This window comes from Pelophylax lessonae (genome assembly GCF_965119305.1).
Source record: "Pelophylax lessonae genome assembly, chromosome: 7".
NCBI classification, from domain to species: Eukaryota; Metazoa; Chordata; class Amphibia; order Anura; family Ranidae; genus Pelophylax; species Pelophylax lessonae.
In genome coordinates this window covers 202365444-202437532 of record NC_138774.1, presented here as the reverse complement: position 1 = coordinate 202437532, position 72089 = coordinate 202365444, and the positions used below count along the sequence as shown (strand labels likewise).

Below are 72089 nucleotides of genomic sequence, written 5' to 3'. Positions count from 1 at the left end.
TGTGGGGTACAGTGAACAGAATCTTTGTGGGGTGCAGTGAACACAATCTTTGGGGGGTACAGTGAACACAATCTTTTTGGGGTGCAGTGAACAAAATCCTTTGTGGGGTGCAGTGAACACAATCTTTGTGGGGTGCAGTGAACACAATCTTTTTGGGGTGCAGTGAACAAAATCCTTTGTGGGGTGCAGTGAACACAATCTTTGTGGGGTGCAGTGAACACAATCTTTTTGGGGTGCAGTGAACAAAATCCTTTTTGGGGTGCAGTGAACAACATCCTTTTTGGGGTGCAGTGAACAAAATCCTTTGTGGGGTGCAGTGAACACAATCTTTGTGGGGTGCAGTGAACACAATCTTTTTGGGGTGCAGTGAACAAAATCCTTTTTGGGGTGCAGTGAATACAATCTTTTTGGGGTGCAGTGAACAAAATCCTTTGTGGGGTGCAGTGAACACAATCTTTGTGGGGTACAGTGAACAGAATCTTTGTGGGGTGCAGTGAACACAATCTTTGGGGGGTACAGTGAACACAATCTTTTTGGGGTGCAGTGAACAAAATCCTTTGTGGGGTGCAGTGAACACAATCTTTGGGGGGTACAGTGAACACAATCTTTTTGGGGTGCAGTGAACAAAATCCTTTGTGGGGTGCAGTGAACACCATGTTTGTGGGGTGCAGTGAACACAATCTTTTTGGGGTGCAGTGAACAAAATCCTTTTTGGGATGCAGTGAACAACATCCTTTTTGGGGTGCAGTGAACAAAATCCTTTTTGGGGTGCAGTGAACAACATCCTTTTTGGGGTGCAGTGAACAAAATCCTTTTAGGGTGCAGTGAACACAATCTTTGTGGGGTACAGTGAACAGAATCTTTGTGGGGTGCAGTGAACACAATCTTTGGGGGGTACAGTGAACACAATCTTTTTGGGGTGCAGTGAACAAAATCCTTTGTGGGGTGCAGTGAACACAGTCTTTGTGGGGTACAGGGAACAGAATCTTTGTGGGGTGCAGTGAACACAATCTTTGGGGGGTACTGTGAACACAATCTTTTTGGGGTGCAGTGAACAAAATCCTTTTAGGGTGCAGTGAACACAATCTTTGTGGAGTGCAGTGAACAAAATCCTTTTTGAGGTGCAGTGAACACAATCTTTGTGGGGTGCAGTGAACACAATCTTTGTGGGGTACAGTGAACACAATCTCATACTTCTGAAGATTTGAGGGTGCTGCCTGTTCCATACTCCTCCTCCTACTGCTCAACCATCCTTTTAGGGGTACAAACAATAGTAATTGGGGCCTAGTGTGGTGGTGTACGTGTGAGATACATACACTTTCTTTTTGATCATATTTTCTATTCCGCTATTCAATTAAATCCTTTGGGGATCAATTAAATTGCATGATAGTCTGTGTCGGTACGTGTGAGATCCACCTTTCCAAGTTTTTGGGGTTCATCTCATACTTCTGAAGATTTGAGGGTGCTGCCTGTTCCATACTCCTCCTCCTACTGCTCAACCATCCTTTTAGGGGTACAAACAATAGTAATTGGGGCCTAGTGTGGTGGTGTACGTGTGAGATACATACACTTTCTTTTTGATCATATTTTCTATTCCGCTATTCAATTAAAACCTTTGGGGATCAATTAAATTGCGTGATAGTCTGTGTCGGTACGTGTGAGATCCACCTTTCCAAGTTTTTGGGGTTCATCTCATACTTCTGAAGATTTGAGGGTGCTGCCTGTTCCATACTCCTCCTCCTACTCCTCAACCATCCTTTTAGGGGTACAAACAATAGTAATTGGGGCCTAGTGTGGTGGTGTACGTGTGAGATACATACACTTTCTTTTTGATCATATTTTCTATTCCGCTATTCAATTAAAACCTTTGGTGATCAATTAAATTGCGTGATAGTCTGTGTCGGTACGTGTGAGATCCACCTTTCCAAGTTTTTGGGGTTCATCTCATACTTCTGAAGATTTGAGGGTGCTGCCTGTTCCATACTCCTCCTCCTACTGCTCAACCATCCTTTTAGGGGTACAAACAATAGTAATTGGGGCCTAGTGTGGTGGTGTACGTGTGAGATACATACACTTTCTTTTTGATCATATTTTCTATTCCGCTATTCAATTAAAACCTTTGGGGATCAATTAAATTGCGTGATAGTCTGTGTCGGTACGTGTGAGATCCACCTTTCCAAGTTTTTGGGGTTCATCTCATACTTCTGAAGATTTGAGGGTGCTGCCTGTTCCATACTCCTCCTCCTACTCCTCAACCATCCTTTTAGGGGTACAAACAATAGTAATTGGGGCCTAGTGTGGTGGTGTACGTGTGAGATACATACACTTTCTTTTTGATCATATTTTCTATTCCGCTATTCAATTAAAACCTTTGGGGATCAATTAAATTGCGTGATAGTCTGTGTCGGTACGTGTGAGATCCACCTTTCCAAGTGTTTGGGGTTCATCTCATACTTCTGAAGATTTGAGGGTGCTGCCTGTTCCATACTCCTCCTCCTACTGCTCAACCATCCTTTTAGGGGTACAAACAATAGTAATTGGGGCCTAGTGTGGTGGTGTACGTGTGAGATACATACACTTTCTTTTTGATCATATTTTCTATTCCGCTATTCAACTAAATCCTTTGGGGATCAATTAAATTGCGTGATAGTCTGTGTCGGTACGTGTGAGATCCACCCTTCCAAGTTTTTGGGGTTCGTCTCATACTTCTGAAGATTTGAGGGTGCTGCCTGTTCCATACTCCTCCTCCTACTGCTCAACCATCCTTTTAGGGGTACAAACAATAGTAATTGGGGCCTAGTGTGGTGGTGTACGTGTGAGATACATACACTTTCTTTTTGATCATATTTTCTATTCCGCTATTCAATTAAAACCTTTGAGGATCAATTGAATTGCGGGATAGTCTGTGTCGGTACGTGTGAGATCCACCTTTCCAAGTTTTTGAGGTTCATCCCATACTTCTGAAGATTTGAGGGTGCTGTCTGTTCCATACTCCTCCTACTCCTCATCCATCCTTTTAGGGGTAGAAACAATAGTAATTGGGGCCTAGTGTGGTTTTGTACGTGCGAGATACATACACTTTTTTGGATCATATTTCCTATTCCGCTATTCAATAAAAACCTTTCTAGGGCAAGATCTTAAATTACAGAAATATGAGGAGACCGTCAAATAAGGGCCGTGGCCTGGGTCGTGGTGCTGCTGGTAGAGCTCCTGTTGCAAGGAGAGGACGTGGTCGATCTGTGCCAGCTACACGCACAAGTGAAACACCTTCCTCAAGTGTGAGTAGGCGACAGAACCTGCATCAGTATTTGGTAGGGCATCATACGCCCCTAGAAGTGATGAGGTCAGAACAAGTGGAGGCGATAGTAGATTGGTTTGCTGCTGACAGTGCCTCCAGTTCCTTCACATTGTCTCCCACCCAGTCTACTGCAGAAAGGTCACAGTTGGCACCTGCAGCCGATGTCCAACCGTCTTTCACCTCACCCCCTTGCAAATCAGGCAAGCAGTCTGAGCCCCAAGCCATACAGCAGTCTCTTCTTCTTTTTGATGACTCTGTCAGCAGGGTTTCCCAGGGCCATCCACCTAGCCCTGCCCCAGAAGTGGAAGAGATTGAGTGCAGCGATGCCCAACCACTTATTTCTCAAGATGAGTACATGCAAGGATCATCGCAGCACGTCTCCGATGATGACGAAACGCAGGTGCCAACTGCTGCGGCGTTCAGCATTGTGGAGACCGACAAGGAGGGCAGGGGTGAAGACTGGGTGGAAGATGATGTGGAGGACGATGAGGTCCTCGACCCCACATGGAATGAATGTCATGCAGGTGACCTGAGTAGTTTGGAGGAAGAGGCGGTGGTCGCACAGAGCCACCAGCACAGCAGAAGAGGGAGCAGGGTGCAGAAGCGGAGCGGCCGTGCCCTAGACACTACGCCCGCTACTGCCCAACGCAGCAAGGGAACGAGCGCACCAAAGTCAGCTCAAAGGAGTTCTCTAGCGTGGAAGTTCTTTAGAAAATGTGCTGATGACAGGACACGAGTGGTTTGCACCCTGTGCAATCAGAGCTTGAAGCGAGGCATAAACCTTCTCAACCTGAGCACAACCTGCATGATCAGGCATCTAAGTGCAAAGCACGAGCTGCAGTGGAGTACACACCTTCAAAACCAAGAAACGTCTCTGGCTCATCCTGCTTCCTCTTCTGCTGCAGTCTCGGCCGCTCCAGCCACATCTGTAGTGATACCGGCACCTGCCACCCCGCAAACAGACGATCTGTCAGCAACACCACCACCTGGGTCACCAACAACCATCTCCACAATGTCCCGTGGAAGCGTTCAGCTTTCCATCTCCCAAACACTTGAGAGGAAGAGGAAGTACCCCCCTACCCACCCGCGATCCCTGGCCCTGAATGCCAGCATTTCAAAATTATTGGCCTTTGAAATGCTGTCATTCCGTCTGGTGGAGACGCACAGTTTTAAAAACCTTATGTCGGTGGCTGTCCCACAGTACGTCGTGCCCAGCCGCCACTACTTTTCCAGGAAAGCCATCCCTTCCCTGCACAACCAAGTGGGGGAAAAAATCAGGTGTGCACTGCGCAACGCCATCTGTGCCAAGGTCCACCTAACTACCGATACGTGGACCAGTAAGCATGGTCAGGGGCGTTATATCTCCCTAACGGCACACTGGGTAAATGCAGTGGCGGATGGGCCTGAGGCGGATAGCAATTTGGCGCATGTCCTTCCACCACCGAGGATTGCAGGGCGCTTCAGTTTGCCTCCTGTTCCTAACTCCTCCTACTCCGCTTCCTCATCCTCTACCGCCTCCTCATCCGGACAGCGTAACACCTTCACCACCAACTTCAGCACGGCCAGGGGTAAACGACAGCAGGCAGTTTTACAACTTGCCTGTTTGGGGGACAAACCACACACCACGCAGGAGTTGTGGAGGAGCATGGAACAGCAGACAAATGAGTGGTTGCTGCCAGCGAGCCTCAAGCCTGGCCTGGTGGTGTGCGATAACGGGCGAAATCTCATAGCAGCTCTGGGCCTAGCTGGTTTGATGCACATCCCTTGCCTGGCGCATGTGCTGAATTTGGTGGTGCAGAGGTTCCTTAAAAACTACCCCGATATGTCAGAGCTGCTGCAGAAAGTGCGGGCCGTTTGTGCGCACTTTCGGCGTTCTCACCCTGCTGCTGCTCGCCTGGCAGCGCTGCAGCGTAACTTCGGCCTTCCCGCTCACCGCCTCATATGTGACGTGCCCACAAGGTGGAACTCCACCTTGCACATGCTGGAAAGACTGTGCGAGCAGCAGCAGGCCATAGTGGAGTTTCAGCTGCAGCACGCACGCGTGAGTCGCTCTGCGGAACAGCACCACTTCACCACCAACAACTGGGCCTCCATGCGAGACCTGTGTGCCTTGTTGCGCTGTTTTGAGTACTCCACCAACATGGCCAGTGGCAATGACGCCGTTCTCAGCTTAACTATCCCACTTCTATGCCTCCTTGAAAAAACAATTCGGGCGATGATGGAAGAGGATGTGGCACAGGATGAGGAGGAGGAGGAGGATGAAGAGGTAACATTTCCAAGGCTTTCAGGGCAGTCATTCGCAAGGGGCTCCGAGGGTGGGTTCCTGCACACACAAACGCCAGGGACACAATTGTCCAGCAGGGGCACAGTTCTGGAGGATGAGGAGGATGAAGAGGAGGAGGAGCTGGAGGAGGAGATGGAACCATGTTCACAGCAGGGTGGCACCCAGGCCAGCTCATGGCCATCACTGGTGCGTGGCTGGGGGGATACAGAGGACACGGACGATACACCTCCCACAGAGGACAGCCTTTCGTTGCCTCTGGGCAGCCTGGCACACATGAGCGATTACATACTGCAGTGTCTCCACAACGACCGCCGAGTTGCCCACATTCTAACTTGTGCTGATTACTGGGTGGCCACGCTGCTGGATCCCCGTTACAAGGACAACGTACCGTCCTTAATTCACTCACTGGAGCGCGATCGCAAGATGCGCGAGTACAAGCGCACGCTGGTAGACGCCATGCTGCTGGCATTCCCATCTGACAGCGGGGCCGCAGTGGAAGCACAAGGCAGAGGAGGAGGAGGAGGTCGCCAACGCAACCAGGGCACCGCCAGCACCTCAGAAGGCAGGGTTAGCATGGCCGAAATGTGGAAAAGCTTTGTCAGCACGCCACAACAAACAGCAGCACCAGCAGCTCAGATGGAACGTCTTAGCAGGAGGCAGCATTTTACCAACATGGTGGAGCAGTATGTGTGCACACGCCTACATGTAGTGAATGAGGGGTCTGCCCCCTTCAACTTCTGGGTCTCCAAATTGGGCACATGGCCTGAGCTTGCCCTTTACGCCTTGGAGGTGCTGGCGTGCCCTGCAGCCAGTGTATTATCTGAACGGGTATTTAGCACGGCTGGGGGCGTTATAACAGACAAGCGCAGCCGCCTGTCCAGAGACAATGTGGACAAGCTCACGTTCATTAAAATGAACCAGGCATGGATCCCACGGGACTTTTCCGTACCTTATGCAGAATAGCAATGGATACCGACCTTACCCACCCATTGTTCCATTTTTGCTCTTTCTCACTCTTTTGGGGTGTACCCTCATTTAAAATTTGTGAAAAGAAGCAGTGTTGGCTACCTCGTCCTCCTCCTCAGGGCCAGATTAACGTAGGGGCTATTGGAGCTGCAGCTCCAGGCCCCTACCTTTTATATAGGCCCCGGGTTGGCCATATTCACTGTTACCGCTCTTCTGTCACTTGTAAACACAGAAGTCTGGCTTCTATGCTCGCTTCCCCAGGCAGCACCCTCAGAACCTCCCCACACAGCGCGAAGGCCGGACAAGGAGGGACAGTTGCCGATGCATGGATGTGTTTATGGGCTTCAGAGACAGCATCCCATGTTGAATTAGGCATGCATGGCTGCACCCTTCCTCCTCTGGGTGCATGGCAAGGCACAGCCCTTAAGGCCCTTCAAAATCCTCAGCACCAAGCCCATGATGCTCTTAATCCGGCCCTGGTCCTCCTCCACCGCCGCTTCCACCTACACCGCCCATAGGTGTGCGCAGCCTATTGCATTAAGGTGTGCACCCCAAAGTTGAAATACACATGCATGTGTTTGCCAGCAGGGAGAGTAATGTATCGGGGCCATGTACCTGTAGGCAAAGAGAAATAGAGCAGAGCAGGTCCGAGGGAGATCTTTCCCATCTCCTCACTGGCAATGCTATGTGCCCTAGGTGATTAGGGTGTGCCCAGGCACACCCGGCACACCCTGTGCGCATGCCTATGTCACCGCCACATCCACCACCACCTCAACCTCCCTCCTACTCCATATGGGCCTCGTCCTTCAGAGATGAAGAAGAACATTGTTTTATTTTTCTGTTTTTTTTTTTTGTTGTTTTAAGTTATTTCCCTATCCACATTTGTTTGCAGAGCACTTGCCATGCTCTTAATTACGTTTTGCTGCCATTTGCAGCACTCTAGCCCTTTCCTTTGGTGTTTTAGAGCCATTTTAGTGCTTTAAAGTTCGGGTCCCCATTGACTTCAATGGGGTTCGGTGTCCGGGAAAAGTTCGGTAAAAGTCCGGGACACGGACCCGGACTTTTTTTTAAAGTTCGGCCGAACCCGTCGAACACGGACATCTAGGTGTCCGCTCAACCCTAATTATAACCCCTGTTGTATTTGGTTTTTTTTTTTCTTTTTTTCCGCTACCTGTGTCTCATTGCAGAGATTTCCCTTCACTTCCTGTCCCATAGCCAAACAGGAAGTGAGAGAAAATCCCTGCAAACAAAGGGAATTCTTTGGGGACCCCCCAGGTCACCAGAACTAGTGTCCCCATTGGAAGATTTTCCCCTCTATTACTTTTCTGGGGACAACCTAAAACTTGAGATTTTCTTTTACTTTCACTTTCAATGATATTGGTAAACAGGACAAACAGAGAAGGCAAATCTTCGGAACAGGGGAACAGACAGCAAAAAAAAAGTGACAGGGAATCGAATCCCTCTCCAATCTATATAAAACTAAAGAAAAAAGTTTTGCCCTTATACTTTAAGGCTTCCATGTGTTTCTTACCACTCACTATATCACAATACCCCCAACAATGCCTTCATGGCTTTTTCTCTTTAGTTTTCCCTTTAGAAGGATGGAGTTTTCTTTGTTCCGATGTCATCTAGGGTCACTTCCTGGACTGAGGTGTTTGCTCACACATCACACAATCATGAAAATCCTTGTGATTAGGCAGTTCTTGGATGTGTTTACAAATGGCTGACACAGATCAACCCCTGCTGCCGCTGCTTAACTCCTGTGATCACTGGGAGAGAGGTTGATGACATCTTATCCCAGGCAAAATCACTTTTCTGGAGCTCAAAACCTGCTTTTTAATGATAAAATGTACAGCTTTTATTTTTTAAATGAGTGTTGTAGTACATTGTGACAACGTACATGTAAGCAATTGATTTATGCAGATTTGTGAAGATGGGTCCAGTTTAATTTTTGTAAATTATTTTGAGCCATTTTTTCTTTTGATTGGAACCTAGCTTTTCAGTTTGTCACTATAATCAAGACCTCCCTTTAATTTCATTGAGATAGATGTACAGATAAGAGTTGACAATTTTCATCCATGGGTGAAAATTTGCACACCTTGCAGAACCTGCCATCCACAAACCATCTTCATTTCCAATATCTAACGATATTTTCATATAATTTTATTACATATTTTCCTATGTATATTATGTTAAACCAGTTAACAATCCAGTTAATGGACATACATTCATTTTGGGTCATGGACCTTTAGCCCTTTAAGCCTTTCTATGAGAGAATCATTGGGTCTGCCATTGCTGATGTCTCTGTCTGAAATCGCTAGCTGATTGGCGGTCAAGTCAACCAATTGTTTCTGTTATTTGTGTCAACGGCCCAGAACAAATTTGACTTTTCTGATCTGCATACCTGCTCCAAATGAGTTACCTAAAAATTATTAAATCTAGCGGGTCAGCATAAAATCCAGGCAACCATCATTTTCAGAAAAGGGTCAGTTATGGCAAGCCCCATGTTTCTCCCAATTAGAATTTGATAGAGCGGGACAGAATAAAACTTTCCAAGCAATCTGTGTAATTTTTAGGGAGATTTCCTTTGACTTCCTATCAGGAGAGGAAATGATGGGGGATCACTTCAACAGGGACACATACTAAAATAGGAAATTACACATTTTTTAGCAGCATTTCTGTTTTTATAGCTGTCCATGCTGTCCTTCCCCAAAGACAACCTTTTCCCCCATTTCTTGTATGACCATCACAGGGACAGGAGTGAGGGTAAAATCTCCCCAATGGGACCGAAAAACAGGGTTCACAAACATTTTAACTTAATTTAACACAGCTGGAGTTAGGCTTTAAGTAAAGAAGGTGACATACTACTATATGACATCTCAGGTTCAACATCCCTTATGCAGGCCATACATGGGTCAAATTCCGAACAAAATTACTTTTGAAAATCATAAATTTCTTGCGCTTAGTGATCCGATGGCGCCACCATTGATTTCATAATTTGACCAACCAAGCCTTCAATTTCACCTCATGTTGCTACAGAAAAGAATTTTTGTGGCCGGGAATATTCTTTTCTTTCTAGGAGTTTTATTTTCTTGCGCTCATGGGCATTTGCTTTTTATTATATTTCTCACACGATTCTCCCATCATTGATTAGAAAATCGTTTGTTTTTCAAGAAAAAACGAGCATGCCCGATCACTCAAATTCGATGGCCACACGAAAAATGGCCCACTAATGGTGGGAAACTCAAATGAAAATTATTCGGTAAGATTTTTTAAAGAAAATTCTTTTCAAATTCTTACCATGTATGGCTGGCCTTATGCTTGCCATACACTATACGAAAAATAGGCCGAAATTCGGTCATTTGGACAGTTCATTACTTTTTATGGCCAGTTAATGGGCACAAATCGGTTGTGACGTTTTTTTTAATTAAAAAAATGAAGGACAAGTTTGGAAATTTTCTGCCGAATTATAAATTGAGAGGTTAAGGTGTCTCTTGTCCAAACTGTTTGCACTAGGCATATGTGAAAAAACGAACAAAAAACTGATTCATTTATGTCCTCTGAATGATTTATCAGTCATTATATGATGGCACTATCGTTTGCTCTCACGGCCGAGTGTTCCTTTTTCCAAAACGGGTTTGAACGATTTTTCGTATAGTGTATGGTCAGCATAAGTGTATGTTTTATCCAGGGACCCTGTAACAAAAAAGAAGAAAAAAAAACACCAGAGACAATGATTATTTTTTAAAAATTTATTTACAGATATAACAATATAGAATGATTTACAGTGTCCTCAAAGGCCTTCATAAAACATTTTAAATGAACAATAGCAGAAGAGTGAGAGCAGCATTGAGACTGAGAGCATCTCCTCATCGGTCAGAAAAGAGTATCTTACTTTTCAGCGAGAGAGGGGGGGCTTGTCTGGAAATGGACAGCCGGCACCAAATCACTACAATGATGGCATGGTGAGGAAGCAGGACAGAAAGGTCCCAACTCAATACCCTGCAAGAGAACTTAAGGCATGCTAAACAGAGCTTAAGGCATGCTAAAATGACATGTTAATATTGTCTGAGAGGCCACTTCAGCATGTCTGAAGCACGCTTTAGGGTTCTGTAGGTGCTGCTGATAGACCATCTGGAGGAACAACATGACTTGATGCCTCCAAATCAGTCAGCTATTCCTTTTGATTATCCCACTGTTCATTAGAACAACCAAATTAGCTTTCCTTTATAGACATACAAATACTGTATGTGCGTGTGTTCAGTGACTATAAAAGTCCATACCTATGTCAGTTGAGGATTTTAACATACTAAACTGCATCTTACACATCCTTTCCGAAATTTTTAAGGGTCCGTCCACCCAAAAATGATATTTTAGATTGAGCCTAGTAAGCTGAGTCAGTCCCCAGCTTCTTATGTGTCTCAGATACTCACACAGTGAGGTCTCCCTGACAAAATTCCAGACTCTGTTCCTGTCCACATGGAAGTTTGGGGTGTTCCTGCAAACCTGTGTGTGCTCCAGGTCCTCCTGCTACATTCTGCAGTATATAAAAGAAATAAAAATCCAGCAGGGAGAGTAGAACACATCATAATGGGCACAGCAGGTGTGCAGACCCAAGAACTAAGTGCTGAGACCTCACCTTTGAGTCCTTGAGAGATAGAAGACATTGTTAGGTGGTGTACCTTTCCAACATCTACTAAACATTAAAAAAACAGCTTTGTGTGGACTGACCCTTTAAGATCATTTCCAGGGGCAATGGTGCCTCCAAATTAATCGTGCCTAATCATGAACCACAGAATTTCATACATCCAATTATTTTATACTGATTAAAATTAGTTTTAGTATTTTAAGTGAAATAATTTTAAGAGAAGGTGGTTTTAAATTGAATTTTTTATACATCTATGTAATTAATAATATAATACAGTGTAATATAAAAAACACAATTTAAAACTAAGGTTAGCTATACACATAGATTTTTAGATTTTTCCATCCTTAGCCAGCGGGATGAACAAGGGAAATCTAAATGATTCCTTCATCTAAGCGTAGAGAGTGGAATTTCCCTGGTGAGCTATTGTACTATATTCTGAGAGCTTGCACCCGCACCTGATTGGGTTTGGTCACTAGGTGCTCACATATGCCCAGTTATGGCTAGGCCTCTTAAAATCACACTAAGGCAGCGCATAGATGAGGCTTTTTTTTCTCATTCAACCAATAGGTTCAATGAAAAAAATGTCTCGCTTTCCCCTTCCACATGTTTGATGTGGATGGGGGATTCCTCTGCACTAAGCTATTGTTTTCTGACAGCTGAGAGACTTCCCTACTGTCAGAATACACTGATCAGCACTGCAGGCTATAGCCGACAGGGTGGTTGTACAGAAGTCGATCAGTAGATCGACTTTTGTACAACCTCCCTGCCCATACATGGATCAAAATTTAGCCAGTCAACGCTTAACCGGCAGAATTTCGATCCATCTATGACCGACCTAAAACATCTGAATAAAGCCGACAACAAGTTCTGATTTTCTTAGATTTTTTTTTTAGATTGACTAGTGCGATTGAAATGTTTATGGACATTGTTAAACTGACAAAACATGGTATAATCCCCTTTATCTAACGACAACTATGTAGTACAAAGGCTTTTTGTTTTTTTGCTGGTTTGTTGCTTGCATATTGCCTCAGACCTATCCATTAAGCCCTCCCACTTTAAATTAGATTAAGTCACACCTTCAGACCTATTCATGAACCCCCCCGACCCCACTTTAACGGCAATTAAGCAACACCCATATTTGGTTCCTCATGTGGTGTGGCTCGCTCAGTTTCCAGGTATGTTCATTTCATCTGAACTTGATTGGGTATCCAAAGCGAACAGGTATTTGCTTTTCCTGAATGGATAATTGTAGTAAATATTTATACAGTTTATAGGGTAAGGTTCCCAACCCTTTAAGCAAATGAGTCCAAAAATGTCATATAAGGTGAAAAAAGGAAACATCTCTCCAACAGAGACAGCAACACAAATGCTTTTTTCAGTAGAGTGAGGAAAGGTTGAATAGGTCAGAAGTTAAGTATTTTATTGCTATCTGTGTCTGCCTGTTTTGGTGACAACTTTTCCATCAATTCTTGTTCTGGGTTTATCATGACAAAAGTGATCCCGGTGGAGACAATAAAAATGTTTCAGCCAGTGTTGACCATTATAGATTGTTCCTAAGTATGGAGGACACATGCATGTATATAGTAACGGGATAAATAGCTTTGTAGAAAAGCATTTGTTTATGCCAAGACAGCATGTGTGCATGTGTCACTTTTGCTACGCACACCAATATTGTCTTGACATGGTAGCAGGGCCATCAATTTCCAGTGACTGGTGCATTCTGTCCATATCAGCAGCCTTTTGTAGCTCTCTTAGTCAATAAATATATATCTTTTTTTTTTGCCTTTGAACTGGCAGTTCAGTGAACTGAAAATAAATAATAAAAATACTTGCATTATACATAGTTCTTTTCAGCAAAAGCAGTATTTCCCTTTAAAGCATAAATATATTCCATAACAAACACCACTAAAGTCAGCATTAAGAAAGACTTCAGCGTAGTATTAAATTCCCTTTTAAAGGTTACGCACCCCACAGAAAGAGCACATTCAGAAACCACTTCACAAAAATATTGCATAAGACTTGGATTTGTCACCTGAACAAAATCTGAATTACTAAAACTTTGCATGAGAGTTTTAACTGACCTAGAGCTATGTAAAAACTGCCTAAATATTCCATATAGGTATATTTTTTATAAATATATTATATATATATATATTATTATTTTTATTTGGCACATAAATAGTTGGACCACGGCCAACAAAAGAGCACAAAATGGCAGCATGGTGCCACCATGACAAGTCAGCTGACACATTCACTGTCAGCTCTAAAAAAATGGGGCTGTTAAAGTTCACAGCAGCTATTTATTTCAGTTGTGTTCAAAAATTTGTAGCTCCATTCTCAGCTGGGCCAAGGGTAAATAAACTGACCCGTGAAAATATCGCTTTAATCGTTACGTGAAATGGAACAGCATTGTGGCAAGCAGCATTTACTGTTTTCCTTTGCAACGAAATATCCCTTTTGACAATAAGTTTTCTTTATCTAAAAGTAGCCCTCAATATGCGTAATCTGTCCCTGTATTCAGTGATAATTATGCGCCATAAATGGATACCATTTTCTCAGTGGCCAAAATTACAAAACAAGCTTAACTATAAATTGGACAGAAAAAGCTTCAGTAAATAGTGCCTGGTAGTTAACCGCTGGCAGTCTTAATGAAATGAACCCAAAGGACCAATTTTTTCCCACCACGGTATAGTAAGGCCCCAAAATAATCCAAAAAGTTCAGTTTTGGATGGGTGCCACTGTACTATTGTATTTCTCAAAGTTACCAGTAATGAGATTTAGCCATGCCTGCTTGTGTTTCTGCCACCTCCCACATAATAATAGAGGGACAATTAAACAATCATATAGTTTTGTAAAGTCTGAGCGAGTAAGGCAAAACTGGAAAATTCGAAGGAGATATTTTGGTACTGGAGTGCAAAAGAGATATAAGACTCCAGTATGTGATTTAATTAGCCAACAGCCATGCAGTCAGGTTCATGAAAGCATGGGTTGATGAGTTTGGTGTGGAGGAAATTGAGGTCTTATTCAAGAAACTCTGGTCATTACAGACCTCAATCCTTTTAAACATCTTTAAGATGAATTGGAATGCCAATTGCAAGCCAGGTGTTCTCATCCAACAGCAGGATCTGATCTCACAAATGTTCTTTTGCCTAAAAAGGCACAAATTTCTAAAGATGCATTCCAAAATCAAGTGGAAATCTTTCTTAACAGAGTGTATAACCACAAAGGGAAGGCCAGCACTTAATTAGTGTGATGGTCAGGAGTCCAAAAATGTTTGGCTATATAGTGTATATAGAAAGAATGATAGTAGGTGGCAAGGCAGTTTGTCATAAAATCAGCCTCTGCAGTTAAGGTGTAAGTGGCAGTAGTATAATTGAATTAAATAGTGTGGATAAAAATAAGATATCACACAAAAGGCCAAGACCCTGAAAGCATAGATCTCACATCTCAAGTTGATGGATGGTAATAAAGCCAACAGGTAATTTGGACCACCAATCTTTACCAAAAATTGAAATATCATTTGCAGGTAGACTGTTTAAATGTTGGTGGTGTACTGTCTGTATTTCCCACCATTTGTGAACTGTCCAATTCCTGCAGCATAAATGGCCAACATTCATCTTGTTTTGTTTTTCTTTTGCTGGTGAATTGAAGATTAAAGTGCTCCATAATATTAACATAGTGATTGAAAAAGTTCACCATAATTAAAACCGATATTTCAGTATTTGGAAGGTGTTGGCAGGTTCAGCTACCTAATGATATCCCATATTTTTCAGGGACTCTAGAAGTGAAACCGTTGTGCTTGAGTCCTGAGGTCTACACAACCCTTATGTTGGGGTCCCACTATCCCTGTTTGATTCTTTCATTCTTTTTTATGTGACAACGAATGCATGGGAGGTGTGAGAACACCCAGTCCAAAATAGACAGAAAGAGAATCAGGAACTATGGTACATAGTTCTCATTAATGGTTTACCCAAAAATAACAAGTCAACATTGTAATACCAGTAGACAAGACTCTAACTATAGTCTATTTTTTGGGTGCACTTATATCTGAAGGCCATGTGACGAACCAATCAGAGATGTTTATTAAATTGGACCTGGAATTCTTGTATTTCTATCTGGAAAACTGAACAGTTGACTAACACATTATTAATACACATCAAACATCTAGCTTGCCACTGGGAGCATTTGTGTCTTCTTGGGACCAAAAAAAGTTGACCAGGTCTACAGAAACTCAAATTTAAATCCTGGAGGATCTTTGAAATACTATTTCCTTATTTGATAAAATTTGGAGTCAGAGCAATGGCTCCTTTTATCTCTGCTATAACTACAACCTGGGTGGGATGTACATCAAAGACTTAGTGTGAGACAAGGCTCAGGAAGATTGTGCATTGCCAAGCGTATTATTAAATAAAACCCAGTAATAAATCTTCGTTAATTTCAGAGTCAGCATGCTGATTAGAGTTTGAAAGGCTCCAATGATACAGTGCCTCCAGTTGCTAAACCTTAAGAAGAAACCTTCTGATTCCTAATTCCATGCATGACATAACCTATCAATGGTCATAAGCAAAAAATATATACAAGGGTAAGTCATAAAAGCAAAGAACAAATTCTGGCTGAACTGCGAACAATAAGATTGCAAAGAACCACACACATTTTTTTTCCATTGGGAGGGCTGGGAAAGGGGGGTCCACGAGGAATCTATTTTATAAACTTAACCTTTGTTATAAAAAATAAGTCATAAGTTATCTTACTCTCCATATCTGCCTAATCTAGTGTAAACAGCCTAGAAATCACAATTGTTTTTAAGCACGATACATTTTCTTCTGTCCCCAATTTGAAGGCATCCCTGGTATTCCTTTAGATATGCATGCCCCTTGTTCCTCTGTGCCAGTCAGACTTAGGCCAACCAAGGAAATCTGCACATGTAAAGGGACGCCAAAGATGCTTGCTTTGTAAAAATTCAGTATTTTGAGAGACCCATGTCTTCAGAATAATTTTTTTATGAGTTTGAAGGAAATCTGAACCGGCAGGACTCTCAAAGATCCACGACAGCAAAAAAAATAATAAAGAAAAATGGTACTAAGTTACATCTGTAAATTGGAATGCCTAGATATATTAATGCAGATAATGTGTATTAAAAGTACACTTTTTTAAATCCAATTAACTCAATCAGTTAATTCCTGTTTACTGACATTAGACTTTGCTACTGAAATATAAACTATTTTGCTCATGGGCAACCAATCAACCTATTCTTCCAATATGTCTTTATGAGATTTGTTGCTCTGGGAAATCCATGGAGTTAATCTTCCCTTCAATTATGAGGTTCAGTGCAAATGTAGTTGTAGTGAAGGTAGTCACATGATGGCCTTTTCCAATGGGAATAGGTCTTTCTATCACTTTTTGTATACAATATGCCTTGAGCTTGGTATCCTAACTCAGATTATCATCATCTCCCCTCATGGCGATCTCCCTCAGATTTTTATCATCTCTGATATTGAATTTGAAGATTAAAAAAAAAAAATGACAAGGAGGGCATTTTGTAATTCACACCACTGTCTACAGGCCTAGTAGTTTACTAGGAAATGATACTTCAAACTTTACTTTATCCTAAAACTATCTGCCTGTGTCAAGAGTAAAAGCTGTAAACTCTTTTTCCTTTAATGGGCCTGTCATATGAGAACTTGAAGAAAGGAAATGTGTAAGAGTTGCCTCTAGCAACCAGTAAAGTTTTGTTTTCTTTCTCAGTCTCCATATAAGAGGCCAGCTGTAAACGGTACAGAACCCTGTGCACTAACAGGCTGGTTTTACTACTAGAACCACAGCGCAAAGGAAAAATTAAAAAAATAGGTATATGGAACCCATCTACTACATTCAAGCTATAATACAGCTAGATCAAAACACAACCAGTAACACTGGCTGTAATACACACAGGTAATATGGCTTCTAATAGACTGGCTAACACCGTTGGCCAATCAAAACATAAGAAGATACAACAGAACAAGAGCGCTCACATGCAAAACTGTCTACAAAAATGCAGTGTTCCTAGAACCTGGGAAAACTAAAATACAGGAGGCTAAGCCAATACCATTCTACTGTGTAAAGAGAATCTACAATAGCCAAACTGGTAAAAAGAAGATACAGGGGTGGTACACACTGCAGCCAATGGGGTTTATAGGGAAACTAAGATCATAACTGATAAATTATGGTTCTGCTCCCCTTATAGGGGTCTTACAGTAGCAAAAGAAACTGGTATGTGACTCAATCAAAGGAATCTGCAGATTTATTAGGTTATGGTATGGTGGGACTTCAAAGGTTATTTTAGGTACTTGCAATTTTTGGGTATTACACAGGCAAACTGTTTAAGGGGAAGAAGGGTGGATTAACTAAAACTGAAGAGTAAAAAATCTCATGCAGCTCTGCATAAAAACCACTCTGCTTAAAGGTTTTAGCCCCAGTTCACACTTGTGCGAGTGCCGGGTTCGCATGTAATGTCGGAGCGCACTGCTCCTTCATTACATGGGATCGGCTGTGCGGTGCGTGTTTAGCCATACACTTTGTATGGCTAAATTCGCACCGCAGCCGCAGCAAACACGCACAGGGACCCTTTTTGGAAGCCGCATCAGGATCGGATCGCACAGCGGTTCACACTTGTGCGATCCGATCCTGTGCGAACTGCACGATCGCACTGCGATATGCGATCAAACTGGGGGTGTCGTTAAGATTACATTGACACCCCCATATGGCAGTGTGAACTTCCGGGGGTGCGTGTGCGATGCGGGAACAGGCTGCGAATTCGCAGCCTTCCCGCACTCGCATAAGTGTGAACCGGGGCTTATTGTCAAACCTTGATTGAACAAACTGAAGTTAGAAGCTGATTGGCTATCAAGCATGGCTGCACCAAATTTTGCTCTCTTCAGTTTTGGTAAACTAATCTCATAGTATATATGGCATGATGGCTGCTTGGAACTGGCCAGCCTGCAGAGTCTTTTTTTTTTTTTTAACAACCACACTACAGCTGCATTCTTCTCAAACCAACAATGAGCAGCCCACTTCTCCTCATAAACCACAATTCATTGTTTGCTAGGTGTGGTAGCATGGCAGGCTGGCCAGTTCTTAAAACTACAGCAGAATATGTACCTAATCTTACATTTGGCCATTAAAAAGTTTACGTGTACAATGCCCCCAAAATTGCTTATAACTGCACCTAAGTGGCATCTTCCAGGGGCACCTAATCATTGCATTTAAAATGTTGGCCATACAGGTAGCTATTTTTTTCAACCACTTTTAGAAAGCTTGTCATTGCTTATATATTTAAAGGTGATTTAAAGAATGAAGGCAATCTACCATTCAGGGGAGGACTGGGGCAGGGGGGCAATTGCCCCCTAGGCCATTCTGATGCCCCATAAAAAGGCTGCACCACTCCTGCCACAGACATGCCTAAAGGATTCCTGGTGAAGAGAAGTAAGGTCCCTGCCGCTGACCTACTTAGTGTGAGATGAAGACAAGGACAGAGCGCAGCCCTCACCCCCCCCCCCCCCCCCAGCATGGATGGTGTAAACTGTGTCTGAGCAGAGGCCGGTTCCATGCCCCACTGGAGACTCTTCTTCCCCCGCCAGCCCCGACCAAGCTGTCCCAGCTCCCCCCTCCTGCTTACCAGGTCAGGAATCCAGATTCAGCCGGTAAGTGGAGAATATCTGGAGCAGGGCTTCAGCTTGAAATGGGGGTCAGGAGGAGGATGGGAAGTGGGAGATTGGGAGGGGGGCCAAGTCGCTGCAACATGGTCCTCTGGTTTGTACTTGCCCCCTCGGCCAAAAGTTGCCAGTCTGCACCCTGCTACCATTATCGATATGCACCAACCAACAAACTTTGATCATTGTTAGGGAGAACCGAAATCAAATAGAAATCAATTTAATCCAGGCACCCTGACAAGCAATCTCATGCAAAATGATCAGATTTTCCACTGTGTTTAATCTGGTTTTCTATTACAAAATAGTGGATAATTCACTGGTTTGTATTTTGATGAAACATTTAGAATGAGATCGAACTATTGGATTGCTTCATGAATGGCCAGCATAAAAGGACAAGAGTAATTCTTTGGTTGCTCTCGGCAACACCAGCACTTGTCATTTCCTCGAGTTTAGCATAAGTTAATATAATAAAAAGTTCTCCACTGTACTGGATCATCACCATAAACAGATAGACTAATATTGCTAAGGGCAATGTGTTGTATTGATATTGAGTCCAAAAACCAACCTTGCTTTTAAGGTGCACCACCTGTCCCAGAGCAAAAAGGCTGTAAAGCAGTATTGTAGGAGAAGCCAACACCTCTTTTAGGTTTTTTTCATTGTTAAAGGTTTAAGCAGATTTTTGGAAGAATATAGTTTAGAGCTTAGTCTATTCCAATGTCTATCTAGCAGCAACACATAATAGGAGTTAACGTAAACGTAGCTGCAATCTTTGTAATGCTTTTTTGTTTTTAGATATGCATGTGAAAGGAATCGTCCTCCTGTAAGTAATCTTATTAATGTTCTGTGCATAGTTTGTAAATAGATATGAACTGCAGGTGACCATATTTGCTCTTTGTTTTGCCCTACCTCTCCCTCTCAGTGCAAGTCTACCAATTAGGGACCAACTGCTGTTAAGCGATAGAGGCTTTACAGTCTTTAATTAGGTGGAACAGCCACAATGCTTTTGATTGCCAGGGACCATGTGATGAAGGCTGCCAAGGTCAGATGAGGAAGCTTGGAAGCACTGATTTTATTCCATATCAAGAAAGAAGTTGTTTTTCATTTACAATAATAAAACTGTGGGTTGGCAGCACTAACATCTATCCTACTGATATATGGGAAGTGGGAATTTTAAGAACACTTAATGGTTCATGGCAAACACCTACCAAATACCACACAACCTTTATATAGGAAATGTGCCAACTTTCCTTACATTCACTCTTCACAGCATGTTTCTTGATTCAGTAGTACATGTGCACTTTTTAGATGGACGGTTTCCTACACTAGTTTTTTAAGCCAGCTTCCATTCAACTTCTTTGTGCATAAACAATGCTGGACTTTTACTTCACTCCAGGGCTCTGTTGGAGACAGTTAGGCCTCTTTGACACAGGCCGGATCAAGTTTATACTCAGCAGGGGATCCGTTCGTTAGTCCCTTGCTGAGCTGAGTGGAGAGTTCTGATTACAGGTCCATGTCCGCTATGCTCATGCAGTGTGGACAGTGACACAGCCCACTCTGCTCTATAGGCAGTCTGATGTCCATTTACACCCGACTTCTGATCAGTCCTAGGCAGATGGTGGGGAACAGGTCCCCTTCCATTTGTTTTTGCCGGAACAGATCGGAGGTAGCCAGGTGTAAATGGACACATCTGTTTACATCCGACTGCCCATAAAGGAGAATGGAGGGTCCGATCGGCCCCCCTGAAAAATGGAGAGGCAGACCCGTTCAGACCGTTCATGTGAAAGGGACCTTACCCTCACTTCCTGACATGCTGACAACGGTTGTCTGGTAAAATGTCAGCAGGACAGAAAGTGAGAATAAATCTCTCTAATGGAGTCCCAGATAGCAGTAAAAACCTGACCAGGGTTCTAATCCTACACCGTTACGCATCAAGGTAAATATATCCAGAAATGCATATAGCCCCTCTCTACCTTATATCTCTAAGATATTTTAATGAGGTTCAGTAGCTGTAAGAAACAGTCCACAGATCTAAATTCATCTGAATTAAACATATCCAGGTTTCACTACAAAATTTTGTTCTAGTTCCTATTCTATAAAGAGATGACAAAAACATAAAAAAACATAAAAAAACCTACTAAATCACACAAATCTGCTATCATATTACTAGGGTCGGATTTAAATGAACACAACCTTATGTAGACCTGTCAGTTTTAAAAGCTATTTAATTTTGTAATAAACATTATTGTCCAAAAATTGAACTTCCTCCTGATTCTTGGCTGACAATTTGGCCTACAGTGCCCAGGATCATTTTTTTTTCATGGAGCAGATGTTTTTGTACACCAAAGCATGTCTTTGATAAGCTATGAAACGGTTTTGGAGCCTTACATTTAGACATGATAGTAATATTGACAATGGCTTTTGTAGATCTATACTTAAGAAGTAGGGTTTAAGATTTTAGGATGAGGGGTTTGGGTAAGGGTTAACAATTAGGGGTTAGGATAGAGTTTATCTTTATTCAGGGGCTTGTGTTAGATTGAGTTTTAGGGTTGGGGCTTGGGGTAGATGTTTAATGATTAGGCCAATCAGAAACAGACACAAGTACATAGTTGTTTCAGACTGGATGCTAGCACAATTTAAGCTTAATGTGCATAATTCTGCCTTGAGAAATGGATCCTATGACTTCCCAAAACATTGAATTATGGTGCCTGTTGCTTTATGTGAATAAAGGACAAGACTATTACTATACCAATGCATGCTGGTGAAGTTTCCTATGTTTGTAGAATAGGCTGATTGGTGCTCTGCTGCTCCTTTATTGTACAATCATGGGCTGAGGGCGTGGAAGTGACCTAGTTGTAGTTCTGTAACTGCAGCAGACAAAAAACAGGTCACCAACCTAACTAGCATGTCAAATTCTCAGTATTACCTGTCCAGAAATACAAACCCTTTGGCGATAAAATAGCTGAAGTACAGTATATGTATTTCAACTGTGTATTTAACAATTTGCCCAGACTTCAGTGTTCACGTTTATGGGTAGGGTGTGGAAAAAATGTATTTTTTCATTAAGGCACAACTTATTAGTGCTAAAATGTTTGCCCTCGTGTTGCCGCAGAAATGTGCATATATTTTGATCCTAACCCAGATAGCAAGAATAACTTGCCACAAATTTGTGGCATTGCTGAATTTGAAGTCATGTTAACTTGCTGCACATTTCCACTGGCAAGTTGTACATTTGCAGAGCACTTGAAGCACAAGTTCTAGTTAACACTTTCCCAAATTTGCAGCAAATTTGCATGGCAAGTCTCTAGCTAGAGCAAAGTTGCAGTAGTGAGTCTACAGCAAGAGCTCTGCAAGTCACAATGACCCCTGTGGTGGGATGACTACTGCACAACATAACAGAACAAGAACTTGCAGCAGACTTGCAGAATGTTTGCAAAGAAAGTTAATCTGGAGTCATGCAATGCGGACTTGCTGCAATTGTGCAACAAACTTGTGAAGCCTGGCAAGTCTAGCAATAGCTTAGCAAGTATTTTTTAAACTTGCATTTGCTTGCTATCTGGGAAAGCATCTACCTCCCTTAACCCCCTTCCCATCTCTCCTCTATCTCTAAGCCTGACATCACTACATTTTGGAGGAATGGGGAGTCTGATAAGTAAATTAAAGTTGGTAGTAGGAGGGAGATAGATTTTGTAAAAGGGACAAATACAGGTATGCATGGGGGTGACCTAAAATAGGCATGGTAGGTCAAACTCTAAGCCATCCAACTAATTGTTACTGTAGCTCTCAAAACAGTTTTTGGTTGGCCAGTAAGACCCCATTCACACTAGCGCGACTTGTCAGGCGACTTGGTCGCCTGACAAGTCGCGGTGGGTCGCCTGCCATTGATTAGCACAGGACCCGTTCTAATAGGAGCGACACAAGTTGCTCCGACTTAGAAAAAGGGTCCTGTACTACTTTGGGGCGACCTGGAGGCGACTTGCATTGACTTCAATTATATGAAGTCCGTGCATGTCGCGCAGAGGTCGCAGTGCACGCTGTGCACCGCGACTTCACAGGTCGCCCCAGCGAGTCGTGTCGCCCCTGTGTGAATGGGCGCTTAAGCAGCTTAGAAAATTTCATAGCTTGCATCCAAATGACCGATGGCTACCTTCAAAAGTGACAGGTACTCTTTAAGGTTTCCCTTGTCTATTAGAGTAAACTTCTATTGCACACTTTCTCTAAACTTTATTCTCGTCTCATAAATAAATGTAGTGATTCTTTTCTAGACAAAATTGTAACAGACAAATGTTCTTTGCGTGTGGATCCAAAATATACAACACAGTATGGTCAGCATATGTAAAGCCACCTCACAGCTTCTGACACCCGAAGACAAAGGCTCAGTATGCTAAGAACTTGATCCAGCCCCACCAGTTGTGCTTGGAGACTCCTGCAGAAAAAAACTACAGTAGATTAATGAATAGTCAGCTGAAGAAAACGCTGGAAAAACCAACTTGTGGTCCCGTTAAAACAAAACCGGTACGGGCCACACTACTTAGGAAAAGTTTTTTTTCCCAGAAGCCCTTTCAAGGACAAGACGCCCTTGTAGTTAAGAAAAAGGCCTTAGGAATAAAGAGGGGGAGCCTCAGGGGTCACACGCTCCAAGAAATAAAACACAAAAACAAAAAGTTACCCTGAAAAGTCAATAGAGAAGAGGTGTTCCTGGGCTCCCCCTCTGTCTGGCATCTGTGGAACATTCCTGAGGAGATCTTTGGAATAGGTGACCTCAATCACCAAGAGGGAATGTGATACTCTTCTGTGATTGGCTAAAGAAAGGGGAGGAGGGGTACACAACAAATATTAGATTATATACATACACAAAGTACAGAGTAGCATAGTAGGAACTACGTTCTGCAAAACAGATAAAAAAGGTTGTAAAAGGAGGCATTTATAGCAACTGTAGGGATTTGTGGTTGCCAACCAATTGTAAACTAACCTACAAATAAAGCCAAACTATACAATCATTACAGTTATTAATAAAGTGACACATTCAATAAAACACATTATGAACCATACTGGTTTAGGGCTTTCTCTGGAAAATGTGTACAACCAGATTGTATTATTATTATTATACTCAATTGTATTTCAGTTTTCCAAATTACCTGCCGGCTTATCACATTCCTCAGAAACTTCAATAGCAAGATTTCCCCTGTATTGGTCGTGTTTTTGCCTCCTTCCACAACGCTCTAAAGGGGGCCACAGACTTACCGGGAAGGTCACTTTATGATCTTTTTTACCAAATTGGAAAGTGGTCATATCGTGTTTATGGCCAGCTAAGGGCTAGTGTACACTGGCTTTTGAAACCAAGATCAGTCTGATAGATTTGTGCTGTGCTTTTATTTCTCCATATGAACCAAGACGAATTCATGTAAAAACTGGTTTGAATGCTAAAAAGGGCAAAGGCATGGAACTAAGTATTCATCACAGAGAGAATGTGCTGTGGCAGTTTGACAGAACCAGGGGTTTTAGTAGGGATATCTTGCCGCTGAAGTAGAAGGGTGACGTAAGGAGGCAGTGCATGATTCAGCTTGCTAGTAAGAACACAGAACGGAAATATCGCTTTTGGGGGGAGTTGACCTTTATCAAAGGACCTAATTTCATTAAAAGGCAGGAAACCATTTTACAAATGTATAAATAACCAGTTAACAGTTTTAGCTACTTTCCTTCCGACACGGAAGCAGACAGCATGTAAAATCAAGCGCTTGGCACCCTCAGGCACTACCGGGCAATCAGAATGTGCCAAAGGCAGTTATAATGTACAAGACGCAGGAAACCATAGTAACCAATCTGATTTTAAATGCATAAAATGGTTGTAAACCGTCAACATGAAATATGAACAAAGCACATGCCTTTATAGTGTGTACATGTCTCCATTAAAAGCATTAAGTGTCATTTCTGTCTGCTGCTTCATTCCTCTGCTATCAGCATGAATCACTTCTGACGAGTTTTCCCAACACCAAGAGAAAAATGGTGACAGGGGAGGTACCTCCAGCTGATTGACAGCCTCTGCTCTGTTCCTGTGCGTCCCATCCCTCCAATCAGCTCTCAGAGCTCTCCTTACTTAGCCCTGCAGATTGTAATGCAGGCCACAGATGGGTCGAATTCCGAACAAATTTTCTTTCAAAAATCAGAAATTTTGTGCGTTTTGTGATTCAATAGTGCCAAAATTAATTTCAATATTCCACTAATTAAGCCTTCACATGTTGCTACAGAAAAGAATCTTCATTTCTTTCTGGAATTTTTTTTTTTCTTGCACTCTTGCGCATTTCTTTTGCAATCATATTTCTCGCGTGATTCTCCCATCATTGATTAGAAAATCGTTTGTTTTTCAAGAAATTTCCAGCATACCCAATCACTCAAATTCGAAGGCAACATGGAACTCAGCCATTGCTGCAGTCCACTAATGGTGTGAAATTCGAACGAAAATTCTTTCAGAATTTGACCCATGTATGGCCGGCTTAACTTCAGCTCTCCACCCACTTTTTCTGGCAGCTCAGACAAGCCGAGTCAATTCTGGACTTTGAATAGATGTAGAGAAGAGAAGACTGCAGATCAGGTACAACTGTACAACATGTAGGAGGATTTGTTTCACCTCTGTGTATTATCTGAGGCCAGTCACTTCAATGGCTATATGTAAGGGTTTACAACCACTTTAATGTAATGTCAGCTGGTTTCTAAATTGGTGGCTATAGGTTTCTGCACTTTTGACACACCAATCGCTCTTTGCAGAATAACCCTATCCAAACTTGCATTTTTCCTTCCCTTAATCTTTAACAGCCTAGCTCATGAAGAATCTGGGCAGAGACATCTATACATGGACTATACATCTAAGTGTTGCTTTTTAAATCTTCTTATTTATGACACCTTGCAGAGAATGAGTAGCCACAAACAGCACCTAAAATTTAAAATTTACACGTACCTGTCAATTATATCAAATAATAAAATGGTTATACTACTTGGCCATTTTAAATGAAAACAGGTTTAAACAAATGTCTCCTCAAACCCAAAATAAAATCAGATAACCTTAGCAAGCAATCAGACCCCAGCTGTTTTAAATAGGAAAGATAATGAAAGGAAACCCCAGAATGATTGCTACACACAACATCTCTACTTTTCTCCTACCCCTTTGTTTAAAATGGCTAAAACAAAGCATTCACTGCAATGGTAGGGCCTTCAAACTGATGGCAATTCTACAATTTACGTTTACTGGTGATTTGGTAAAGTGACAAGAGGCAGAGATTCTTCTGTATTTGACCAAACATGCCCAGATAAGGACAAAGTATGATAAATCTGCTTTTCGCTCATGTCTACACTGATGAACATAAAGGCAATATGCAAGAATACTGATACACAAAAATAGTTTCAAGATATGGGAGTCCATTCAGTCTGGTAAGCGTGTATGCCCCTACCTCATGGTGGTGGACCACATGACTTTTGGGTGTTTCACGGATTGCTTTATGGTGTTTCTTTCAATGAGGCCAGGTTCACATATGTTCAGCTGCAGATTTGCAGTCCAGGGTCCGGTGCGTTCCTGTTCACCAGTTCAGGTGTGAATCAGGTCTGAATTCTTGCCTGAATTTGCACCTAAACCGGATCCAAACATGCACAGGACCCTTTTGGAATTTGGACCGCGGCCGACCCGGACATGTGTGAGCTGGCTCCATTGAGAGCCAGTCACACTCACATGACAGAAAAGTCTGCATCCAATTCGCACATATGTGAACCCGGCCTGAAGAAGATTTCCTGGGAGATCACTGTGATGTTAATATTTTGGACTATATGCTATATTAGTTCATCCTATTTCTTGAATTTTTTTTTTGTGTTCACTTTAATTCACTTTAAGCACTGCACTATTTTTCTATAAGGAAATATCGATAAAGTCAGGTTGATCACATGCTGACTCAGCTTAGTAAGGTAATACAAAGTGCATGGGTTATGTGCAAAGGCTAATTCCAAAGCAACAAACTGCATTTCAGATTAGTGTTCTCAAACAGGACATGGTAAAGTTTGGTTGGTTGGTATGCCTTGCCTCGCGCAGTGCTAAATGGATTAGTGGAATGCCAGCCGAATATTTTTTTCTATTTGGATAGGATAGGGGAAAGGTTAAAACCTCTGCCATGTTTTTATTGCTGTATCCCTACTCTGGGAAATGTATCCTTGTGTACTGTCTTGGTGGCCATGAAGTGAAGGGGAAAAACCTCTAACATGGACACAGAGACCATTAAAAATCTGATAATAGCTTCCAACTTTTCTTCATTCTACTAAGGAAAGTGATTTCCTTATGCTGCATGCCCATTGGAGATATTCCTCTCCACATCCTTCCTGTCCTCAAAGAGAAGCTGGACATAGGCCCATGTGCAACACACAACAACCCACCCAACTGGATTGCTCCTTTACCTCATCTGACAACAGTAGGCTTAGAAAGTGACTGCTGTTGTGGTGATTGCCCTTTTAACTGTATAATAAATGAGCTTCAAAGTGTGTGTAGGGAAAGTGTCTTGTCTATAAATCTCACAGGTTTTCCCCTTTCGCACAATGCCACATTTTCCCATGATTTTTTGAGTATGTTTTACAGTGATTTGAAAAAGAGCTGACATAAAAAAGCTAGACTCATCAAAAAAAAAAAAAAAAAAAAATGTTGTACTCCTCCAGTGTGTATATTGTTCTGCCTGTATCCGGTTGTTCTCAATAAAATTTATATTTACAAAAAAAAAAAAAAATGTAAAAAAATGTTCTCTCTTCACTAGTGAAAAAAAAAAAAAAAATATATATATATATATATATATATATATATATATACACACATATACACACACACACACATATATATATATATAAAATTTAGGTGAAAGGAATGAGTGCAATATTTTGAATCCACCTCTTCAAAAAGTGTAGGTGCTGCCCGCAATCACCAATAAGATTGTTCCTTTCACTTTCTAACCTGCTTTACAGAGATGACAGCTGGAACCTGATTGAATGTTATAAGCAAGAGACATTTTCTTTTCAGATGCTTCATAACTCTGTCTTTGGCATCACTCAAATGGGTGATAAAAGATCCGAGACAGCTGGTCAGCGAGGCAGCTGGAGGAAAAATGACTATACATTCCACAGCAAACAATTAAGGCAAAGTCCACCCAAGACATACTTTACCTTAGGCTGGATATAATTTAAAGTGGTATTAAACCCAAAAACTAAAAAAAAAATATATATATTGTAGCTTACCAATTCTTAGATGCCTTCATTTTCACCTGTTCTGTTATTTTTTTCCAATTTTTTTACTGAACCTGTCCAGCAAATGTGGAAATTGGAAGGTTGAGACAAATCATTAAACACTGACATGGGTGCGCAATGGTGAGTTTTATTTCCTTATATAAAACCTTTATCCCCCCCCCAAAAAAATTGCTGTAACTGCTTAGAAGAAATGTATGGCCAGCTTTTTTTGGGCATACTTCTATTGTGGGTCACAGGAGCGCACTTACTTTTGCTCCCATGTGATCCACAGTCAGCTGCTAGCAGGCTCTTGCCTGCTTTTAGCTGGCAGAGAAAAGCCGCTCCAGGCTCTGGACAATATTGTTGGAATCCACACAGCTGCCAGCTGCGACTGCCCCCTCCTCTGCCCGGTGCCCCACTATCCTCCCACTAGACTGACAATGCTGTTGTCCAAAGATGTCTAAGTTGATCCTCCAGTGGAGTGGAGACACAGTAAGACAAAAAGCATGTTACTGGCTACATCATCAATGAAAAAACTCCTCTGAACAGATTGCAGCCATCACATTTAAAGTAGAACTATAGGCAAAACTTTTTTTTTTTCATTTTGTAAAGAGCAAGGGAAGGTTATAACCCCCGTCAGATATTTTTTCCGCCATCTGTGTCCCATTGCAGAGATTTCCCTTCACTTCCTGTCCCATAGTCAAACAGGAATTAAGAGGAAATCCCTGCAAATGAAAGGAATTTCTTGGGGACCACCTGCTCTCCAGAACTAGTGTCCCCATTGGAAGATTGACTCTCTATTACTTTTCTGGGGACAACCCAAAATTTAGGATTTTCTCTTACTTAAGCCCCGTACACACGATAAGAAATTCGGAAGGGAAATTTCGTCCGACGACCGATCTGCCGATTTTCGGATTGTTAGTATGGTGCTTTCGACAGCCGACTCTGACTTTTCGGCTGACAAAATCCTGATGTGCAGGCATTAAAATTTTTGCCCTCCGTCAACACACGTCCAATTTTCGTCTCATTAGTACAGATTTCGACGGGGAAAAATCTTATGAGCAAGACTAGGCATGCTCAGAGATGAAAGAACACATAGAAAGCAATCCAACACATGACATCACTTCTGAAGTAGAATTCTGTCGTACGGGAAAATTTGTGTGCAGTCTAGAGCACATTCCAACCAACGGACACGCACTCTGGACAAAAGACGGACGACTGGTCAGCGGAAATTCGTAGTGTGTGTATGGGGCTTTACACTCTCAATGATAACGGTAAACAGGACAAACAGAGAGGGCAAATCTCATTAACAGGGGCACAGACAGCAATAAAATCTGACAGTTGGTCTAATCCCTCTCCACTCCATCCAAAACTAGAAAAAAAAGTTTTGCTTTACTTTAAGAATAGGTAAGCTGCAACATGATAAATTTAGTTTTTTGGGTTTAATAAACCTTTAAGTTACCTCCTGCTCCAACTTCTTGTTGCAGCTATTATACGGCTCCTTCTCTCTCTCTCCCTGACTCACCTTTAGAACCTCCTCTGAGTTTCTTACAAAAATGGTGTTCCGAAGAAATATAATAAAGCGGGAGGTGACTAAAGAAAGTAGCACTTATCCAGTTTGGGTGCTATAGTAGGAACCTCAGGACTATAGAGCTTGGAAAAGCAGAGCTTGGAACCATGATGGGGAGATTTCTTAAAAAAAAAAAAAACAATGGATGATTCAGCTCTCCAGCATCTACCAAATACTGAAATATCTGCATTGGGTGGGCTATCCCAACTTTTTTTTTTTTTCTTTTTAGGGCTTTAGCACTCTACATGTGACAGCTAAAAAAAAGTGCATGAATGAACCTGCTCTTTATCTGCCCTACAGAGAGGGACAAATGACACCGTAAAAGGCGGTGCAGAGACAGTTAAACATTTCAGTAGAAAAAGAAAAAAAAAAACCATGGTTGGTAACACAAAGTCTAAATTTAGTCTTTTTTTTTTTGCAGCTAAATCTTTTGCTGCTTGACAAGATGAGGTGACAAATTGTAATGTGTGATAGGCTCGGTGTTCCAGAATCTCGTTATGGTTATAACAGATTTCACACACCAAGAACAAAAGATTGGTCTTCCTAGCAAAAATCACACCCAGGAAAACGCCAGTAGGTCATCTGTGCTAAGTGATAAAGAAACATTTTCATACTGTAAAGAAGATGTCACGTCTCCCATGAAGTACATCAAACCTTTCCTATTTTGGTGGAAAGCAACATTCCTTGAACTACGTGGCATTCATCCTTTTGTTTTTTCAAGAGTTCATTCTTTTAGCCATCTTGTATTCGGACGGTAGGCCCCTTTTGTGTATGCCAACTTTAATATTCACTCAAACCTTGAACATTTCCTCAAAGATTCCCTCACGTTCTTATTTGAGTGGCTATCTTTTGGTTTCTATTAAACCCGTGAAAGTCATCCCTTTTTAACAGCTTTAGGCTCAACCTCCCATATCCCAAATTTTTTTTTTTTTTTTTAAAAAGACCAGCATTATTTGGAATTAATTTTTCCCTAAACTCCATCTTTTTCTTTGTTCTTCATTTCAGCAGACAATGGATATTAAGATTTCGAACTCCTTCTGTGCTGGGAACAGGCTCACCTTTGTTAGTCTTAAAAAAAAAAAAAATGTGAACCTGTTATTTTGTGCTGCTCATGGAAAGCAAAACTTGAGGAAAAGTCTTATAAAAAATTTTCGGTGAGTATAATGGAGGCTCCGTAAGTTTGGTTTAACAAAATAATTTTTCAACCTGCATTCTGCAAAGCTGAGCACATTGTACATCCAGTGTATTTTTGTGGCCTTCAAACAATATTTCTTAAAGGGAGAAGTTCCTAGGTGTTGGTGTAAAGTTCCTCTACCACCACACTAAAAAAAATAAAATAAAAACCTCTCGACCTGAAAAGCCAGTGATCACCTTTGTGTCACAAAAACATATTTCATCTCTTGACCTAGAATCACATTCCTGTTTTGTTCACAAATACGTGATTTGCAATATAACGGTGCTCTTGATTGAACAACTTCTGTAGTTTGTCACTGTGAGCTCCCACGCATATATACTGGATCTATACTTCACAGACCTCTGTATAAGTAAACCTTTTCTTGGTCAACAAGTTTGGGAGTGCGCGGACATCTGTGGTCCTCAGACAAGCTCATACGTAAGGTCTTCCTCTTTCGTGTAACTTGATGCATTCAAGGTTACATCATGGATGACGTAGAGTCATCTACCAAGGGGAAAGGCAGAGAGTGTCCGAGCAGGTGTTACAACACAAAAATTACATCTCTTTCAACAGATAACGCAGACAAAAAGCTATCATAGATCCCAAGGCAGGACGCATGGGTGTTGGTGCGTTAAGAGATAAAACATTGTGTATTTGAAAAGTCTTAAGAGGTCACATCTCTATGAGTTCCTTATGGCTTCTGAGGTCCAGGAGATAGCACAACAGGGGTGGACAGCCCATCAACACTGAGAGTTGGAACATGGATCTGGCTGTTTCCATTGGTTGGGAACTGCAATTCAAAAGAGATTTGGGGTTATGCTATCTATACATATGAAATATCCAATTTATGTCCTTTCACAAAGCACAAATGACATTACTCCCTGCAGGATACAGAAACACCAATTCCCTTGTTTGCTCCATAGCTATGTGTAGGATTGAGATTAGGGATGCACCGATCCGATATCCGGATCGTATATCGGCCCCCGATACGGGCAAAATAGCTGGATCGGGGGATCGGTAAAATTAACAGATCCACGGGCCGATCCGGTTTTGCGCTATAGCTTGTGAGGGAGCAGAGAACAGCTGTCAAAGAAAAAAAAAAGAGCCTCCTGCAAATGCCTTTCAACTCTCCCAGTTAAGTAAACAATGATTACAATGTGTCTTTTCGTTCCCTCTGCCGGAGGAGGGAAGTTTAACCTCTTAAAGACTAAACCCATGACATTTTAGATTTTGAATGCACAATTGTTATAAGGTATCTGCCGATACCGATCCAGAAGTATTATTTTGTTATAATCTCACAAAACAGTACTTCCGGATCGGACTCGGGATCGGCGATTTCACAAAGCAAAAGATCGGGATCAAAAAAGTCGGATCGGTGCATCCCTAATTGAGATACTATGTCCATTCTGTACAAATGCCTAAAGGCTGACAGAAAACCTGACAGAGGCACCCTTTCCCACTCTGTCAAAACAAAAAAAAGTTCAGGAGTTCCTTTAGGCCCCTTTCACATTTGTGCGACTTGTCCTGCAACTTGGGACAGCAAAGTGGCATGGCAAGTCGTATTCCATGATTTCCAATGTGTACCATTCATATCTGTACGACTTCAAGTGACAACAACTTCAAAGTAGTCCCTGCAAGGCTGGTGCAAAGATTTTTGACACTCTAGGCGAAACCTCATTTTGCCGCCCCCTTGGCTCCACCCCTGAGTCCACCATCTTTGCCCTGCCCATGTATACGGTGAAGGTGGCGGGGGTGGAGATTTTTGCGGCCTCTCCACCTACAGTGCCTTGCGAAAGTATTCGGCCCCCTTGAACTTTTCGACCTTTTGCCACATTTCAGGCTTCAAACATAAAGATATAAAACTGTAATTTTTTGTGAAGAATCAACAACAAGTGGGACACAATCATGAAGTGGAATGAAATTTATTGGATATTTCAAACTTTGTTAACAAATAAAAAACTGAAAAATTGGGCGTGTAAAATTATTCAGCCTGTTTACTTTCAGTGCAGCAAACTCTCTCCAGAAGTTCAGTGAGGATCTCTGAATGATCCAATGTTGACCCAAATGATTAATGATGATAAATAGAATCCACCTGTGTGTAATTAAGTCTCCGTATAAATGCACCTGCACTGTGATAGTCTCAGAGGTCCGTTTAAAGTGCAGAGAGCATCATGAAGAACAAGGAACACACCAGGCAGGTCCGAGATACTGTTGTGGAGAAGTTTAAAGCCGGATTTGGAAACAAAAAGATTTCCTAAGCTTTAAACATCCCAAGGAGCACTGTGCAAACGATAATATTGAAATGGAAGGAGTATCAGAGCACTGCAAATCTACGAAGACCTGGCCGTCCCTCTGAACTTTCAGCTCATACAAGGAGAAGACTGACCAGATGCAGCCAAGAGGCCCATGATCACTCTGGATGAACTGCAGAGATCTACAGCTGAGGTGGGAGACTCTGTCCATAGGACAACAATCAGTCGTATACTGCACAAATCTGGCCTTTATGGAAGAGTGGCAAGAAGAAAGCCATTTCTTAAAGATATCCATAAAAAGTGTAGTTTAAAGTTTGCCACAAGCCACCTGGGAGACACACCAAACATGTGGAAGAAGGTGCTCTGGTCAGATGAAACCAAAATCGAACCTTTCGGCAACAATGCAAAACGTTATGTTTGGCGTAAAAGCAACACAGCTCATCACCCTGAACACACCATCCCCACTGTCAAACATGGTGGTGGCAGCATCATGGTTTGGGCCTGCTTTCCTTCAGCAGGGACAGGGAAGATGGTTAAAATTGATGGGAAGATGGATGGAGCCAAATACAGGACCATTCTGGAAGAAAACCTGATGGAGTCTGCAAAAGACCTGAGACTGGGACGGAGATTTGTCTTCCAACAAAACAATGATCCAAAACATAAAGCAAAATCTACAATGGAATGGTTCACAAATAAACATATCCAGGTGTTAGAATGGCCAAGTCAAAGTCCAGACCCGAATCCAATCGAGAATCTGTGGAAAGAACTGAAAACTGCTGTTCACAAACGCTCTCCATCCAACCTCACTGAGCTCGAGCTGTTTTGCAAGGAGGAATGGGCAAAAATTTCAGTCTCTCGATGTGCAAAACTGATAGAGACATACCCCAAGTCACTTACAGCTGTAATCGCAGCAAAAGGAGGCGCTACAAAGTATTAACTTAAGGGGGCTGAATAATTTTGCATGCCCAATTTTTCAGTTTTTTATTTGTTAAAAAAGTTTGAAATATCCAATAAATTTCGTTCCACTTCATGATTGTGTCCCACTTGTTCATTCTTCACAAAAAATTACAGTTTTAAATCTTTATGTTTGAAGCCTGAAATGTAGCAAAAGGTCGAAAAGTTCAAGGGGGCTGAATACTTTCGCAAGGCACTGTATTTCTTCAGCCGTGGTCTGCAGGCCCACACCTGCACCTCTGGACCCGGCCTGAATACAAATAGTGGTGGCCCTGGCTCGTGTCCTTACGCCAGCTGTGGTCCCGGGCCCGCACCTGCGTCTTTGGACCCGGCCAGAAGACCCAGAAGACAAACAGTGCCAGCTCCAGAGCTTGCCTAACACACCATCGGCATGCCGGTGCGGCGCCTCCGACAGATGTGCACTCTAGGCGGGTGCCTACCTTGCCTATAGGCAGCACCGGCCCTGAGTCCCTGCACTACTTTGATCCTACTTTGATGCATTTTGAGGTCCATAGACATAGGCATTGCTTCAAGTCCAGTCAAAATTGCATCACAATTGTGGCAAAATCATTGTGAAATCACACAACTTTTAGGTCGCACAAGTATGAAATGGGCCCAAGGCTGATTTCACACAAGCAAGTCAGATGCACATTATGGAGTCCGCCCCATGTGAAAGGGGTCCTAAGGTAGATCTGAAGGGATAAAGTAGGGTATAGTAAACCCCCTGTTTTTTTTTTAAATATTTTATTATTTATTTATTTTACTTTGTCCATTTTGGGAGAATTTCCTTCACTTTCTGTCACAACAGGAAGTAAGAGAGAATCTCTCCAAAGTGAGGGGAAATTTCCTCTATAACAGTTGTAAATGGAACAGCATTCCTCATTGCAAGATTCCCCCCTTATCTCCTTCTCTACTTTTTGTCCCAGGGACAATGGTCACTAGGACAAGTAGAGAGGGTAAATCTAGTTCAAATTTTTGGCCTTAAGCCACCTTAACACCTGTAAACCCGCCCGGCAATGCTGGCATGCTAGAACCCCAGCGGGGGTTCCCAGCAGTTAGCTGTGGGAGGCAGCCTTATTGAAAGCAATTGGGGGCTGACAGTTCCCGCAGCTAATTGCAGCAGCTCGCTCGTAATTGCTCATACGGTGATTACCTGTGAGTGATTGGCTCTGGAAGAAGTCTGTAGGTGATCACTGCACGATTGTTCTTAATGGGGCTGCCTCCTGCAACTAATTGCCGGGAACCCCCACTGGGGTTCTCGCATGTAACCGTTGTCAGGGTCATTTGCAGGTGTGAATGTGGCCTTAAATACACTTTAGGAAGGAATACTGGTCACATTACTTGTTATGCAAAGAATATTAAGATAAAGGTTTAAAAATCTTTGCAAATCTATTACAAAATACACTAATTAAAATGTGTACATTTGAAGCGGTTGTAAAATTGTAAAATAAAAAAATAAAACCACCTGCAAGGCAATGTCATAATGTGCTAGTATGCATTGCATACTAGCACATTATGAAATACTCACCTTGAAATGAAGCCCTCCAGCGCTGTACTGCCACCACTGAGAGGGCTGACATGACATCTTTCTTCTGGGTTCACAAGCTCCGGCTATGTGACTGGCTGGAGCCACGATGACGTCACTCTGGCACGAAGCTCTGAAGTTCCGGGAAGGTGTAGCGGACCTTCAGAGCGCATACACCAGTGATGTCACTGGCTGCATGCAGAGTGAATATCACCTAAACTAGGGGTCTCAAACTGGCGGCCCTCCAGCTGTTGCAGAACTACAAGTCCCATTATGCCTCTGCCTATTGGAGCCTCTGGGAGTCATGCTTGTAACTGTCAGCCTTACAATGCCCCATGGGAATTGTAGTTCTGCAACAGCTGAAAGGCCACCAATTTGAGAACCCTGTAATGGTGCATGTTTAGGAGATATTCATTTTACCTACAGGTAAGCCTTATTATAGTCTTACCTGTAGGTAAAAATGACCAAGCAGGGTATACAACCGCTTCAACCACTAAGGGAAATATGGAAGCTGCCACTGCTGACCTCTTTATAAAAAAACGAGTTGATTAGCTGTCTCTGACTTCAGTAATTTCTGAGTCACTGATCTAGAACAAGCATACTGTCAGTATTGTCTGAACTCCTTATTTGCATACTTGTTCTGGGACAGGAATTGGGAAGTACAAAAGACATGTAATCAGTAAGACAGCCAGGCCCCTGGCATTTTCAGAAAGAGAATTCAGCAATGCGATCCTTCATATTTCTTTGAGCACAGGTTTCCTTTAGAATATGAGTCTGTATAAAGATAATAATGAAGTATAAAAGCAGTAAAAGGTAATTTCATGCTAGTGGATTCTAGTGACAGCTTGTAAACTTAAAGTAGTTGTAAACCTCAGACATAAAATATGAACAAAGCATATCGCTCTATAGTGTGTACTTATCTCAATCCAGAGCTCTAAGTGTAATTTCTATCCGCTACCCCGTTCCTCTGCTATAAGCTTGAGTCACTTCTGACAAGTTTTCCTGACACTAAGAGGAAAATGGTGACAGGGGAGGGACCTCTAACTGATTGACAGCCTCTACTGTATTCTTGTGTGTGCTGAGCGCATGTGGGTGTGTCTCTTCCCTCCAATCAGCTCTCAGTGATGTAACTTCAGCTCTCCGCCCCCTGCTTTTCAGAGCTGACAGATCCTGTATAATTTCTGCATTTGAGTGGATGTAGGGGACAGAGGGTTATAGTTGGACAGGTACAACTTATTTAGGAGGATTTGTTTTATCTCTGTGTATCACTTGAGGTAAGTCGCTTCATAGGGTATATGTGAGGGTTTACAACCACTTTAGTAGACAAATGATCTAGCTTGGAACAGTTGGTAGAATAAACTGTACTTATACTTTACCAACCTTGCATGAAACAAAGCATTACCTGGAAGGACAGCTTGGCTGGACTCCGGGGAGCTATTGGGCTGAGTGTACTCCAGAAGTGGATGGAAGGAGGCAGGGAGCTTGGAGTAAGCAGCAGAGGAGTCTGAAAACACAAAGATTAAAGGACTTTCAAATATTGATTTGTAATGAAAGCAGACTTTATCTTAGTCTACCAGTCCTTCTGGCTTATTTTCTTGAAAACAAACTTTTTATTGAAGAAGGTTTTTCAATTTACTAAGAACCTATGATGTAACATTTGTTCAAAATGTTTATATCGGTATATATATATATATATATATATATATATATATATGTATAAAATTGATACACATAAGAAATAAAAAATGAATAGATTGTAAGCTCTTCTGAGCAGGGCCCTCTTAATCCTCTTGTATTTTATTGTATTGTAACTGTATTGTCTCCCTCTAACATTGTAAAGCGCTGCGTAAACTGCTGGCGCTATAGAAATCCTGAATAATAATAATAATAATGAATAACTATATGTAAACAATAAAGTGTCATCATACATAATACGCTGTTATTGCGTGATATAACTATATCAAGTATTGATATTATTTATAGCAATTAATTTGATAGAGGAATCAAACAAAAGGAAAATAGAAAATAAAAAACAAAAACATAGAAAATAAAGATTAAGAGTCGGTTCACACTGGGGCCGCACGACTCTGTACTACTTCAGGGGCGACTTGTGAAGTCCTGTGCACCACGACTTTGGAGCGACTTGCAGGGACTTCACATAATGGAAGTCTATGCAAGTCGTTCCGAGGTTGCCCCGAAGTAGTACAGGACCCTTTTTCTAAGTCGGAGCGACTTGTGTTGCTCCTATTAGAACGGGTCCTGTAGCAGTCAATGGACCGCGAGGGAGCGCGACTTGCCAGGCTGACAAGTCGCGCTAGTGTGAATCGGGTCTTAGGGTACTTCAATAGTAAGGATGTAACAGTGCTCTGGCTTATTTTCTAAGGGCAAGACAAAAAGTGCAGTAATACTTGTATCCAATCACAATGTATTTTTATTGTTGTGATTCTAGACAGCTGAAACCTAACGGGTTGCTAAAGACACTTTGCATATTATTAATACTTTTTGCACTTACTTAGGTCAGCAACAAGTAGATCCTGCCTCTGATTCAATACCCCAATGTTTGGGTGGGTGAAGCCGCTTAGAGCTACCCAGTGGGGGCGATAATGAGCACATCCAACTACCACAATATCATTATTAGTCAGAGATTTTGCACCTGTAAATCTCTAATTCCCTATCTTCTTAATAATAATGGGCCATACACACTATAAGATTTTCTGAAGACTTTTTCATTTAGACTTACCAAAACCATATAATATGAGGTCAAACCTAAACACTTTCAATTTGTATGCAATCTGGCAGGCCCTTGCACTACATAGAAAAGGTAAATCTGAAGGAAATCTAACCACAAAATGGATAGTGTGTATCCAGCTTTTGAAAGCCCTTTTCATACCTGAGTGGTTTTCAGCTCGTGAAACGCTCATCTCTGAAGTCTCAAAACGCCCAACAAGCTAAATCCCATTCATTTCAATGGTCCCTGTTCACATATGAGCGTTTTGACACCTGAAGCTTAAAAAAAAGTACATGAGCTTCTTTTTTGGCAGATTACAAGCGTTTTTGTTAGATGTCAATGCCTGCCTCCAAACACCTGCAAAAAACGCCCAAAAAAAAAAAAGCCTGAAAACGATACGCTCAGGTGTGAATGGTGTGAATAGAGCCGAAAGAAAGGTATGAACCATGTACGTGCAACCTCTTAGCCAGTTGAATCAATGCAGAGGGATGTCCCTCCCTACCCATGATATTTGGGGAGACATCTGCTCTTCTATGTCCAGCTTTATTGACCAAACCAGTAAGTCTATTTTTGCTGAACACTTGTTAAACAAGGTCTGTCTTGCATTTCATGAATATACCCTGTAGGGCTGTGTTCACCACTGAATAGAGCAATTTTTGGGTCTATTATGTTGAGCTAATGCGGTCTACTTCTGAACTGCAGTAACCAGCAGCTTGCAACAGCAAGGGTGTACAGATAGAGGTGAGGAAAGCAGAAGGATCTAACTTTTTGTGTCTTGTCAGGAGGCACTGGTGGTACAAAAAGATGTCACTGCCTTCATCTGGCTTTCTTGCCACAGCAAGAGATTTGGATAGGGGGCTGGGAAAGCAGATACTGAAGAGTACTATAAGTCCACTCAGGATGTGCAGATACACTATATTGTCAAAAGTATTGGGACACCTGCCTTTACATGAACTTAAATGGCATCCCAGTCTTAGTCCGTAGGGTTCAATATTGAGTTGGTCCACCCTTTGCAGTTATAACAGCTTCAACTCTTCTGGGAAGGCTGTCCACAAGGTTTAGTAGTGTGTCTATGGGAAGGTTTGACCATTCTTCCAGAAGAATTTGTGAGGTCAGGCACTGGACAGGAAGGCCTGGCCTGCAGTCTCTGCTTTAATTCATCCCATAGGTGTTCTATCGGGTTGAGGTCAGGACTCTGTGCAGGTCAGTCAAGATCATCCACCTCAAACTCACTCATCTATGTCTTTATGGACCTTGATTTGTGCACTGGTGTGCAGTCATGTTGGAACAGAAAGGGGCCATCCCCAAACTGTTCCCACAAAGTTGGGAGCATGAAATTGTTTAAAATGTCTTGGTATGCTGACGCCTTAAGAGTTCCCTTCACTGAAAATAAGGGACCAAGCCTCTCTCCTGAAAAACAACCCCACACCATAATCCCCCCTCCATCAAATGATTTGGATCAGTGCACAAAGTAAGGTCCATAAAGACATGGATGAGCGAATTTGGGGTGGAGGATGAATTAGAGCAGAGACTGCGAGTCAGGCCTTCTTATCCAACATCAGTGCCTGACTTCATAAATGTGCTTCTGGAAGAATGGTGAAACATTCCCATAGACACACTCCTAAACCTTGTGAACAGCCTTCCCAGAAGAGTTGAAGTTGGTATAGCTGCAAAGGGTGGGCCAACTCAATATTGAACCCTGCGGACTAAGAGTGGGATGGCATTAAAGCGGAGTTCCACCCTGGGAACCTTTTTTTTCAATAAAAATACCCCCGGGACAGTCAGGGCTAGTGCATTCCACAATGGATAGCCTCTGATCTGTCCCGGGTTGCACTTACCTTTTAGAAGAAATACTTACCTTGAAAATGTATTGTCCAGCGCTGCCATCTCAGGTGTGGGCAGCATGAAGCCAGCGCGATTCTCTTCTGTGTCCTCTTCCGTTCTCTTCGGTCCCACGATGCACTGCACCGGCCCCGCCGTCACTTCCGGGGCTGCAGCGTCATCCCTGCACAGCTTCTGGGCATGCCCAGAAGCTGTTTAGCAAGGTATGACGGCGCATTGATTCCTGGGAGCGATGACGTTCAGCTCCCAGGAATCATTGCATGCCAGGAAGTGACGAATCGCTGTGGTCGCCGAGGGGAGGAAGAGGAAGTAAGGTAAGTATATTTTCTTCTAAACCAGGTAAGTAAAAAAAAAAATTGCGATTATCCATTTGTTTTTCAGGTGACCCCGGGCATGAAGATGGAGGTAAGTATAATTTTAGGGTGGAACTCCGCTTTAAAGTTCATGTGCGTGTAAAGGCAGGTGTCCCAATACTTTTGACAATATAGTGTATATACGTTTGGTGCTACCTCCTTCTAATCTCCTGGAGATATTTCTAATATATTCCACATTAACAAAAGTGCAGAAATTGGAAGTGTAGGTGATGCTGCAACACTTTGCAAGTTGATCCAAGCATCACTGATAGCACAGAGTATACTGGCCATACTGCCTGGCAGTGCCTGCATGAGGCCGGTAGAAAACTTTTGCTGATGTTTTGTACTCCTGATATGAGACCTTGTGAGGTTTGGGATATGAGTTGAGAAAGCAGATGCTGCAGACCTCTATAAGTAAAGTAAGGCAACATTATTATTTAAAGATGGTGCTGCCTTCTACGAATATCCCATTAACATTTGTAAAATATACTCCTTTTTAGGAAAAGTGCATGTTGTGGAAAGGCAACCAACACTTGTACACAACAATCCTATAGCTCTGCCTAATTCTGACCTGCAGTAAACTCTATTGGTTTGAGACAGCAAGAGGAAAGCACATAACACAAACCACTTTGAGTATAGGCAGAAAGTGCTGATGATAAAAACAGATGGTGTTACCTACTTCTGACCCGCAGTTAATATCTATAACAGAATCCTGAGAAGTTCTGTTTTGTGTTTCACTCACCAGTGAATGAGAGGTGATGACTGATGATGCACTCCCAGGAGCCAGCAAAGAGTTAACAGCAGCATTCATCTTTTCCTGTCCAATCACAGTGGAGAAGGGGATTTCCAGGTCTTTTGGCTTCTTCCCTTTAACGGGATGTCCTTCCTGTGGCGGGACTGCTGGAGGCGCCTCCTCTTTCTTCTCTTCTTCCTGAAGATCATCCTTAGTTTTTACTTCATCTTTCTCTGGAGAATTGATGACCACCAAGATCTCCTGAGCCAGCGGCTGCTCTGAATTCATAGTCTTTATCTCAGGAAGAGATGCCAGAAAGACCTGGGGCTCGGAGAGGTCTTCTACATCGGTGGATGCATCTTCAAGAGGATCCTCCACTTTGATATCAGGAGTTGGGGGGTCCACTGTGACCTATGGGACAAGAGGCAATAATATGTGCTAATGCCTTATGGAAAACCAAAAACAGAGTGGCTATCATTATTAGTATTTAGGGTGGAACATTAGTTAGAAAATGATGTCCTGCTAGATCACTTTAGGCTGGCCTCTTTTGCAGGTAAAGCTATGTAAAACATTAAAAATAAGTGCCTATACTGTTTAAAATTCAGTAGTACGCTGTCTCACCCTACTCAGTACATGCATTGGCATTGTGCTGAAAATCAGAGCCACTAGAGGCCGATCTGTTGACAGCCTAAGGATTTACTGCTGCTCAGGAGTTCTGGGTTTCAGCAAAATGGCAGCCTCCAACAGGAAGAAACAGTAGCAATGCTGTAGGCAATTTACAGTACACACTAATTTTAGTAGCATAATTATTAAAGTGGAATGTATGTTCCTTGCTAAAGAACAGTATTATTTATTAAGTTGTCATGGGTAGTTCCACTTTTAAGAAGAACTCCAGTCCAATGGAATACAAGATATTGTAAAAATTAAGATCTGCTAAAATGTTTAAACATAACTAAAGTGGAACTTCAGCCCAACTGTACACAGATGAAATTAATTTTGGTTAGGAATGCACCGATACTGATACCAGGCATTTGAGTATTGTTACTCGCCCAGATGCTCCCGATACCGAAACCGATACTTTGTGGTGCTGAAAACTGAACAGAGTGATGACATTAGGTAAATAGATCACAAGCCCATGCAGGGAGATGGTAGTGTGTCAGTGAGGCACAGGGACTCACGGGTTCCATAGTTGACTATGCTGAGCCTGGTGGAGTGAACAGCTGCCTCTAACCAAGAAGCACCTGGGGGCAGGCAGTGAGCTGATGAATCATGGATCATTTGGCTCTCCCTCGTTGGTTGCCCACACAATACTGTCTCCATAGTGTAGCACTTCCGCCCACTCCTGGCGTTTCCCCGGCTGGCAGTGATGAGCCCTGACCGCAGCTGTCACTTGCGGGTGGTCGTTGCCATCTCCATCCATCAATCTGGCATCTGTTGGGCTCACCTCCCCTCCCCAGGGGCTCCAGGGTTAGGGTTCACTCCACCAAGCTCAGCAGAACCCGTAAGTCACAGTGCCTCCCTGCCCCACTACCATATCCCTGCATGGGCTTGTGATCTATTTGCCTAATGTCATCAGTCTGTTCAGTTTTCCAAAAAATGATTGCTGCTTTGAACTTGTCTCTACCTACCTACTGGAACTGTGCTCCCTCTGCTGAATTTCATGAGGTCTAAACTGCCCACTACACACACACACATTTCTTTGCAGTGTGATTTGCGCCAATTTTTTTTTGTATTGATGCAAATTGCACTGCAAAAAGTACCAGTACTCAGTATCGGCGAGTACTTGACTGAAAGTGTCGGTATTCGTACTCGCCGTTAAAAAAAAAAAATTTTAGGACCTAATTTCTGTCAACGTTTTACTTGACAAAATAATTGTAAAATTGTTCAACTGCTCTTGGTATTCACACAGCCCTGCCTCACTGCTCAGCAAGGAAGGTGGCACCATTATTCACTATTGCACCACCCAATGCCTTGCTGAACCATACGAGGTTGACAGCATTGTGCAATACAGCAGGAGTGGATTATCTAACTGTGCATTCCACACCATGTTAATTCTATTTAGAGCTTGCACTCAGCATTACAGAAGCTAAAACATTTTTTTAGAGATATTAATTTGTAAGATGTTGATGACTAAGAACAAAATCACATTAACATCCCCCCTTTTTTTACCACCATATGAACTAAGAGTAGGCCCGAAAAGGGACCAATAAATACCTTTATTATAGTTTTTTTTTTCTGTATGGCTGAGGATTTGTAGCTCTCTCTCACAAACAATCCCCCCCCCCCCCCCAATACACCCTCCATACCATCTCCCTAGTCAGTGAAAGCTCTATTAATAGCAGTTGTGATGATTCTGTTAGATATTGGCATAGCAATGAGTATATGGTAGAGCCAAAATGTTTCTTTTTTAGTTTTGGATAGAATGAGAAAATTACCCCACTGGTGAGATTTTTTTACTTCTTGTAAAGTCACTGGGACAGGGAGTAAGGACAAACAATCCCTTTTCGGTCTATCAAAAAATGAAAAGAAATTATGTACTGGAGTTGTGTTTTAAACCCACACAGTAGATGATACAAATGGTGCTTGAAGTGGGACACATATGGTTGCGTCTGAGCCATATTTGCCAGAAAGCACTGTGCCCGGGGTGGTAAAGTATGAAAGGCTACATGAAAATCCACAGATGTGAAAGTGAATGCATGGACTTGCTGACCTTGATATGGGAAAGGCTGTCCGTACAATTCGATTTTGGCAATTTATTTGTGTTGGCTGGAAGAGAGGACCGTATTACTTTAAAGCAGTGGTCTCCAAACTGTGGCCGTGGGCCGGATGTGGCCCTTTACTAGCCTTTATCTGGCCCCTGGGGCACTATCCCTCCCACTGATGACAATAATGGGTCCCTGTTCCCCCCCTATGATAACCACAATGGAGCACTATTCCTCCTCGTAATGCCAAATGTGGCGATATTGACCCCCCTGATGCCATGAAAATTTCCAATCGCGCTGGTCAAAGTCTGGCCCTCCTAGAGTCTGAAGGACAATAAATGGGGCCCTTTGTTTAGAAAGTTTGGAGACCCCTGCTATAGTGGCATTTTAAATTAAAGCTACTCATTTTGGAGAACATGACTTTCATTTTTATGCTATGATCTTGTATTTGCCTAGCCTTCCAGGTAAGCCTCTTTAGTGCCAATATTTAAGGTATTCCTTGGTTTTAGCACCACCCTCTCTAAATCTAATGAGCCACCAATTACATTAAGGGAGATGCTCATTGAAAACTAAAAGACTGAACTAAATCTATGTTAGTGTATTACATAGGACTTAAACTATAGGCAAGCTTGGTGTCCTTTCCAACTTCAGCACCCCGGCAATGTTTCCTGATTTGATTTTACTTGCTGTGTGGTATTGCACTTTTAACTAGAAAATCACTTTAAATATGGAAGTAGTAGAGTAATAAGAATATGAGACATGATATGTGGACATTACATGTAGCTGAAGTTCTTTGCTGCTGTGGATGTTGACTTCCAGCGAAAGATCTGTGTCACTCTGATCCATGGACTCATACTGCGGAATGTCAACACTCTGACTCCTGACCTCTTGCAGGGGAGGAGCTTCAGCTGAAGGCAAAGCTTCCAATTTGCTAGTCCTGGGATGCGTGGTGGGTGGGGCCTGCAGAGACTGGATGGTGAAGGTGGAATACAGGCCGGATCGCATGTACTCATTGCGGCTGGTCTTGGGGCTGCTCCTCGCCATCTTAGGGACGTACAGGGAGTTGTCCCCAGGCTTGAGCGACTGGACCAGTTCATTCACAGATTCCCTACTTTTTCCATCATCCTTGGAGGCCTCCCCACTGCAGGGATCCGGATAACACACAAACTTGTACACAAACTTTTGCCCACTGACTTTCTTGATAATGTTCTGAAGAATAAACAAAAACAGTTAAAAGACCAATCAGTAGTTGTTAATTGAAGCACTCAAAGGACTTTACAAAAGTAGGGACATTTCAATATTAGAAACAACAAAGTTGCAAATGTTGTTGCTCAGTCAGATAAAAAAAAAAAAAATATTTGCAATTTTTTAGAGCTATATTCCACTTAATATTGATATTTTCTGGGATGTTGACAAGTGGAAGCACACAATATCTTTCGTTCCCTCTCGGGGGCTCAAGTGAAGATCTCTCCCCACCAGAATTCCTATTTTGATGAATGGCTACATCAATCTTCACACCTCCCACATTAATGAAACATAATGTAGCCTAGAAAACTGTAAAAGCCAGCCATCTGGCATTGTTGGTGGAGAGACCAAACTACTAAAAGTAAATCCCAACAATGGAGTCTCTAAAACAGCCTTTCTCAACCTTTTCAACATGGAGGAAGCCTTGAAATAATTTTCAGGTCTCAGGGAACCCCTGCTAAACATGACTATTTACACATAGTTAGTCAGGTTGAAAAAAGACACAAGTCCATCTGGCTCAACCAATAAACAAAACAGTAAAGAAAACCCAACCATACAATCCCATATACACAAATCCTATACCCGCAGTTGATCCAGAGGAAGGCGAAAAAACTCCAGCAAAGTATGATCCAATTTGCTACAGCAGGGGGAAAAATTCCTTTCTGATCCCCTGAGAGGCAATCGGATATTCCCTGGATCAACTTTACCTATAACATTTTAGTACCCATTTATATTATGTACACCTAGGAAAGAATCCAGGCCTTTTTTAAAGAAATCGAGTGAGCCAGCCAGAACCACCTCTGGAGAGAGTCTATTCCACATTTTCATGGCTCTTACGGTGAAGAAATTTTTCCGTATTTGGAGACAAAATCTGTTTTCCTCTAGGCGTTAAGAGTGCCCCCTTGTCCTCTGTGATGACCTTGGTGTTGAAGTGAATACTTCAACACCAAGTTCACTATATGGACCCCTTATGTATTTATACATGTTGATCATATCCCCCCTTAATCTCCTCTTCTCAAGAGAGAATAAATTCAGTTCCTCTAATCTTTTCTCATAGCTGAGCTCCTCCATGCCTCTTATCAGTTTGGGTGCCCTTCTCTGCATTTTCTCCAGTTCCCCGATATCCTTTTTAGGAACTGGTGCCCAAAACTGAACTGCATATTCCAGATGAGGTCTTACTTATCTGAAATGATGAGGTTTACAACTCATAATACATTAGTGTGATGGTCAGTGGGATGAATGCTCCTTACACGTGTGGACATTGGGAAGAATTACCTTCTTCCAGATAGCTAAAAAGATCAATGGTGTCAGGGGAACTTATCTGAGAGGCTGAAATTGCTTTTTGCTCAAGGAACCCCTAGCAACCTCTGGAGGAACCCTAGGGTTTCACTGAACCCTGGTTGAGAACCACTGCTCTAAAATGTTTATTAAGCCAGAAGGTGATCACCCATCAGTTTTCACCTCAAACTTAAATATCAGGTTTGGGTGAGAATAACAGTGGACTTTGTTTATCAAAATGTGAGCACAGTGAGCTAGGACTGATGAGAACTTCTGAAAAAAACAAAACAGTTTTTGTGAAAGCCCAACTCCAGGATATTAGCAACTACCCCTACCATCCTGTCCTTCCTCCACCTCTAACTAACCACTGGTATGAAAAAAAACCTATCCAAATGCCCATTTTATTTACCTAAAACCATGGTCATGTGATGATCTTTTTTTGCTTTTTCTGTTTCCTTCCTGGTCTTTTTACAGGTGTCCACATCACTATCTGCATGACATGAACACCTCTTGGTGGATGCAACACAACCAACGGCCAGGTCCTCTCTCGTAGGCTCCAAAGGCAGGAGAACTCACGGGAAGGGGGTGAGGGGAGCAGTGCCCAAGATGATAACGAACTGGAAAAAAATGCCTGGTCTCCAGGGCTGCAATATAACTTGGCTCATAGAGGAAACTACAACTTGGTTCCATAACACTGTGGAATGGCTTATGAAGAGATATTTGGAATCAAGACTAAGGTGTAAGTTGCCTGTAGCTGGGCTTTAAGGCTGGGTTCACACTAGTGCAAATTGCATGCGGGTTTCCGCACATACAATTCACATGACAGGAGACTGTGCCCGACTCTCAATGTGAGTCTTTGGCTCAGTTTCAGGGCCGAATTCAGGCAAACATTTGGGCCTGATACGTCCCTGAAACGGAGAACAGGGAAACAACGGACCCCTGCTGTGAGCCGCATCCGTATTAAATGTATACCCAGCCTAAAGGATAAGTTCACCTTTGTGAACATCTTACATGTTACACTCGTATTTAGGTTTTAACCACTTGCCGACCGCTCACTGAGCTTGTACTGCGGCAAAGTGGCTCGTTATCGTCTGGCGACGTAGACCTACGTCACCAGACTCTCCCCTCTCTCGGCGGCCGTAAGCTCGCTCCCGCTGTCGGGAGCCAGGGGAGGAGAGGCGGTGATCACAGCCGCTCTTCCCCGATCGTCGTGGATCGAGTGAGGAAATCCGCCCGCTTGTGTAAACAAAGTGGGCGGATCTCCTATGTGACAGGCAGGGACAGATTACAGGATTCAGCATAGCTGAACCTGCGATCTGTGTCTCTGTCACTTAATCCCCTCCCCCCACACACGTCAGTAAGCATGAGGCATACATTTAACCCCTTGATCACCAATAAAGTTAACCCCTTCCCTGCCAGTGTCATTATTACAGTAACAGTGCATATTTATAGCACTGATTACTGTAGTAATGTCACTGGTACCCCCAAAAGTGTCAAAAATGTCAGTTAGGGGTCCGATCTGTCCGCCACAATGTCCCAGTCCCGCAAAAAAATAATCGCAGATCGCCGCCATTACTAGTAAAAAAAATAAACAATAAAAATAAATCTTTCCCGTAGTTAGTAAACGCGATAACTTTTGTGCAAACCAATCAAAATATGCTTATTGTGATTTTTTTTTACCAAAAATATGTAGCAGACAACAAATTGGCCTAAAATGTTAAAAAATTTTGATTTTTAAATTTTTTTTGGGAATGTTATATATCAGAATGTGAAAAATATTGTTTTTTTTATTTCAAAATTGTCGCTCTTTTTTTCAAAAATTAAAAATCGCACAGGTGATCAAATACCACCAAAAGAAAGCTCTATTTGTAGGAAAAAAAAGGACATAAATTTTATTTGGTTACAGTGCCGCACGACCGCGCAATTGTCAGTTAAAGTAACGCAGTGCCGAATCGCAAAATATAGCCTGGTCAGGAATGGGGTAAAATTTTCCGGTCTTAAAGCGGTTAAAAATACGCTCATTGAGAATTTTTTTGTCGAAGACATGTAGCTAAATACATTTTGGCCTAAATATATGACAAAAATTGAATATATTGGATATTTTTTAACTGTCAAAGTAGAAAATGTCAATTTTTTCGCAAAATTTTGGCTCTTTTTTTATTAATATCGCAAAAAATGAAAAGCGCAGAGGTGATCAAATACCACCAAAAGGAAGCTCTGCTTGTGGGAAAAAAAGGACGTAAATTTTGTTTGGGTACAGGGTTGCATGACCGCGCAATTGTCAGTTAAAGTCGCTCAGTGCCAAATTGCAAAAAGTGGCCTGGACGTTAAGCAGGAAAATCCTCCGGTGGTAAAGTGGTTAACATATAACATGTCCAGCATCTTAACTAGATAAAAATATACATTTACTAGTTTTTTTTTTTTTTAAAGGTGAACTTATCCTTTATTTGCACTTTGCTTTGATACGTAACTATTTTCATCTATAGTGTTTGCATACAGGTATCTTTTGGTTTTTATAGCAGTGACTATATGATGTGTACATACAGTATGTCATTTTAAAAGCTAATTCCATCATGAACAAATACAGATCTATTTTTAGCTGCAGCAGGTGTTCAGAGTGAAGCTGGGTATTCAATAAAACATTTTTGAGATTTTTGATTTGTATGAAAATTCTCAGTACATTAGACAGTTTGATGAATGTCATTCGAAAGTAGTTTACAATTTTTTTGGGGTTTTAACATTTGATTCTCGAGTGACTAGACTTTGCTGAACAAAGTCCACATACACTGTTAGTAATTCATTCATTTGAGAAAAATTTCCCATCCTGCTCTCGTCATTTTCCCGTCACTGGATTGAAAACAAATGCCCATTTGACCCCATCAATAGAAAATCAAATAAACATTCTTTAAATGAAAAATGTTAAATTAAAATCTACTAGTGTATACCCACCATGTGACTTGCTAACCACTCTATAGCAGTTTTACTGCTACAGGGTGGTAGCTGTGCGCAGGATCACGTATATATACTAGTGATCGACTGATATCGATTTTTTATTGCCGATACCGATATTTTGGTCATCGTATATCGGTATCGGCCGATATTGGCCGATATTTTCGTACATTGATGTAGCACCCTCCTAGGTAGGTGCTAGGAAAAAGCAAATATGTGGCCCTGTCTGAATATCAGGGGGGCCTGATCATTTAATTAGGCTGTCACATGCTTCCAGGTGTGACCTGTTGTGCCTGGGGAGTCTCCCCACTGTGTCCAATGAGGGCTCTTATTGGACAGTGGAGGAAACCTAGCCAATAGCACACCAGGGCTTGTGGCTATCTCAGTGGGTGGAGTTTGCCCACTGATGGGCTGTAAGTCTGAGGGGAGCATGTGACAGGGCGCCTTTGGCGGAAAACAGAAAGAAGAAAAATTCCCCTAGTGGTGGGACTTTATAGGCACTCGATTATAACATATACACAAATTGAATTTTACAAATAATATTTTTTAGAAAAAATTGTTACAAAAGATTAAAAGATTGGCAAGCTTGTGTAATACATCACATTAACAGATGGATAGTGACCACATGGCCCCAGGGTAATGACCCAACGCGCTTCGGAGTGTCAGTGATTACTCCTTCCTCAGGGGTGCCCTTGGAAAGTGGTATATTCCACTGTAGTGATTTCGAACAATTAGCCTGCCCACAAGTGTTAAAAACAAGAAATCAGCGTGCTTCAGCCGAACAACAGGGATGCCGTTTGGAAATTGTAGAAAGGGTTCTGAAGTTTAGACATAGTCTCAGGTGCAAAATTTCAAAATGTCGGTATTGTGTGCTGACCAGCCTGTGTGTGGGCTGGGTGGGGACAGCTGAAACCCAAGAAAGTAGCAGTCCTATGTATCCAGTTTTCACAAAGACATAGAACCGTCAGCTTCCTGTTTTTCCGGCAAATGAGCAAGGAAAACAGAGTCCCAAAAGGAGGGGGATGGCTGTCTCTCCTCCTGTCAGCGCTAGTGAAGGTGTCCTGGGCGGTCGGCCTAGAGGACGAAGGTTGAGCTGAGCTGCAGAGAGGAATCGAGAGTGCTGTGGACTGAGTGGAGCTGCTGGGCAGAAGTTTTGGGGGAAAACAGTGTTGTGAGTACTTGAAACCGCCCAGAGGTCTGCCTAGGAGAGGGGACCACTCAAGAAGGTCAGAGGGATTTGGGAGCCAGCTAACCTGAGGAGAAGGCTTAGAGAAAGGGGGTGCCAGAGTCTAAGCCCTGGAGATAAGAGAGAGAGGGGGTGCTGGTGCGGGCCCTAAAGTGTTTAGCAGCGCAGCAGTAGTACAAGTAGCTACCTCAGCAAGGAGCTCAAAGAGGACACTAGATGGTGGGTACTTCTGCCATTAGCTGTAAAACCAATGGTCTTCTTGTTAGACATCTGAATCTGAAAGACAATGGGTTCTGAAAGGAGACAGATAATGCTTGGGAACAAAGCTAACTATATTTAAAGAACACAGCCTGACAGAATAAACAGTTCGGAGTAGGAAGAGCAGAAGGTGATGAATCTCAAATAACAGTGCCATGTTGCTTGGAACCTTTTTCAACTTCACATGACAATTTATCATTTTGTACTTGTTTTGGATAGAGTGGGGAAGGGCTTCAACTCTGTTATGCGTTGATTCCCTTTGTATCTCTAGAGTACGGGTTGGCAACCACTGCCCTCCAGCTGTTGCTGAACTACACGTCTCATCATGCCTCTAGGAGTAACTGTCAGTCTTCCCATCATGCCTCTGCCTCTGGGAGTCATGCTTGTAACTGTCAGTCTTGTAATGTCCCATGGGGCGTTTAGTTCCACAACAGCTGGTTGCCCTCCTCTACTCTAGAGACCCCTCGTTCATGTCTCAAAAAATAGGAAATTAAAGGAAATATCTCCAGATTGAGGGTAAAATGTCAATTTGGAAAGATGCCCCTGTGGTAGAACTGTTCCAGTCTACAAAGATGAGAATTCTTTTTATGGACATTATGATAGGGCTGCACCATGTCATAGTGTAGGAGAGGATTTGGTGTCACCAAGGTTCTCCCCCATGCAGGCTGAATGGCTCCGGAGTGTGTATCTTATTAGGAGTAAACTGGCCTTTTATTTTGATCCAAGACTAGATCCTGGAACCCGGAGGATTTGCAGAACATTGGGAGGGATGAAGCCTCCATCCCTGAGTATACGCTTTGATAGTGATTAGCATTTGCGGATTGCGCAGGTATTTTCAGGCCATTAGGTATGGCAGCTGACTAGCCTTCAGGGCTCAAACCAAGGAGACTGTTGTGCTGCCAGGGAGCAGAAGCACATGGACACACTAGGGGTGTATGTCTGTCTGCACTAACCAGACCGCTACCTGTAGGTACAGTTGCAGGAGCAACATATCGACACTTAGGGCTGCTTTTGGAAATCTCAGGGCCCCATAACAGGACTTAGATTCATCAGTCCCTTTCTCTGCAGCCTTGCAGATGAAAGAATAGGAGGCACTCAGTGGCTTTCTGTTCATTCACAAACTGAATCATAGTAAACACAGTTTACTATGCTTTGATGATGAATGGACACAGGAAGGATCAGTACCGATCAATCACTGTGTTCATTCAGGAAAGGAAGGGGCTGACAAATATGATTTATTAACCGGCCCCTTCAAAGCTCTCCCTTTTGAAATGACCTCCCCCCCATGTGTCTTCAGCAGCTGCCGGCAGAAGAGGAGAGGAGGGAAGCCAGAAGTGCAGCAGGGAAAGGAGGCACACAGGAGGGCCCGGACAGCAGGTATAAGGGGAGCACACAGGGGTCCCGGACAGCAGGGGCATAGGGACATGCAGATACTGGAACTGATCCCCATGCAAACACAGCTGGAGGGAGAAAGAGGAGTTGAAGCCAGAAGTGCTGCAGGGGGAGGCACAAGAGGATTGATGTCAGCAATAAAGCTGGCCCTACTGTACTGGGCCCAGGCCCCATCAATTCAAAAGGGGGGCCCGGACCCAGTATAGGAGGTCCAGCTGTACTGCCTTATCAGATGCCCTGTGGACGCTGTTGTGTTTCGTGAGAGGCTGCATTCTAATAGGTTGAAAGCCAGTGTAGCCCTAGATGGGCTGCTTATTGCAAAGAGGTTGTATTATTATTGGGAATCCTGCTGTTTGCAACTTTTTCCATGAAATAAATGCTTGAAGAGTGGACTATGTCTATGAAGCCCAACTCTGGGCAAATAAAAAACTATGCTTTGCAGTGGGGCTGTGCCTGCACTGCAAGGGTTGATCACTCATTAGTGCGTAGAGGAAGAATAAAAGTAAAGGTACTTACCCAATCCTCTGCTCCTCCCTGCATCTAGACCAGTCCCGGCAGCGTCTGGACCCCCCACGCTCTACTGTTCTAGGGTCCTGACGTAATTAAAGGAGAAGTACCAAAGGCTGTACTTCTCCTGTGGATCACAGGAATGCAGTTCGTTCTGCACTCCTGTGACCCATTTTCAGCAGACAGCGGGCTGAAGTCTGCTGTCTGCTGATGTCACAGAGCCAACCCAGGCTCAGGCAAGATCATGACAAAGGAGTCGAGATCTGCCCACATGCCTGGACCAGCACCTAGCTTAGCCTCTTAATGAGCTGCTGAGAGCCTGAGTCAGCCACTCCCACCTCCTCCACAGCCCAGCGCTCCAGTAAGCGCAGGGGGGGTCAGAAAAGAGAGCTGGTGACTGAGCTCTCTGCTCGGGGAGCTGTGAGAACCGAGCGTTCTGTTGTGTTAGATCTCTTGGTTCTCAGTCTTCGAGGCGCCAGGAGACAGATGCAGCACCGATTCTGCATCCAGCTAGGTAAGTACGTTTCTCGAAGAAAGGTAATCCCATACTTTACCTGGGGCGTAAAAACCCAAGGGCAGAATATAGAATATTTGACACAGTCCTGACCTCAGTATCTGAGGAAAGGGATTTAGGAGTAATTATTTCAGAAGACTTAAAGGTGGGAGGACAATGTAATAGAGCAGCACGAAATGCCAGCAGAATGCTTGGATGTATAGGGAGAGGTATAAGCAGTAGAAAGAGAGAAGTGCTTATGCCGCTGTACAGAACACTGGTGAGTCCTCACTTGGAGTATTGTGTGCAGTACTGGAGGCCATATCTCCAGAAGGATATAGATACTATAGAGAGAGTTCAAAAAAGAGCTACTAAACTAGTACATGGATTGCAGGAAAAAACTTACCAGGAAAGGTTAAAGGACCTTAACATGTATAGCTTGGAAAGAAAGAAGAGACAGAGGGGATATGATAGAAACTTTTAAATACATAAAGGGAATCAACTCGGTAAAGGAGGAGAGCATATTTAAAAGAAGAAAAACTACCACAAGAGGACACAGTTTTAAATTAGAGGGGCAAAGGTTTAAAAGTAATATGAGGAAGTATTACTTTACTGAGAGAGTAGTGGATGCATGGAATAACCTTCCTGCAGAAATGGTAGCTGCAAATACAGTGAAGGAGTTTAAGCATGCATGGGATAGGCATAAGGCTATCCTTCATATAAGATAGGGCCAGGGACTATTCATAGGATTCAGATATATTGGGCAGACTAGATGGGCCAAATGGTTCTTATCTGCCGACACATTCTATGTTTCTATGTTTCTATATGTTACTTCTCTTTTAAAAACAGAGCAGGGTCCATAGCCCTGTAATTCATGTGAGGAAACCTGGGGAAAATCCACCACTGTATCATGTGGGTGTGCTATCTGCCGGGAGAGCGGAGGATCAGGTAAGTAAAGCTGTTTCTCCTCCACCCTAGACAACCCTTGCAGTACAAGCTCAGCCCCACTGCAAGGAATCATTGTTTAATCGACCTGAGTGGGCTTTAAACCCTTGACACCTAATCTTTACAACATGTGCAGACCTATTTCTGTCCAGGTAACAGCCTCCAATGACAAAGGAAGTGTGGAGAAAATCTCCCCAGCATGGACACATAGAGCAGGAGCCCACATTTGATCCAAATCAAATTGAGCAGTAAGGTGCATTTCAAGGCCTCATGCACACTGGACGTTATAAAAACGGCAATAGCGTTAGTTGCATTTTTTAGCAAATGTATACTTCCACAAAAGCTTTGGGCTCAAAAACACTCATAAACGTCGGTTAGCCATGTTTTTCAGCGTCAGAGTGTTTTTAAAGCTGAAAAACTCCTCTTCAAATGCAGTAGTTCTGTTTTTTTTCCAGCCTGAAAAAGGCCCCTGCCAAAAAAAGCTGATAAAAACCTGTGTGTGCATGGACACCTAGGATACCATGCTGGGGAGTTTACTGGCTGTACAAAAAAAGGCCTGAGGCCCAAAACAGCCGCTGTAAAAACGCCCAGTGTGCATGAGGCCTAACAATGAACTTCAGGTTTACCAGTGTCCATCATCTTTCTACGTGCTGTACCCTACCTTATCGTAGTAGTATCTCAAAGCTCGGCTTAGCTTGTCGTAGTTCATGTTGGTCTTGTTTTTCCGCAGGCCCCAGAGTCGCGCCACCTCCTCCGCATCCAGGAGTTTGAACTCGCCGTCATTGGAGGTCCAGGAGATGAGGTGTCGGTGGCTCTGCTCCTCCAGCAGCTGCAGGAGAAACTGCCAGAGCGTGCCGGAAGGGTCCATCTCTATGAGAGAGGAGACCATTAGCCCAAGGGAAACATACAGGACTGGGTGGAGGGAGGGAAACGCCAGAGTGACAAAAGACATTAGAGGTGTCAGATGCTACGAGACATGAAAATGAGATGGAGTAAAAGTGCACCTGTAGCATTGAACTGAATTATAAGCCCTAAAAGAGATGAAGGTAAGTGGTAATAGGTGTGCGCAGCCTGTTCCATTAGCGTGTGCAACCCAAATGTATTAAAAAATAGGCAAAGTCAGTAGAGCAATGGACCTGTCAGTAGGGAAGAGGTTGGTGTCAGTAGAGCAGAGGTTGGTGTCAGTAGAGCAGTGGATTTGTCAGTAGGGCAGAGGTTGGTGTCAGTAGGGAAGAGGTTGGTGTCAGTAGAGCAGTGGATTTGTCAGTAGGGCAGAGGTTGGTGTCAGTAGAGCAGTGGATTTGTCAGTAGGGCAGAGGTTGGTGTCAGTAGGGCAGAGGTTGGTGTCAGTAGGACAGAGGTTGGTGTCAGCAGAGCAGTGGATTTGTCAGTAGGGCAGAGGTTGGTGTCAGTTGAGCAGTGGATGGTGTCAGTAGGGCAGAGGTTGGTGTCAGTAGGGCAGAGGTTGGTGTCAGTAGAGCAGTGGATTTGTCAGTAGGGCAGAGGTTGGTGTCAGTAGGGCAGAGGTTGGTGTCAGTAGAGCAGTGGATTTGTCAGTAGGGCAGAGGTTGGTGTCAGTAGGGCAGAGGTTGGTGTCAGTAGAGCAGTGGATTTGTCAGTAGGGCAGAGGTTGGTGTCAGTAGAGCAGTGGATTTGTCAGTAGGGCAGAGGTTGGTGTCAGTAGGGCAGAAGTTTGTGTCAGTAGAGCAGTGGATTTGTCAGTAGGGCAGAGGTTGGTGTCAGTAGGGCAGAGGTTGGTGTCAGTAGGACAGAGGTTGGTGTCAGCAGAGCAGTGGATTTGTCAGTAGGGCAGAGGTTGGTGTCAGTTGAGCAGTGGATGGTGTCAGTAGGGCAGAGGTTGGTGTCAGTAGGGCAGAGGTTGGTGTCAGTAGAGCAGTGGATTTGTCAGTAGGGCAGAGGTTGGTGTCAGTAGGGCAGAGGTTGGTGTCAGTAGAGCAGTGGATTTGTCAGTAGGGCAGAGGTTGGTGTCAGTAGAGCAGTGGATTTGTCAGTAGGACAGAGGTTGGTGTCAGTAGGGCAGAAGTTTGTGTCAGTAGAGCAGTGGATTTGTCAGTAGGGCAGAGGACGGTGTTAGTAGAGCCGTGGACTTGTCAGTAGGGCAGAGGTTGGTGTCAGTAGAGCAATGGACTTGTCAGTAGGGCAGAGGTTGGTGTCAGTAGGGCAGAGGTTGGTGTCAGTAGGGCAGAAGTTGGTGTCAGTAGAGCAGTGGATTTGTCAGTAGGGCAGAGGTTGGTGTCAGTAGGGCAGAAGTTGGTGTCAGTAGAGCAGTGGACTTGTCAGTAGGGCAGATGTTGGTGTCAGTAGGGCAGTGGATTTGTCAGTAGGACAGAGGACGGTGTTAGTAGAGCAGTGGACTTGTCAGTAGGGCAGAGAATGGTGTCATTAGGGCAGTGGACAGTGTCAGTAGTTTTTTATTTATAATATTTGAATTTTTTAATTATTTTTTAAAAACTGTTTTGGGAGCCCCATTGGGGGGCTTTGGTGAGATATCAGCAGGGGGAATCTGTGTCACATGGGGTGATACAATATACTGACGGTGCAGAGCAATAGACTGTGTCAATAGGGCAGAGATTGGTGTCAATAGGGCAGTGGACGGTGTCAGTAGTTTTTTTTTTACAATTTTTTTAGGAGCCCGTTAGGGAGCTTTGGTGAAATATCAGAGATCTAAATGGGGAATCTGCACCACACCGGGAGATTAGGGTGTGCCCATGCCTATGGCAGGCGGTATGAGCCAGCTGCAGCTCCCCAGGTACAGGAAGCATCTGAAGTTAAACACTAGGCATATTACCTGCATGCATTCAAGGGTGGTATTAAAGCCACCTACTGTACCATCCTGTATGAAAGTCAATCAGTGGCTCTGCCCTAAGGCCTGTGTGTGTTTTATGTGCCTTTGTGGTGCGTTATGTTAAATTAAATCCTGTTCACTGGATATTGGATGCACTTTCATGAAAACACATGTTGATATAACGTTCAATAGTAATGCACCCAGAATGCAACACACTTAAAACACACAGCACAGATGAGCAGGGCCGCTGATAGGGGGGGACCACCAGTCCTCCTGTAGGGGGCCCGGGCACACAGGGGGGCCCCAACAGTACGGGGAATCGGTGCGGTCAGACAGGGGGACAATTACAGAAGGAAGCCCTGTGCGGCTCTCTGCTGAAAGCCAATTTCTCCCCCTTCTGCCAGCTTTCAGCTGCTGCAGAGAGAGACGCAGACACAGGGAATCGTTCCTGTAATTGCTGTTCCGACACTGATCCCCCTCCCTGTTCTGCCTGCTTCTGATCCCTCCCCCTCTCCGTGTGTCCCCCTTTCAGCTGCCGCAGAGCTGAAAGCCAATTTCTCCCCCTCCTGCCAGCTTTCAGCTGCTGCAGAGAGAGACGCAGACACAAGGAATCTGATCCCCCTCCCTGTTCTGCCTGCTTCTGATCCCTCCCCCTCTCCGTGTGTCCCCCTTTCACTGTGCGTACCCTCCTCTCCCAGAGCACTGCAGGTTTCCCTGTCCTGTAAAAAAATAACAAATTAAAAAAAAAATAATAATAATTAAACATTGTAAAAAATAATTTAAGAAAATTGTAAAACAAAATAATTGTAAATATTTTACAAAAAAATTATAATTTAATGTAAAAAACAGTTAAAAAGGGCTAATTCACACAGATTCCCTGTTATGTTTGTGTCCGCTAATAATGATTTTAGTGAAAATATTGTTTTGATATATTCGGGGGAGGGGGGCCCTGCCAGGTAGGTTGTACGGGGCCCCGTGATAGCAGCCCTGCAGATGGGAACCAGTCCTAAATGCCAACTCCAGCCAAAAGGCTCAGCTTATATTGGATAAAGGCAAGAATGGTTACAGCCGCTATCAGATTTTTTTTTACTGAAGTAGTAGCGAACTCTTGGGGGGGGAGGGGGAGTTTCCCCCTGCAAGGCAATATGCACGGCATACTAGCGCATTATGAAAGAATTACCTTGAAGCGCACCCCTCCAGGGGCGCTCTGTCACCGTTACAGAGGCTTCCATCTTCACCCCATCTTCCCTCTGGGTTGGAGGGCTGCAACCACTTGACTGACGCGATGACGTCACTCCCATAAATTAGTGCAGGAATCTCAGCCACAGCACGCAGCTCTGATGGAATGGTACGCGTATGCCGTTCCATTAGAGCGCATGTGACGGTAATGTCACCGGCTGCTGCTCGCTAGAATAGCTCCTATATGGTGCATGTTAAGGAGATATTAACACCTTCCCGACCGCCCGCCGCACATTTACTGCGACAGGCTGGCTCTCCTGCGTGAAGCAATGTAGCCCTAAGTCGGTCGCACGTGTAGTGCTGGGGGGCCAGTGCGCGCCGGCGGCGGTGTGCTCCCGCCCCCACTAGGCAGCAGGGATGCTGATTCACGGGGCCGGCGGCCGCAATTGCCACCAGGCACCTGCGATCGCTTCCCAGTGAGAGAGAAGGACGGTCAGCTGTTTAAACACAGCTGACCGTTCTCTCTGAAATGATCACAGAGCGCCTGTGATCCTTCTATATAGGATCACAGGTCTCTGTGATCATTTCACAAGCCCCTCCCCCATACAGTTAGTAAACACTCCCCTAGGCTCACATTTAACCCCTTGATCACCCACAGTGTTAACCCCTTCCCTGCCAGTGTAATTTTTACAGTAACAGTGCATATTTTTAGCACTGATTACTGTTGTAATGTCACTGGTCCCCACAAAAGTCTCAAAAATGTCAGTTAAGGGTTGGATCTGTCCGCCGCAATGTCGCAGTCCCGTTAAAAATCGCAGATCGCCACCGTTACTAGTAAAAAAAAAAAATAAATAAATAAAAATGACCTAAATTTTTCCCCCTAGTTTGTTGACACGATAACTTTTGGGCAAATCAATCAAAATACGCCTATTGCAATTTTTTTTTTAACCAAAAATAGGTGGCAGAATACAAATTGGCCTAAAAGGATGAAAATTTTTTATTTTTTACATTTTTTTTATTGGTAATATTATATAGCAGAATGAGAAAAATATATATTTTTTTTTTTCATAATTGTCGCTCCTTTTTTGTTTATAGCGCAAAAAAAAAAAAAAAAAATCGCAGAGGTGATCAAATACCACCAAAAGAAAACTATTTGTGGGAAAAAAACGTCATCAATTTTATTGCAGTGACGCAATTTTCCGTCAAAGTAAGGCAGTGCCGAATCGCAAAAAAATGGCCTGGTCATTGAAGGGGGAAAATCCTTTCGGTCCAGAAGTGGTTCATTTTACCTACAGGGAAGCTTTATTATAGGCTTACCTGTAAGGCCCCTTTCACACTAGTGCGACTTGTCCCGCGATTTTGGACCGCAAAATCACATGAAAAAGTAATTTTCCATTATTTTCAATGAGCCCCATTCATATCAGTGCCGTTCTTCAAAGTAGTCGCACCGACTTCAAAGTAGTTCCTGCACTACTTTGGCACGATTTTAATGCGTTTTGAGGTATATAGCCCTAAGCCATTGCTCAAAATCGTGTCAAAATCGCGGCAAAGTCGTGTCGAAATCTCGTCGTAAAATCGCGCCGCATAAGTGTGAAAGGGGCCTAAGTAAAAATCAAAATGCGAGTTTACTATCACTTTAACAAATAACATGTGAGCCAGTCATGCCTCCACTCCAGGCAAACAGCTAAATACACAAATGAGAAAAATAAATACATAAAAAATATATATACTCAAGGGAGCTGTTTTACCAGCCAAAGGCCCCTTTCACACGGGTGCCTCCATAGGACGGAATCTGCTTGCTCCGCGGGGATCGCTCTGCTGATCCCCGCTGAGCAGGTGGATGACAGGTCTATCTCCGCTTACTGTGCAGAGCGGAGGCGGACAGAGTCCCGCTCTTCTCTATGGGGAGATCGGGGGAAAACGGACTGCCTGTCTATTTTCATCCAATCCGATCCGACAGATGAAAAATAGGACCACCATCTGTCTGGATTTTGTGGACAGGATCGGATAGCAGCGGTTGTCAGCGGACGTCACTGCTGAGATCCACTGCTCCATAGGGGTGAATGGAGGGTCCCATCAGGTCCGCCTGAAAATCTGACATCGGACCTGATGGGACAGCCCATGTGAAAGGGGCCAAAGTTTTTATAATACTACCCATCCAGTCCTGAGATTTATACAGCTATACCACACAGCACCACACTGACCTGATTTTTCTCTGCTGCAGTTAGGTAACAGCCTGTGATTGGACAGGGAAAGGAGAGGCAGCCTATTGACTACTTGCTGACCAGCCGCCGTATAACGGTCAGCAGGTTTCTGCGGATCGCTGTATCTGTACGGCAGTTCACGGGAGCGATCCTGTGGGCGCGTGCGCTCACCAGTGAGGAAGCTAAGGCGCAGGGCACCCGCAATCGATCCCCGTGAAGAAAGAATGGCATTCTGTTGTTGTAAACACAGCAGACCGTTGTTCTCTCTGCTATCAATACAGAGCTCCTGTGTTCCTGATATTTAGGATCACAGATCTCTGTGTTGATATTACAACCCCACCCCCTCACAGTAAGAAAGCACCCCCTAGGGACGCATTAAACCCTTTGATCGCCCCTGGTGTTAACCCCTTCCCTGCCAGTGTCTATAGTACAGTAACAGTGCATATTTTTAGCACTGATTACTGTAGTAATGTCACTGGTCCCCCCCAAAAGTGTCAGTTAGGGGTCCGATCTGTCCGCCGCAATGTCGCAGTCCTGCTAAAAATCGCTGATCGCCGCCATTACTAGTAAAAAAATAATTAAATAAAAATGACATAAATCTTTCCCCTAGTTTTTAGGCGCGATAACGTTTGCGCAAACCAATCAATATACACTTATTGGGATTCTTTTAACCAAAAATATGTAGCAGAATAGGTTCTGCAAGACCTGGCTGACCGTAGTGACTTCTTTCCTCAATTTTTGTGACAATACCGTTTTCTCAGACAAACTTTTTTTTGAAAATCTCTTGCAAAGTTTCTAATGATCATACCAGTAACAGTGCTTCCTGTTGTAGGCTGACAACACTAAGCCACCACCTCATAATAAGCAGCAGCGTTGTCAGCCTGCTGCGCAGTGCTGGGGCAAGGTCACCTAGAGCCCAGGGCGAACATGCCAAAATGTGCCCCTGTCCAAGTTGTATGAGCATTATATGTCAGATAAAATACCCCCCCCCCCCCCCCAAAAAAAAAAAAAAAGAATTAGGCATTAATCTGCATGCTCACCCCCAGGTATAAATTCCACCTCCTCCCAGCACAAATATTTGCCCCCCAATTCCCCCCCAGGTCAAATTCTCTATATCTTCGTTTGCCCCCAGCACAAATCCCCCCGCCAAAAGAAAATCCCCCTCCAAGCATAACTCCTCACTCTAAATCCCCCCGTTCCAACACTAATTCCCCTCTCCCAATTCCCCATCCTAGCACAAATCCCTCCCCACACATTCATTCACACAAATGTCCCCTCCTAGCACAAATACCCCCCAATCATCCTTACTAGCACCCCCCCCCCCCCAAATAAAATATTTTTCCTTTACCATTATACTTTTATAGCACAAATTCCTCCCACAAATTTCCCCTCCTAGCACAATTACCCCCCCCCCCCAAATTAAAATATTTCTCCTCTACCATTATACTATTATAGCACAAATTCCCACTCCTAGCACAAATCCCCCCCCCCCACCCCCCACCCCCACACACACATTTCCCCTCCTAGGACAAATACCCCCCAATCATCCTTACTAACACACATCCCCCCTCCCCCCCCAAAAAAAAATATATATTTCTCCCTCTACCATTAAACTTTTAAAGCACAAATTCCCCCTACAAATGTCCCCTCCTAGCACAAATACCCCCAATCATTATTCATCCTTACTAGCACACATCCCACCCCCAAAAAAAAAATGTTTCTCCTCTACCATTATACTTTTATAGCACAAATTCCCCCTCCTAGCATGAACCCCCCCCCCCCCCCCACACACACACACACACAAATGTCCCCTCCTAGCACAAATACCCCCAATCAACCTTACAAGCACGCATCCCCCCACCCCCCAAAAAAAATTATCCTCTACCATTATACTTTTATAGCACAAATTTCCCCTCCTAGTACAAATCCTCCTCCCCCATCCCCCTTCCCAACACAAATACCCTCAAATCACCACTCATAGCACACCTTCCAAATTTGCCTTCCTAGAACAATTTTTACCCTCTACTGCCCCCCCCCAAATTCCCCTTGTCAACACAGATCCCCTCCCCCAAATCTCCTTATGGTGCCCCCCCCAAGCTCACATGATACCACAGTGCCCAGGGCAGCCGACCCTCCTGCCCACCCATTGTCCCGGCCCTGCTGCTGTGTGAGCTTCTTCATTTGGTCAGACCTGATAAGCAGCCTAGTGGCCAACTGAAGAAGTGCACCCGGCAGACTGACAATATTTGCAAGGCAGTTATTTAGTACTTTCAGCCCGCAACAGGAAGCGCTGTTACTGGCAGGATCTCCAGCTACGAAACTTTTCCACTGGTAAAAAATAAATAAATAACAATTTGATAATGCGGCACAGTGCCAGACTGAAAAATAGATATTGGGGTTTATTTACTAAAACTGGAGAGTGCAAAATCTGGTGCAGCTCTGCATAGAAACCAATCAGCTTTCAGGTTTTTTATTGGTAAATCTTAATTGAACAAGCTAAGCTAGAAGCTGATTGGCTGCCATGCAGAGCTGCTCCAGATTTTGCACTCTCCAGTTTTAGTAAATCACCCCCATTGGGAATACATAGACTTACATATTACTAAATCTATTGTTACACCTCCCGTGTATTTCATGGCATTTTACAAATTAGAGAAATGACAGCAATGACCATACAAGGGTTAATATAATGTAACATGCAACAAAACAAAATGGGTTCAGGTCCTGTTTCCAAGAGCTTACAATCTAAAGAAGTAAAAGAATCTCAAGGGCTCTCTCACATGTGCTTTGCTCTCTGAAGAGCAATCTGCATTTGGATCACTCTTCAAAGAGCATTTGACAGGCACTGTATTGCCTCCTCACTGCCTGCTTTAACCCCTTGGATCCTGCACTAGTGCACAGATTAGCTGCATCCACTAGAATGGATCACAATCAGGGGGTGGTAATGCCAGGGTGGAATCGCAGCTGCGACATGTGCACGTGCTGAACCGTTTATATATAAAAGGGCATTTTCTGAAGGCCTGTGCTAAGACCTGAGTGCTGAACCAGTTTAATAAAAGGGCATTTGCTCCAGGCCTGTGCAAGGGTCTAAGCTCTGAACCATTTTAATAAAAGGGGTATTTTCCTTAGACTTGTGCAAGGACCTAAGCACTGAACCATTTTAATAAAAGGGCATTTGCTCAAGGCCTGTGCAAGGATCTGAGCGCTGAACCGTTTTAATAAAAGGGGTAATTTCCCTAGGCCTGTGCAAAGACCCATGCGCTGAATGTTTTTAATAAAAGGGCATTTGCTCCAGGCCTGTGCAAAGACCTGAACGCTGAACTATTTAAATAAAAGGGCATTTGCTCCAGGCCTGTGCAAAGACCTGAAAGCTGAACTATTTAAATAAAAGGGCATTTGCTCCAGGCCTGTGAAAGGACCTATACGCTAAACATTTTTAATAAAAGGGCATTTGCTGAATGCCTGTGCAAGGATCTAAGCACTGAACCGTTTTAATAAAAGGGCCTGTGCAAGGACCCATGCGCTAAATGTTTTTAATAAAAGGGCATTTGCTCAAGGCCTGTGCAAGGATCTAAGCACTGAACTGTTTTAATAAAAGGGCATTTGCTCCAGGCCTGTGCAAAGACCTGAACAATGAACTATTTAAATAAAAGGGCATTTGCTCCGGGCCTGTGCAAGGATCTAAGCACTGAACTGTTTTAATAAAAGGGCATTTGCTCCAGGCCTGTGCAAGGACCTATACGCTAAACATTTTTAATAAAAGGGCATTTGCTCCAGGCCTGTGCAAAGACCTGAACGCTGAACTATTTAAATAAAAGGGCATTTGCTCCAGGCCTGTGCAAGGACCTATATGCTAAACATTTTTAATAAAAGGGCATTTGCTCCAGGCCTGTGCAAGGACCTATACGCTAAACATTTTTAATAAAAGGGCATTTGCTCCAGGCTTGTGCAAGGACCTAAGCACTGAACCGTTTTAATAAAAGGGCATTTGCTCCAGGCCTGTGCACAGACCTATGCGCTGAACCATTTTAATTAAAAGGCATTTGCTAAAGGCTTGTACAAGGACCTAAGCACAAAATGGTTTTAATAAAAGGGGTATTTTCCCTAGGCCTTTGCAAGAACACAAATGCTGAACTATTTAAATAAAAGGGCATTTTCTCCCGGCCCGTGCAAAGACATAACCATTGAACAGTTCTAATAAAAGGGCATTTTCTCCCAGCCTGCTCGTAGAGAAGGGCCAAATTCCACATCCCTACCCCCGTTCCCACCTCTTATCCAAAACTACGGGTGCACTTTACAGATTGAAAGAGAGAGGAAAAACAGCTTGAGAGAGAAGGTGGAAGAGTAAGAGGGGGAAGAGGGGCGAAGGCTGCTCAGCGGCGATATTGACGGCAAAGCGGTACACATGATCGTCTCACCTGTCTGTCAGCGCGCTCCATGCTTTTTCCCCCGTCACCGCACAGCTCTTTCCCCCACCGCTCTATGCTCTTGCTCGCTCTCCCCCGCACTCATGTTGTTTAACAAGTAGATGGTGTTGAGCAGAAGCAGACGGACACTGCATGACAGAGCAGGCAGAGTGGGAGGAACAAGGAGGGCAGAGGATAAAGCAAAGCAAATGAATTGACAGCACGACATGCTTGGCACCTCCGCCACCTTTGCCAAGAAGCCCCACAATTTTTTTTTTTTCTGTATTTTTTTTTTTTTTTTTAGGTTGGCACGGCTGAGCCTCCTACCTGTCTCAGGCTCCTCTACAAGTCTGGGCCACTCTGCTCCCGCAAGGTCTTTGAGTCACATTCAGTGCCTGCAACCCCGAGGGCACGGAGGAAACAGCCTGAAACATGGTCCAAAGCCTGGAGGAAGGAGAAGAGGAGATGAGGGTTTAATGCTGGCCTATTTTCTTTTCCGCCACTGCTCTATTTTGCTTCCTCCCTCCCTCTCCTCTCCATCTCTGTTATGCACAGCCCCTCCGCCTTTTCCTTGTTTTTTTTTTTTCTGCTCTCCTGTCTGCCCCCCTCTCTCTCTCTCTCTCTCTCCCTCTCTCTCTCTCTCTCGCTCTCCCCTTCACCCAGCAGACACAGAAGAGAATCCTTGTTATACGTCAGAGGAAAGGAGAAAGCAGGAGAAGGGAGGCGACGAGGGAGGAGAGAGAGAGAGGAGACAGAGCCCTGCGCTCTCAGGAAGCTGGGACATGGGGCTGGATTGTACACACCTGCAGCAGCTGGATTGGCCTCCGGCTACAGCCACACACACACACCAACCTGCCCACGCACCTATCAATCCCACTCTTCCACCATACCGGATCAAACCCATCAAGAATTCACATTTTTTTTTTTTATATATCAATTTAAATCAAAGGTTGGAGAATTTCCAATTAAATAAACGAGGGTCTTAAATCACACTTTACCTTCTTTTTTTTTATTTAGCATATGCCATTGTCAATTAATCATTATAATTATTATATATAATTTGATTGTCAAATAATTAATTGTCAATAAATGCAATTTTTAATTTTTTTTTTTTTTTTCATTTCAATTTAAAACAAAGGTTGGAAAATTTCCAATTAAATAAACGAGGGTCTTAAATCACACTTTACCATTTTTTTTTATTTAGCATATGCCATTGTCAATTAATCATTATAATTATTATATATAATTTGATTGTCAAATAATTCATTGTCAATAAATGCAATTTTTTTTTTAATTTCAATTTAAAACAAAGGTTGGAAAATCTCCAATTAAATAAATGAGGGTCTCAAAGCACGCTTTACCATTTTTTTATTTTTTATTTTTTATCAATTAAAAGCAAAGGTTGGAAAATTTCCAATTAATTAAATGAGGGTCTCAAAGCACGCTTTATGATTTTTTTTTATTTTTATTTAGCATATGCGGTTGTCAATAAATCATTATAATTATTATATATAATTTGATTGTCAAAAAATTAATTGTCAATAAATGCAATTTTTTATTTTTTTATTTTATTTTAATTTAAAACAAAGGTTGGAAAATTTCCAAACAAATAAAGGGTCTTAAAGCACACTTTACCTTTTTTTTTATTTTTTTATTTAGCATATGCGGTTGTCAATAAATCATTATACCTATGACATATAATTTGATTGTCAAATGATTAATTGTCAATAAATGCAATTTTTACATTTATTTTTTTTTTCATTTCAATTTAAAACAAAGGTTGGAAAATTTCTAATTAAATAAATGAGGGTCTCAAAGCACGCTTTACCATTATTTTTTTTATTTAGCATGTGTGGTTGTCAATAAATCATTATAATTATTATATATAATTTGATTGTCAAAAAATTAAGTGTCAATAAATGCAATTTTTTAATTATTTTTTTATTTCAATTTAAAACAAAGGTTGGAAATTTTCCAAACAAATAAACGAGGGTCTTAAAGCACACTATACCATTTTTTTTTAATTTAGCATATTTGGTTGTTAATTAATTATCATAATTATGATGTATAATTTGATTGTCAAATGATTAATTGTCAATATATGCAATTGTTTTTTTTTTTTTACATTCTTTTTTTTTTTATTTCAATTTAAAACAAAGGTTGGAAAATTTCCAATTAAATAAACGGGGGTCTTGAAGCACACTTTAACATTTTTTTTTTATTTAGCATTTGCGGTTGTCAATTAATCATTATAATTATTTTATATAATTTGATTGTCAAAAAATTAATTGTCAATAAATGCAATTTTTTTTTATTTCAATTTAAAACAAAGGATGGAAAATTTCCAAACAAATAAACAAGGGTCTTAAAGCACACTATACTTTTTTTTTTTTTTTTTTTAATTTAGCATATTTTGTTGTCAATTAATTATCATAATTATGATATATAATTTGATTGTCAAATGATTAATTGTCAATATATGCAATTTTTACATTCTTTTTTTTTTTTTAATTTCAATTTAAAACAAAGGTTGAATAATTTTCATTCAAATGAATGAGAGTCTTAAAGCACACTTTACAATTTTTTTTATTTTTTATTTAGCATATGCGGTTGTCAATTAATCATTATAATTATTATATATAATTTGATTGTCAAATAATTAATTGTCAATAAATGCAATTTTTACATTTTTTTTTTCCATTTCAATTTAAAACAAAGGTTGGAAAATTTCCAATTAAATAAACGGGGGTCTTGAAGCACACTTTACCATTTTTTTTTTTATTTAGCATTTGCGGTTGTCAATTAATCATTATAATTATTTTATATAATTTGATTGTCAAATAATTAATTGTAAATAAATGCAATTTTTACATTTTTTTTTTCATTTCAATTTAAAACAAAGGTTGGAAAATTTCCAATTAAATAAACAAGGGTCTTGAAGCACACTTTACCTTTTTTTTTTTTTTTTTTTTTAATTTAGCATATTTGGTTGTCAATTAATCATTATAATTATAATATATACTTTGATTGTCAAATAATTTATTGTCAATAAATGCATTTTTTTTTTCAATTTAAAACAAAGATTTGAAAATTCCAATCAAATGAATGAGGGTCTTAAAGCACACTTTACCATTTTTTTTTTTATTTAGCATATTTGGTTGTCAATTAATTATTATAATTCATTATAATATATAATTTGATTGTCAAATTATTAATTGTCAATAAATGCAATTTTTACATTTTTTTTATTTTAATTTAAAACAAAGGTTGGAAAATTTCCAATCAAATAAACGAGGGTCTTAAAGCACACTTTACTTTTTTTATTTTTTTTTATTTAGCATATTTGGTTGTCAATTAATTATTATAATTGTAATATATAATTTGATTGTCAAATAATTAATTGTCAATAAATGCAATTTTTACTTTTTTGTATTTTTTTATTTCAGTTTAAAACAAAGGTTGGAAATGTTCCAATCACATAAAACGAGGATCTTAAAGCACACTTTTTTTTTTTCTAGCATATTTGTTTTTCATTTAATCTATATATAATTTGATTGTTTTAAATTGAAATAAAAAAAATGTAAAAATTGCATTTATTGACAATAAATTATTTGACTATCAAATGATATATTATAATTATAATGATTATATGACAACTGAATATGCTAAATTAAAAAAAAAAAAAAGTGTGCTTTAAGACCCTCATTTATTTAATTGGAAATATTCCAATGTTTGTTTTTAATTGAAATTTAAAAAAAAAATTAAAAATTGCATTTATTGACAATAAATTATTTGACAATCAAATGATATAAAAATGATATCAAAAATGATATATTATAATTATAATTATTAATTGACAACTGAATATGCTAAATTAAAAAAAAAAGTGTGCTTTAAAACCCTCGTTTATTTGATTGGATATATTCCAACCTTTGTTTTAAATTGAAATAAAAAAAAAATGTAAAAATTGCATTTTTTGACAATTAATTTTTTGACAAAAGTTGGAATATTTCCAATCAAATAAACAGGGTCTTAAAGCACACTTAACCATTTTTTTTTAATTTAGCATATTTCATATTATCATTATAATTATAATATATAATTTGATTGTCAAATACTTAATTGTCAATAAATGCAAGTTTTACTTTTTTTTTTTTTTTTTTAATTTCAACTTAAAACAAAGGTTGGGAAATTTCTTCTTAAAGTCTTAAAGCACACTTTACCTTTTTTTTTTTAATTTAGCATATTTAGTTCCAATTATGTCAATTAACCCTTTCCCTGCCAGGGCCGTTTTTGCATTTTTAAATTTTTTTTAATTTAATTTTTTCTGCACACATGCTTTAAAAATAATTTTCAGGCCTGAAGATTACATAAAACTACCCAAAATGTGATATATTTTCTGAAAGCAGACACTCTAGACTAGAGAATAAAATAGTGGTTGTTCCCGTTTTGACATTTTACGGATGACAAACTCCCTTATATAGAGAAATGGGAACAGGATATAGGGGAGGCCTTGGACCCTGCGGAGTGGCATAGACTGGGGCACGGAGCTGCGAAATCAATTATAAACACTTCCCTAAGCACCCTTTCACACTTGTGCGAATTGTCCTGCAACTTGGGACTGCAAAGTCGCATGACAAGTCGTACCCAACGATTTCCAATGAGTACCAGTCATATCTGTGCAACTTCGCAACAGCTTCAAAGTAGTCCCTGCACTACTTTGGTCCGACTTTGATGTGACTTGAGGTCCATAGACCTCTTGATTACACAGGCATTGCTTCAAGTCCAGTCAAAGTCGTGACAAAATCGTGGCAAAATCGCGCGACTTTTCAGGTCGCCCAAGTGTGAAAGGGGCCTTATGCTGGCCATACACGTATAGATTTTCGTTCGGAAATGTTCGTTTTCAGAACATTTTTTGATTTTCTAATCGTTAGTGGGGTCAAATCGATGTCCGTTTTCAACTGCAGTGACGGGAAAATTCGAAGGGGCAGGAATTTTTGGGCAGTGTATGTGGTTGTCGCTCAGGAATTGCATTCATTTTACAATGAAATGTTGAAAACAAAACACAATTTTCAAACTATTTTTCCATTTATCGAATGTTCAAAGAATTTTCATACGAACATTCTCATCCAAAAATCTATACATGTGTGGCCAGCATTAGCCTCCATTCACACCAATGTATGCTGCTTTTGAGCGTTTCTGTAGTGCTTTTTGCTATGCTTTCCACGTTTTTTTACTGCGATTGTCCGCAATTTTATCACAATTAGTTTTTTGGTGTTTTTATGCTTTTTTTGGGGGGAGGGGGGAATCGTTGTTGTGCAGATTTAAAAAACGCATTAAAAACACAATAAAAACGCAATAAATGCTTTTCTGCAGATTCTCCATTGAGTCAAATCGCATACCAAATCAGAGCCTATTGCCGGCATGTCAAATCGGGCCGACGTGAGTGGGGGACTTAGCCTCCATTCACACCTATGCATGTTGCTTTTGAGCGTTTTATGTAGTGCTTTTTGCTGTGACTTCCATGTTTTTTTACCGCAATTTTGATACGATTTTACTGCAATTTTGCAGCGTTTTGTGTTTTTTTATGCTTTTTTATTGGAAAATTTGTTGTTGGGCAGAATTAAAAACACAAAACGCAAATTGCAGAAAAATTGCAGTAAAAATGTGGCAAAAACGCCATCTATTGACCAAAAAAAAAGCATAAAAAGCACCAATTTGCGTTTAAAAAAAGTCCCTGACCCTTTCCAAAAACGCAGAGGCACAAAAACGCAATGATGTGAACGTGTTTCACAGGAACCCATGTTAAAAAAAAACTGTCCTGTAATTCTGCAAAAAGTATAATAAAAACATATTGATGTGAATAGAGTCTAAGGCCCCTTTCGCACTGGTTTGCTTCAAAACGCAGCACTTTCACAGCTCTTTTGCGGCGCATTTGAAGCGTTTGTGGTGCGGTTTTTAACCACTTGAAGACCAGGCCTATTTCTAAAAATGTGTTGCTTACAACAAGTTAAAATCAGTATTTATTGCTAGAAAATTAATTAGAACCCCCAAATATTATATATATTTTTCAGCAGAGACCCTAGAGAATAAAATGGGTGGTTGTTGCAATATTTTATATCAAACCGTATTTGCGCAGCGGTCTTTCAAACGCAATTTTCTCTGGAAAAAATACACATCAATGAATTAAAAAATAAGTGAATAGAAAAGTTAGTCCAAATGTTTAGTATAATGTGAAAGATGAGGTTAATTTACGGAGTAAATAGATACCTAACATGTCACGCTTTAAAATTGCGCACACTCGTGAAATGGCGACTTAAAAATCTCCATAGGTGACGCTTTAAAAATTTTTAACGGTTACCAGTTTAGAGTTAAGCCCCGCACACACGTACCGATCGTCGGTCGAACGATCGGCCGTCTTTTGTCCAGGGCTGTCCTGTCCGCTGAAAAGTGCAAAAGACTGCACACTAATTTTGTCGGCCAACAACAGCCGACTGCAGAAGTGATGTCATGTGATGGTTAACTTTCCGTGTCTTTTTTCTTCTCTGAGCATGCCCAGTCTTGCAAATCTGCTGATTGTCGGCCGAAATCTGTACTGACTGCCGAAAATGCGCTGTCGGCTGTCGGAAGCATCATACTAACAAGCCGACAATCGGATGTCTTGTGCTAGAATTATTGCTCTCGCTCTATCGATCGCAGCGATACCTCACATGTGTGGTTTGAACACCGTTTATATTTGCCTGGCTCGACTTATGTATGCGTTTGCTTTGGCGTACGAGCATGGAGGGATGGAGCGCTTTAAACATTTTTTTTCTTATTTATTTAATTTATTTATTTTGTCCCTTTAAAAAAAAAAAAAACTTCTCTGATCACTTTTATTGCTGTCACAAGGAATGTAAACATCCCTTTTGGCAGTAATAGGCAGAGACAGTTACTCTTTATGGAGGGATCGGGGGTCTAAAAGACCCCAAACCCCTCCTCTGCAGTTGAAAGTATTCAAAAACGTCAAGATCTACATTTTTGAATACTTTGGAATTTTTAAAACTGGTGCCATTGGCTGCCAAGTAAACCAGAAGTGGGGTTGTGACGTTGCTTCCGGGTTACTATATTGAAAACCCGATCAAAGCCGATTCCAGGTTTGTTCGAGTCTCCAGTAGGGATGATCGAACGGTTCGGGTCGACCATCGGTTCGACCCGAACATTGACTGTTCGAAATTCGGGCCAAATTCCGAACTTTTTACGGAAAAAGTTCGGAATTCGGCAACCAGAACCGACCAAAATGCA

General features: G+C 42.2%; 1 protein-coding gene across 3 annotated transcripts; it reads right to left on the bottom strand.

Annotated features, from left to right (window-relative positions):
* Positions 1-30618: 30618 nt before the first annotated feature.
* Positions 30619-65426, bottom strand: ELK1 (ETS transcription factor ELK1). Of its 3 annotated transcripts, none has more exons than XM_082262997.1 (6): positions 64818-65426; positions 54875-55083; positions 44738-45169; positions 41268-41669; positions 37005-37106; positions 30619-31661 (listed from the first exon to the last, which is right to left on the bottom strand). In XM_082262997.1, the coding sequence occupies exons 2-6, from the start codon at positions 55079-55081 to the stop codon at positions 31563-31565; spliced, it is 1242 nt and encodes a 413-aa protein (XP_082119123.1). In that variant the 5' UTR covers positions 55082-55083; positions 64818-65426; the 3' UTR covers positions 30619-31562. The 3 variants fall into 3 exon arrangements, with proteins under 3 accessions (XP_082119123.1, XP_082119122.1, XP_082119121.1); XM_082262996.1 differs by having other exon boundaries at positions 65133-65426; XM_082262995.1 differs by lacking the exon at positions 64818-65426 and having other exon boundaries at positions 54875-55101.
* Between the last annotated feature and the right edge of the window lie 6663 nt (positions 65427-72089).

Excerpts from the sequence above, each read along its gene's own strand:
- ELK1 (XM_082262997.1), bottom strand. The coding sequence starts at position 55,081 with ATGGACCCTTCCGGCACGCTCTGGCAGTTTCTCCTGCAGCTGCTGGAG. Across the intron at positions 41,670-44,737 it reads GCAAAGAACTTCAGCTACAT|GTCACAGTGGACCCCCCAAC; the intron begins GTAATGTCCACA and ends CTTGTCCCATAG. Across the intron at positions 31,662-37,004 it reads CAGCCAAGCTGTCCTTCCAG|TTCCCAACCAATGGAAACAG; the intron begins GTAATGCTTTGT and ends TTTGAATTGCAG.